Source organism: Cynocephalus volans, chromosome 6, assembly GCF_027409185.1.
Source record: "Cynocephalus volans isolate mCynVol1 chromosome 6, mCynVol1.pri, whole genome shotgun sequence".
NCBI lineage: Eukaryota > Metazoa > Chordata > Mammalia > Dermoptera > Cynocephalidae > Cynocephalus > Cynocephalus volans.
The window spans coordinates 39,516,588-39,588,676 of NC_084465.1; the positions used below are offsets into that span (position 1 = coordinate 39,516,588).

The 72,089-nt window shown below is 33.6% G+C and overlaps 1 protein-coding gene across 1 annotated transcript; it reads left to right on the plus strand.

The window, feature by feature from the left end:
- The first annotated feature begins 3,331 nt into the window (after window positions 1-3,331).
- Window positions 3,332-49,677, plus strand: TFEC (transcription factor EC). Its single transcript, XM_063101035.1, has 7 exons — window positions 3,332-3,511; window positions 14,889-14,975; window positions 36,041-36,155; window positions 38,117-38,173; window positions 42,079-42,154; window positions 48,263-48,410; window positions 49,300-49,677. Exons 1-7 carry the CDS (start codon window positions 3,332-3,334, stop codon window positions 49,675-49,677), a joined length of 1,041 nt encoding a protein of 346 aa, XP_062957105.1.
- The last annotated feature ends 22,412 nt before the right edge of the window (window positions 49,678-72,089 follow it).

The window sequence follows — 72,089 nt, forward strand, 5'->3', positions numbered from 1 at the left end:
TGGTAAGGTGCTGGGGAAGGGAAGCATTCTGTATATACTTTTATTTTGCAACAGCAGCAAACTAAAATCATAGCAATGTTAAACATAATTTTGACTTCTGGAAATGATTTACTTACTGTGTTTGATAGGAAAAAATCCCTTCATTTCAATGGTTTTAATCTCTTTGACATTCCAGTGAGCCAAATCATCTGTAGCTGCTCTAGCCTCCTAGCAAACACTGTGATATTCTGATTATGGTGTATCTGCTCTTCTAGAGGACTCTTAAAGCTATTTATGATCACCATGGTACTCACACACCGTACTCTAATGATACGTTCTTTCTTTTGTTCACTGAACACATATAAACACATATTTTTAAGTGCCTGCCATGTCACATTCTTTGGGTTACTTACAGGAAGTATAGCAGTAGAGCAGCCAGCAAGACTAATACACTCATTGCTCTTGGAGAACTCATTTTATCTTCTTCCCAGTCTAGGCTCTGACTATACTGTAAGCCATTTGAAGGCAGACTCTGTGGTCCTCTCCCTTCTACCTACAGTGCACCACTCAATGCTCACACATGTTTGGCACTCAAAAAATATTTCCTGAATAAGTGAATAAATGAACAACAGCAAAATATTAATTTCACTTACGTCATTCCACAAAATATTGGAACATTCAGTAAAAGAAATCCAGTAGAAACTTTTATATCTTCAGAACCCAGGCAATTTAAAAGCATTTTAAAATCGGCTGCACATGATTTAACTGATGTTTTACACTGAGTTGTTTCATTGTCCGGATGTCAGTCCATGATTGGAAAAGTCAGAGGTTTTCTAGGGTATTGCAATCACATTTCCTGGAATCCTTCCCTACTCCGCTAAGCTTGTACACTCTTCTGCTTTGTTTACAGATGTCGTATGGATAGGGTCCAAGATAGTCCTCACTTTTTTCATGCTAAACCTTTGTAATTCCCTATAAATAACCAATAATTTACATAGAATAGAGATGTTCCCATTTTATATTTTATTTTTTTCCTCTGTAGAGAGTGGCATAAAGGGGAAATGGTAGTCTTGCTTTGAGAAAGACAAAGTATTTGTGTGAGTTCTTCTGCATGGCTAACACTTGTGACTGTCTTCCAAATTCTTGTTTCATCTTGATCTTTTCCACTTGAGATTTCTTTAACTTTGTCTCCTGTGCAGAACCATCTCTCCTTCCAACACCTGATGTCTAGTCACTTTCTTTTCCAATATGTTTTTAAAAACCACTGATTTTTGTGGCATTTTTAGTTCATTGCATGTATTACTGAGCTTTTGCTTAGTACTTCAATTGTTTCGGTCATTGACTCAAGAGCCAATATTGTAGTCCTTAGGAAGGCAGGCTCTGTATTCCAGTTCTATCTGTCACTAGCTGAGTGATAACAAGCATATCATTTAAACTCTCTAAATTTCAGTGGCTTCTTTATGGTGCAGTGGGGTACTAATGATACTTATCTCCTAAGGTTATAATAAGGATTGAATTTAATAATGTTTGTAAATAGCTTAGCACAGTGCCTGGTAACTGTTGCATATTATTATTATCATTATTTTTGTTGTTGCTATAGTTGTTATTAATACTGTCCAATAGACTGTAAACTCTTAGAATCTTGAGATCACATCTACGACTTCTCTTGTGTTCTTAATAGAACACAAGAGTAAGTGCTTCTATAAAGGCTTTTAGAGTCAATGAATGAAAACTGAAAAATGAATTAGTTGATGAATGTTGTAAATTCTGATTCAACAAACTTTTCTTAGAACAAGAGATAGTTTCCATTTGTAGGTAAACAAAGTTCTTCAGCATTCATTTACATAGTGTTAAAGATCATTAAGATTTGTGAAACTGAAAATGATCTTTAAAATGTATATTTTGTAAGTGTATATAGATTAAGAAGGATTAACTTAAAACTGTAGTATAATCTAAATAGCTACCCTTAAAAAATTACCACTGGCATTTTAATGAAATGTTATTTTACAACTTCAAAGCTCATAGCAGTATAATTAGTAATATGTGTAATCTTTATTACCAATCTTAATCTTTTTTATTTGACTGAAAAGTTATTTTATGGTAGTACAATTAAAATAATGCTAAAAATGTCAACATAACAGAATTAAACTAAAGTAACTACTACAATATTGTACCCTAAACCAGCTAATTTAAATGCAAAATACTTTGTAAAGGCTATTTATCTGCGCTAATGCATGTTAAGGGATTTAAGGAGTAGTTTGTGTAACTGAAATAAAAGGAAAAATAAGCACTGTACAGCAATCTTCACTATTGTTTAACATGAGGGAAATATTAAATAGGTTTATATATAGGCCACTTGAGGAAAATGTACTAGAAACCACATCACAGCACTGTAAATATAAAGGCAACTGCCAGGCAATACTACATTCATAAGCTTTTAAAGGGAAAGCTTGAAATGCTTAAAATTGTCCTTACACAAATGATGGTATAACATTGACTATGCCAACTAGATTGAAGATGCCCAGACTTTTAAAAGTATGTTTTGTAAAAGGGATTTGAAAAGACTGAACAGTTGTTTGTTTGACACATGCCAATGGTTAGATCTGGCTGAATGCTTCTTTCTGTTAATTCATAATAATAACTCTACAAATTTATTATTATAAAATGCGAATATGGAAGGGTTTAAAAATAAGATTTTTAAAAAGTAAAATGAGGCTCACTGTAGAAACTTTGGAAAATACAGAAAAGTAGAAAAAAATCACTTGTATTTTTAACTACCCATAAATGATTACACTTAATATTTAGTACAAATATTTCTAGTTTCTGCTCCCTTATGGATAATTTTTAATATTCTTAATAAAAATTTTTGTTTTTATTTTACAAAATATGTATAATATAAAGGAATTCAAGGAATGTATTTGTATGTTACATAAAAATCACTTATATTAGTGAATAGGCTGTATTATCCTTGTGTTACTTTAGGCCTTCTTTTTTTTGATCTTCAAAAAGTGTTGCTGCTTGTATATTTATTCCTATTTTTTAGGGCTATTCGTTTTAAAAACCTGGTTAGCATTTAAAGTATCTTAGTAAAGTTTTAAATAATTCTTAAAAACCATAATCCATTAAAATTGTATGTAATTTATAACAGAAGCGTAGACTGTAGATTATAGGGAAACTAGATGTTACAGTGTGTTTAAGTGTTTGTAATTCAATGGTTGAAAGGACAACTCTGATTTAACAGATGATACAACACATTGTGTGTTTGGTTTTGATTTTGTAGGTCCCAGAACACCTGGAAAGTCCTGCAAGTCCTCAATTACAGAAAGTCCAGAGACTGCAAGTAAAACCTTTCATGACCCTTGACCACCAGATCGTCAACCAGACTCTTAAACGGTCACACCCTCCAGTGCCATCTAATGCGCTTCTGGTACATCAGGGACACACGACTCCAGACAGTGACACGGGCCTCACAGAAAGCCAACTCACTAGGTTACTAGCTCTTGGAAAAGAAGATGACAGTACAAAATGGCATGTAAGTCTAATGGGTGGTTCTAAATATATAATGTTAGCTTTGAGTAAAACACTGTTAAAGAAAAGTTGAAGTCAACATTTTTATAGCAAACATTCCAAATGCAAATTCATTGAACAAAATAAATGTGTTTTAATCAGTTAATTAATTTGTAATCATTAATATATATTAATTTGTATAATAAATTATAATAATTTATTTCTTAATACTTAATTCAATTATGTAACAGTGTGAATCAAACCAGGCACTAACAGTAGTGTGTGTTTAGAGATTTAGCTCTAATTGTAAGGGTTTTCTGATAACTTTGAAATATTTATCAACAGTTATATTATCTTAATTATCCACTAAAATAGAACATTCAGAAATTGTTTAAATAGCAATAAATTTGTCCTCTAGAAATGTTCATTAGAATAAGACTAATAATCTTATTGCTCTTAATATTTTATGGAATTGTATCAGGACGTCTTTACTTTTGATTTTCTATACATTCATTTCGATTTTCAACAAATACTAGTCTACCGTTTACTAAATAACAGAAATTTAGAGGTGCAGAGGACACTAAATAAGTGTCTAGCTTCATAAAGTTTATGTTTATTGTGACTTGCTTGTAAATAAACCTTCAAAAATATAGAAAAGTTGATAGAACTGGAAAACAACTTGAACTAAGAACGATTTTCTTTAATATCCCAATACAGAGAACTACATTAATAGCTGAGCTTTCTTTTTTCTTTTTTTTTTTCCATTTGATTTGTTAGATAGAGCTGTGGTCCTGTGAACTCCCAGGTTTAATCTCTCAATGTACATTCCTGGTGATTATTGTTGATTTCAGGTCAATACTTTTCAGCTATTAAGCCTGTAGCCTTCAGGCACAAAAGAGTAGTGCTCAGAATCCCATTATTTAAATTCCAAACAATAGAGGAAAGATTTTTTCTTTTACAAATTTTATGTTAATCTGGAAAAGAGAAAAGAATAAGGACCTGGTAGGTTGTTAATGAAATATAAAACAACCACAAAATAGGACTCCTTGAAATCGAAAACTGAATGTAAATCTCTTCATGTATATTTACTTAAGCTTTTCAATAAATAGATATATAAAGAACTTTCTAAAAAAAATTAAAAAGTAAAAATGAATGTAGAATCAGTTTCTCTATTCAGTCTATGAAGATTGTAAAAATACATATAGGATGAAAATCATCTGTACACTAAATATTATAACTGCACTTAATACAATTTATCTCACAACCACCTCTTCCAAAGTTCATTTCCTTGTGTGGAAGATTGATTTCTAAAGGAAAAAACAAATCCTAAAGAATATGTATATGCCAGTCAAGTCTAGGCAAAACACAGAAAATGATCTTATTATATATCTTATTTATGTTTTCTAAAAAATGAGAATGGAATAAGCAACATAAATCAATCTTCTGGATTTTACTTAGTACTTTTTTTATTCCCTAGGCACACATCTTACTTTTACCTTTATAATAAGTTTATACATATAAAGGAAATTTGCATGTTCCTGGTGGTCCTTTAGGTGGTCCCAGTCAAAGAGAGTCACATGGTGGGGAGGATTCAAAGTTCCAAGAGGTTAGTAGCCTAGGGGCAATGTGAATAATGGCTGCAGATTAAATTTTTCTATGTTTTAAACCATTGTACTTTTAACTATGTATATAAAAGTCTCTTCCAACCATCATTAATGTCCATTTAATCATATTCAGTCTGTAATAGTTTTAATCAGTGTGTGGTCTTTTTGAATCTGACTTATCACGTACGCATTTTCACATAGTGCCATCGTTCATAGACTTGCTATTTTTAAATAGCTAGGCTGTATTCTCTGCTGTTGCAATTTCCTAATATTCTTTGCTTGATTCCAGGAGTCCATGTCTCAAAGCAGAAAGTGTACAGTCTTTGGACACAGACAGTATATATATATATATGTATATATAGAACCACCACCTATTAGCTGTCTGGTCTCGGTCCTTGACCTCTCTCACCACATTTCTATGCCTTGAAGAGTTGTTTTGATGCTTGCATTTTAAAGTTTCTAACACAAGAGCAGAGTGGGAGCTCAGGTGATAGTGGCCGTTGCCATCTTTCTGTGTTTCTTTCTCCTAAGCCTTGTTCTCCTGTGACAACAGGGAGCATTTAATCAATTCTAAGAAGGCCCCAGGAAAAAAATAAAAGAACAAACAAAAAAACAAAGAAAGCCCCAGAAATCATAGTTACCATAGAATAAGTCTGTGAGAGCATCCTTAGATTCAGGATTCGGTGACTGAAAGTAGAAATAACTTGGCAATTAAAGGTCTTCAAGAATACACACAATATATAAATCAAAAAAAAAAAAAAAGGTCTTCAAGATAAAGAAAAATAAAATCAAAATAAACATTTCATAGCATGGGGCTTTTGAGATCAAATTTTACCTATAGCACGTAGGACCCTCTCACACTTAGCCCTTCCACCAGGCCCAGACTAGTAGAGCATTGGTATAATATGAGAAAGGCCATAGAGAAGTGAAATTAAAGTACTCTAGAAAATACATGCATATCAACAACAAAGATGGCAGAAGATATTATTTTTACAGTGAATAATGCTATAAACAAGGCACAGAGTAGACAAGCATGGAGTGTGTTTAAGGGCGGCACAGTTTGGTGAAAATAAGAGACCAAGGCTGGGAAGGAGGATTGAGGTGGGGCTGAAGGCCTTAAAAGAAGACTTTGGAATTTAGAACATGATCTCAAGAGAGTGATAACTGCATCAGTTAGGGCTCATCAGGTGCATGTAAAAGAAACCCAACTCCAGTGACTTAACTAAATGAGAACGTAGTTTTTCCTCCCATAATAATCCGATTTTGTGTAGCATTAACAGCATGAAATATTAACAATACAAGCAACAAAAATAAGATCAAACATTCATTTAGTTCTTATTGTGTGTCAGGTGCTATTCTAAATGCTTTATCTGGATTAATTTGTTTAATCCTTGAAACAACACTATGATTTAGTACTATTATTATCTCCATTTTAAAAATAGAGCAATGCATATGAAAAGAAGCCCAGAAGTAAGAAGTCTGAGGCTGGTACAGCTTCTCAGGAACGTGAGCATAGATCAAGACTCTTGTTTTTCTTCACCATCTGACTTTTATGGTAGTGGGCACCTCATGGCTACAATATGGCTGCTCCACCTCTAGCATTTTGTCCTCAAATTGGTGGAAACAGAGGGAGAAATAAGAAAGAAGGCTATTTAAGAAAAGAAAAAATTTCCCAGAAATACCCGACAGACTTAAGATTTGTCAGTCAAAAGACTGTCACACCTAGCTGATACGAATCTGAGAAAAATGTATGATATTTTTCTGGACACACTGCTTCATGAAACAAAATTAATGCTCTTAGTAAGAAAGAAAGGGAAGATTGGTATTTACTATTATACAAAAGTATCATAATCAATGCTGTGTTTCAGACTCACTTAAATGGCATATGAGTGGAAAAGATTTGAAGTAAAGAAGGTTGGTGCTAGGTGAACAGTTGAAAGATTACAATGAAATTTAGCGATAGCCTGAATCAGGACAGTTGGTGGCAGGGAGAATAAAGGAAATGAAGAGAGGGGCAGTGTTGATGGGTCTCAGTGTCACATGGTATATATGGGAAGTGAAGGAAAAAGATGAGTTTAGTGCAATTTTGAGACTTTTGAAGCTTCGCTGGATGGCTAATATAGATGAAGGCCTTGTGAGCAGAAGTTTGGTGGTCAAGAGCGTAGAGGTTGGCACGGAAGTGGTAAGTTTAACTTATAGAACGTTTGGATGAGGCTCAAAAGACAATTGAAAATAAAAGACTATTTCTCAGAGACAATCTGAGAACACTAAATAAGATTGCAATTGTCCCTTCGTTCGGAGACACTGTCATTGCCACATGTTCAGAGAACTAACTGCACATCATGTATTATCTATAACTCGTAGGAGCTCCAAGTTTAGGGGAAGAGAATAAACATAAATAATTACAATATTGTATAGAAAGTGAGATGGTATAGACAGGAGCATAGAAGTGCTGTTCTTATCCAGAAATTCATCAATAGTGAGACTTAGTCAGAGGAATAGAGCAAGCAGGACATTTAGCCAGAAGAAATAGCTTGAGCAAAGAATAGAGAAGGGAAACAGTAGGAGGTGAACAGAAAATGAGAGGCAGATGGTGGTGGAAGATGACACCGGAGAAGATGACACCAGAGAAGATGACACCGGAGAAGTAGGCAGTCAACAAATCACAGAGAGGCTAGTACACCTTAGTAAGCAGTATCAAGTCATTTAAGGGTTTAAACATGAGGCTGAGGTGACATAATCAGATTTGACTCTATATCACTCTGTAGACTCTGTAGACAAAGATGCCTGGAGGCAGGGTGGAGACCAACTCAGAGCCTATTTCTGCTGTGCAGTGAGAGATGATAAGGCCCTCTATTAGAACGGGTTAGAACTGAGGTATCTGTGAGATCACTACGTGGAGATGTTGGTGACAGCTAGAGACTCAAGTTTGCCTTGAGGAGGAAACATCTGGACTGGAGGAAGAGATTTCAGAGTTGTCAGCACGTAGATGGTTCGTGACAACTTGAATGAGAAAGAGATCTCCTGGAGAGGCTGAATACAGTGACAAGAGTGGTAACTAACGATGGGATTCAGGAGATAATCAACACTTAAGGGGTGGCCAGAGGAGAGAGCCCATAATGGCAAAGTAAAAAGGTAACCAGGAGGATGATGCCATTGAAGCCAAAGGAGTTCGTTTAAAGAAGGAGGAAATGATCCACATATTCGAACGTAGCAGAAGAGTCTAGTAAAACAAGAATTGATAAATATCTATTGAATTTGGCAATCAGACAGTTGATAAAAATAGCACCAAAAGAAATGTCAGTAGGATGGCGGGCACAAGCCATTCTGTCTTGAATTCAGAGTTATCAGGAGGTGGAGAGGTGACTGCGTGGGATGCTTGGGATGGTTGGGCAAAGGCATAAAGGATAATTAAATTGTTAGGATGATCTGCCACAGGGTCTAGATTGGATCTGAAATGAAGTCAGCATTTGATGAGTACGATAATGAAATTTAAGATCTCAGAAATAAAGCAGTTTAGATTATAACAAGACCCAAGGCTATGCCTTGATCTTGCAGGTAAAGAGAAGTCTAAATTTGGGTTTATGTGCTGAACTATCCGATTTTGAAACTGGTGAGTTAAAATATTCAACTACAAGTGTTGATTTATTTTACTATAGAATTCTGACAGTTGTTGTATTTATTTTTCGGTGCATATGAGTTCATTCATAATCACTTGGTGTTATTTTTTTCTTTAAATTTTTACCTTGAATTTTATATCACCTAATATTGAAATTGCTACCGTGACATTCCTTTTGGTCATATTTATGGTACTTTTTTCACTGTTTCAGCTTTCTCTATTGTTTTATTTTAAATGTGTCTTTTATAGATGAAATATTACAGTACCTTTTAAAAATCCAATTCGAGAGTGTCTTAATCAGTATGTTAATTCATTTATATTCATGTAATTACTATTAGGATTTAAGTTATCTTTTTCTATATTTTTAAGTTATTATACTTTCTATTCTTTATTTGCCATTTCTTTGCTATCCTCCACTGGACAGGTTAAGTTTTCTCTCTCTTTTTTTTTTTTTTGCTTGTTACTCTTAATATTTTAAGACCCATAGCTATATTTTTTCTATATCTATATCCTTGATTGGCAATACCTATGTCATACCCTTAAATAAAAATCTGCCTTAGTATAGTTTAGTCTTCTTGTCTCACCTATGTGTGCATATATACTTGAATTCTACAAATATAAATAGATATATACATATCATGCATATTTATGTATATATGTATGTATCTATATCTTGTTATTTAGACCAGAAAATTTTTTACTGATGTTCATTCATTCTTATATTTTGTATCAATTCCACGGTTTTATTTATCTTCTGGCTGGAGTACTTCCTGAAAGACTTCTTCAAAGGTCGTTTTGCCCTAAAATTTATGAGTTTTTATGCATAAAAATGATTTTATTTTATACACATACTTAAAGAATATTGTGTTGACTGTAAATCTCTAGGTTCAAAGTTCTTTACCTTCAATACTTCAAATAGTATCCCATTGTCTTCTTGCACCTAGTGTTGTTGAAAAGTCTGATTTTTGTTTTTTGTAAACCTTTATTTTTAAATCTCATGAATCTTATAAATGTTTTTCTTTCCTTGAGCCTTATGCTTTCCATGACTATTATCTACATTTTGATTTTCCTCAAAACAATTTGTTTTTCTTTGTATTTTATTATCTTAATTTATCATTTTAAAAATGCTTATTCTTCTGATTTATAATTCTTGTTTTGTCTGATCTGTTAATTTGTTTTATCTGATATAAATAGTGTGTTTGTTGTCTTCTTTTAATTAATAATTGGATTCCTAGGTTATTGATTGTGAAGATTCTGGAAGCTGTAAAACAAGGTTTTTAGATGGATTTTATCCCTTAATATCAGTTTAAGATAGTGGAAAAACCAAAATGTTCTATAAATCAGGGACAAAGGCAGTCATATAGACAGATGACACAAATGACAGTGGTTTTAAAGGCAAAAGCAGAGCCTCAAAGGAAATTTTACATGTAAGAAAGCAGAGTTTCTTTATGGAATAGGGGAAACCTAAGCATGTTCATAGGCAAGAGGGAAAAATTAAAGATGCAAGAGAGTGGATCATTCATGACATAAGCTTCCAGAGAGAAAAGAAATGAATGACTTAACTTGTAATTTTTACTACAACCACTAGAAATACCCAAATGAAAAGCATTTACCATAAATTATGTTTAGCATTTTTCTTTCCTCAGGTTTTTATTCACATCTGTTCAGTGCAAATTTGTTGTCCATTTAATGGTGGAATATAAGTGAAATATAATAAATAAAAACTTGAGTTTAGTAGCAATCAAGAATTGCTTTAAAAATTTCAGAGACGAGCCTAAACAAAAGAAACAAAACATGCACATTTATTATCCTAGATCCTTTAAAGCTCTCTCAGTGCACATGGAATAACATCTAAAAACCTGTCTGTGGCTAGAGCTGTACTCTCTAACACATTACCCACCAGCCGCATGCGGTTATTTTATCTATCTATCTATCTATCTATTTATTTTTAAGTGATGTGTATTGATTGTACATATTTGTGAGGTACAGAGTTGTATTTCAATACGTGTAAACAATGTGTGATGATTGAATCAGGGTAATTAGAATATTCATCATTGAAAAAATTTATTATTTCTTTGTGATAAGAGCATTTTAGTGCCTCTCTCCTAGCCAGTTGAGAACATACAATAAATACTTGTTAATTGTAGATGCCTAACACTATATACTAACTATAGACCAATAGAACTTATTTTTCATATCTAGCTATAATTTCATATCCTTAACCAACTTCAGCCTATGCCCCTTCTCTGCAGCCTCTAGTAACCACAATCCTACTCTCTACTTCTATAAACTTAACTTTTTTTTAGTTCCCACATATGATTGAGAACATGTGGTATTTATCTTTTTGTGTCTGACCTATTTCACTTAACATAATGATTTCCAGGCTCATTCATGTTGCAGCAAATGACAGGATTTCATTCCCTTTTGATGGCTGAGTAGTATTCCATTGTGTGTGTGTGTGTGTGTGTATATATATATATATATATATATATATATATATATATATATACACACACCACATATTCTTTATCCATTCATCTAACAGATGCCTAAGTTCGTCCCATATCTTGGCTATTTTGAATGGTGCTGCAATGAACCTAGGGGTGTAGATAACTCTTCAGCATGCTACTTCCTTTCCTAACAGTGGATTTCTGAATCACACTCTAGTTCTATTTCCAGTTTTTAGAGGAATCTCCGTACTGTTTTCAATAATGGCTGCACTAATTTAGGTTCCCACCCACAAGTGTGTAAGAATTCTCTTTCTTCCACATACTCACCAACATTTGTCATTTTTTGTCTTTTTGATAATGGCCATTCTAACTGGGATGAGATTATATCTCATTGTGGCTTTGATTTGCATTTGCCTGATGACTAGTGATGTTGAGCATCAACATCTCAGTACCCATTAGCCATTTGTGTGTCTTCTTTTGAGAAATGAATGACCTCTTTAGGTCATTTGCCCAGCTTTTAATTGGAATTTTTGGGGTTTTTTGCTGTTAAGATCCTTGGGTATTCTGAATATTAATCCCTTGTCAGATGAATAGTTTGCATATATTTTTTCTTGTTTTGTTTGTTGCCTGTTTGTTGTGTTGATTGTTTCCTTCGCTGTGCACAAGATTTTTAATTTGACATAATCCCATTTGTCTATTTTTGCTTTTCTTGCCTTTGCTTTAGAAGACTTCTCTATAAAATTTTTGCCCAGACCTATGTCCTGAAGTGTTTCCCTGTGTTTTCTTCTAGCAGTTTTATAGTTTCAGGTCTTACATTTAGACTTTCAGTTTTTGAGTTTATTTTGGTATATGGGAAGAGATAGGGGTCTAGTTTCTCTCTTTTGCATATGGGTTTCCAGTTTTCCCAGCACCATTTACTGAAGAGGCTGTCCTTTCCTCAATGTAAGTTCTTGTAGCCTTTGTCAAGACCAGTTGGCTATAAACATGTGCATTTATTTCTGTGTTTTTTATTCTACTCCATTGCTCCATATGTCTGTTTTTATGCCAGTACCATGCTGTTTTATTGCTATAACTTTGTAGTATATTTTGAAGTCAGGTAGTATAATACCTCCAGCTCTGTTATTTTTTACTAAGGATTGCTTTGGCTATTTGGGATTTTTCTGTGGTTCCATATGAATTTTAGGATTTTTTTTTCTATTTCTGTGAAGAATGTCATTGGTATTTTGATAGGGATTGCACTGAATCTGTTGTTCTCTTTGGGTATCATCATTTTGACAATATTAATTCTTCCAATTCATGAACATGGAATGTCTTTCCATTTTTTATGTGTCCTCTTTAATTTCTTTCATCAGTGTTTTGTAGTTTTCATTGTAGAGATCTTTCACTTTCTTGGCTAAATTTATTCCTAGGTATTTTATTTTGGCGTAGCTATTGTAAATGGGATTTCTTTTTGATTTCTTTTTCAGCTTTGTTGGTGTATAGAAATGTTACTGAGCTTTGTTTGTTGATTTCGTATCCTGCAACTTTTCTGAATTCAATCATCTAAGAGATTTTTGTGGAGTCTGTATATAAGATAACGTTATCTGCAGATGGGGACAATTTGACTTCCTCTTTCTTAATTTGGATGCCCTTTATTTCTTTTCCTTGCTTAATTGCTCTGGCTAGGACTTCTAACACTATGTTGAATAAGAGTGGTGAAAGTGGGCATGCTTGTCTTGTTCCTGTTCTTAGAGGCAAAGCTTTCAAATTTTCCCCATTCAGTATGTTAGCTGTGTTTGTCATATGTGGCTTTTATTGTGTCGAGATACTTTCTTTCTATTCCTAATTTGTTGACACATATGGATACTTAAATTTAATTTAGAATTAGTTCAAATTCAATGAAATTTTAAAAAATTGGATGAAATTACAATTTTAGTTCCTCAGTTACACTGGCCACATTCTATGTGCTCAGTAGCCAAATGTGGTTATTTGCTACTGTACTGGACAGTGCAGCTACAGGACATTCCCATCATGGCAGAAATTTCTGTCGAACACCACTGGCTTTAAGGATTCTACATTGTTAGTTTCTTGCCAGCTTTTCAACTTCATCTCAAACCCCTCTTGCCCTTGTGCATTCTGCTCCATTCCCATTGGCTTGTTCACTCCCTCTCAGTCATGTTGAGCTTGTTCCTACCTTAGTTCTTTGCACTTCTTGGTCCCTTTCCAAGGACTAACCTTCCCATATTATTCTTGTCCAAATATTAGCAAATCTTTCTCTGACTACTTTCAAAAATAACATCTATTCCCATCAAGCTCTATCCCCTACCTGCTTTTATTTATTCAGACCACTGCTTGCTATTAAACTATTGCTATTGTTTATTATCTGTTTCCTCAAGAATCTGAGCTCCACGAGGGCTGGAACTTTATGCTCCTTGATGTTGTGGCTCCAGTTCTTACAACAAGGCCTCACAATAGACATTACTTGACAAATATTTGTCAAGTTAATATATGGATAGTGTTCCAACTTTTTGTCATATCACCTATGAGAGTATCTTAGTAGAGGGCTCTGAACACTTGATTCTCTAAGTTCCTTGGAAATCTTACTTAGAAGATAACACTGGGGGGGAATCAGTAAGATGTTTTTCCATATTTACCAAAGTTTACTCCCGATGGTTTCTGCACATGAGAAACTCTGGTACTACCGTGACATAAATTCTGCATTCACAATATCTTTAAGTTTGCAACATGTTTCAAAATTTCACTAAAGAGAATATGATGGGAGAGAAGAGAGCTAAAGAGGTGAGAGAGAAAGGGTGGGAGTGGGGGAGGTAGTGAAGCAAGCATGGTCTTTTAAAAATATAAGCTTTTAAAATCTCTCCCAGGTAAAGTATGGAAGGGAAGGAAGGTTATTTTAGAAAGGAGTTGAGAAAGGGAATGAAAAGCTGACTGAGGTTAGGACTATAGAGCCAGATTTCCAGGATTTCAGTCTTGTCTCTCCCACTCACTAACTTTATAATTTGGACCAAGCTACTGAACATCTTTTTCTCTGTTTCCTCATCTGTACAATGAAGATAATAATAGCACTCACTTCATAGGGATGTTGTGAAGATTAAATGACCTGAACCGTGCAAAGCACTTAGAATGGTGCCTGGCACATCTTATGCACTACATAAGTGATTCTTATTGTTGTTATTTAAGGTGTCTATGATTATTGTTCTTTGTTTTGTTGTTATTATTGCTATTACTACTATTATCATTGTTACTCATCATTAGAGAAGGTGGGATAATTTGTTTCCATGTAGTCTATATCCATGTGGACTAGTTGGCTAAAATTTGACCATTGATATTTGGATATCCATCTGTAAGATGCAATCAAAACATTTTAAAAGAAAAGTAAAGTTTGTAGGAAGTCATCTCTGTGCATGTTAAGTACATGAACTCTGGCTTGAGTTCTTCCTCATAACCTCTGTATTTATGTAGATTTTATTTCCAAAGGACCAGCTGAGGGTATTTTGTCCAGCTGTCACCTGTCAGCCTGTGGGAGCAAATACAAGGGAAAGCAACAAATCAGAGAGTATCAGAATTATCTCATTTTCAGTTCTAAAATATTCTGGGTTTTGACATATATAACCTCAACTTAAGTTGTCTGACAAACTTTTAAAGATTGCCAGAATTTTTTTTTTCTGATTTCAGACTGAAGTACAACTTTTATTTTATGTACAATATCCTAAATGTATTATATTTTACTAGATGGAGGACCTTACTGAGGATATAATCGGTATGGAATCAAGTTTTAAAGAGGAAGGAACAGACTCTCCTGTGCTAATGCAAAGAACAGTAAGTGTTTCCAGACCTAAGGAGGTCAATGAGAATGAAATAAATAAAAAAATTCATTTGATTAGCAAATGGTGTTTTCTTCTGCACTTTGGAAACTGACACCAGATAACAGATGAATATTAGAAAATATTTATTGGTGCAGAAAAAAGATTATACAATGTTATTGAGGAATATTACGGGGCTTGTACTATTCTCTCTCTTCCTCTCTCTCTATCTCTGTATTTATCTCTGTATCTACCTCTGTATGTATTATGTGTCTATCTGTTTCTCTATCTCTCCAATATCTATGTACATCCATCTAATTATATATCTAATCTTCTGTAGCACTTTCTCTGAGTTATTTAATCTTCAGATTTATTATTTGAAGCACAGCATGTAATCAAACACCTTCATAAGGTCATGACTAAATTTTGACCATTTTACCATGACTAATACTGATCAGATTCAGAGGCTCTACATCTTTGTACAGGAAAAAAAAGATTACAACAATGAAAAATATAAATTTACTTCTGAGCCAGAGGTTAGAGATGAACTAACAAAAGGTAGAATAGGCCTCGCCCTCTTTAAAGCATGTAGAAAGACTTCTATGTTGAAATCAGTTCAAATTCCTGAAATAATATTCAGTGAAGGGATGGTATCTTATCTTCTATTTAATTGCTGTTGCTTTCTCATTGTTCACTTATTAATCACAAAAAAATGTTATCTGTAAAGGGTGTGTAAGGTCTTTCAGCACATTTTGAAAGGTTATTGTTATTTTGTTTATGGTTTAAGACCTTTTAGAAAACATGAGAAAAAAGAATATGAATGATTGTAATTGAATTGTTACTTTAAACATTTAATGTAAAGAAAGTTAGTTCTGAATATATTTTGTTTTGTGGACTGTTCAACAGTAAACCAACGGGCTGGGCTGTGCTCTGATGGATATTTTAAATTTAGAGCCCTGAGAAAAATTGGTGAAAACATCTCTGTTTTCTTTATTAAATCCCAAATAGACTATCTAATTAACGGAGGTATATCTTCCCTCTTTTTCTCTGGCATGCAAGACCCCCACATATAACAAATCACTAATACTAATACAGGGATTACCTGCCAAAAATCAAATGAGGTTCAAAATCTGTTTTTTGTTGTAGGTATTTATTTATTTTAGACTAACTGGAGTGACAACTGTATCTTTTCTGACTTTAGATTTCAAGTAGGAAAATACATGAGCTGACTAATTCTCTAGACAAGTGTATTATTAATGCTAATTTCTTGGTGTCTAATTTGACAGCACGAGGATACTATTTTCTTAACTAGTATACAACTTCTGGGTTTAAAGAAATGATATTAATTTCCCACAGTCTTTTCTTCCTTGTACATGGTGCTTAATTCATTGGAATTATAAACTGAAGCATTCTCTTTCGCAAATTACCTTACTTGTTTTGTCGAGGCTGTGTAGAATGGCTTGCTTAGTACAAATTGGTATTTAATTACTATCAGGAATTTGCTTTTGATATACAGAATGTACTTTTAAAAAGATAGACATTACTGGCCTATCAGTATTTATGTAAAGAAATACATGCCATTGACCAATCAATGATCATGTATGATTCTAGATCTACATATAAAACCAAACAGTTCAATTAACAAAATATTTATTGAATACTTATTTTATGCAAGCTGTAATACTTGCACCATATGAGACTAAAAGTTGAATGAGACAATTCACGTATCAAGAGATGACATTATAGTGGGGTACTACAGTGAGTCATACCCGAGAGGCAGGGAGGGAAAGAGTATGGATCTTGCTGTTAAACCCAGATCTAGACATTGTGCAAATCATTTAACCTGTCTTTGCTCTGCTATCTATTTCTACATTATGGGAATAATTAAAATATTGATCTCTGAGGCTATTTTTAACTTACATCTTAGTAGACTATATGTGTGTATATTTTAAACACTGGCCAGACAGTTGCTCTGGAACTCAAATGAAGTAGAAACCATGCTAAATTGAGAATTTTTGAAAGTTCTTTAGGAAGAGATGATGCTTGAAATATAGTTATGAAGTATAGTTAAGATTTTAAGAAATAGACATGAAGGCAGAGAAGTAGCAAGTTAAGAGAATAACATAAGGCAAGAAGTGAGAAAAAAAGAATGTATAAGAATAGCTGGTAGAATAGAGGTAGGAAACTGAAGGATTTTTATAGTTCGTGTAGATAAAAATAAAGACCTGTTAGATCAGAGGAATGCTTTCAGTAAGTGTATTAGCCAGTGAACTTTTGGTTGCAGGTGGTAGAACCTGACTCTTAAAGGGCTTAAGAATGAAAGAAACTTACCGATTCATCCCATCTGAAAATCCCTAAGAAATATTGTATGTGGACATCCCTCCATAAATTTGCCCCTGTTTTCTTCTCTGCTGGCTTTATTCTCAGCTGTTGAACAGACACTATCATAGCCTATTGCCAGCCATGCATACACTTTTTTCATGCTAACCTAGTTTTTTTCAGACATCCACTCCTCCACAAGGAAGAGGAAGTTTCTGATTAATTTAAGCCTATCCTAGAGGCCCCATTTCTTTTGCCAGAAATTGTTTTAGGAATGGTTTTGTGCTGCAGTTCTGGCATATGTGAGCAGGTTACTGAGACCTGTTAGGAAGTTGTCTTCAGTTGATAAAGGAGTCTCAAAAAAGAGAAGGGTTTTTTGGCCTCTCCATAATGTTATAGGACAATGTGACTTATGGAAGGGCTGTAGCCATTTTATTACCAAAAGGCAGATAAACTGAGGAAAAACAAAAGAAATGAAGAAAATGTCAAGAAAAATGCAAAGAAATGCTGCTTATATGACCCTGAAGATTTATTTGTCTATGGATTTCACATTAGGTAATATGTTTTTCCTTTATTTTATAAAATAATTGTGTCAGGATTTTCTGACTCTCATATCTAAATGCACCCTAATGAATCCATTTCAGTCAGGCTTGGAGACCTCGCAGAAGAAAGCTGCTTTTCCCTTTAGTTTTAGTTAAAGCTCTGTAATATAATCTGTACTGGAGCAACTTCTGCCTTTTATTTATCCGTAAGCCACTTTCTCTGCATCTTGGGCCCACCCCAGAGTTTTGGATTGAGTAGCTCCACGCAACAAATTACCAAGACTAAGAGTGAGAACCAGGAAAAGAGGCGTTGTGACCAAACTAATTGTGGATGGATTGTAGTCAGACTAAGTCAACAGATGTTGATTATTGGAAGCCTCAAAAATGAGGATATTTATCAATAATAACATTATTATTAATTGCTCACCTGCTAGATGACAAGTACTTTTCTAAGTATTTTGCACAGCTTTTTTCTAGTTTTCACAGAAATAAATATTCAAGGTCTCAAGAGCAAACTATTGAGTGTACTGTTAAACTTTAGGGCTCCTTTGGTGTGGCCTGAGCTGAAAAGTTTGGAGATCACTTAACCAAGATTTATTCTAAGACCAGGACTGCACAGAAGTTTAATTAAAAGTCATGTTTTAATTTCTGTTGGTGGAAAACTTAGAAGCTGCTAAGGGAAGTGTGGACTATGGTGGTGGTTTTTAAAATTTATCAGGTTGAATGAAATAGCTCAAAGTTTTTTTTTGTTTGTTTTGGGGTTTTTTGGATTTTTTGTTTGTTTGTCTGTTTTGTTTTGGGGTGGCTGGCCAAGGTTTTCATTTTCATTTTTATTTTTTAAATTAATTTTTAAATTTTAATTTATCAGTATACAATATAGTTGATTTTCATGTCCCTTTATTAATTTCTCCTTTTCCTCTCTCCCTCTTTCCCCTACCCACTAATTCAAGGTTCTTAAAGATCAATTTAGCCCAGTTGTTTCCGACCCAGTGAGGAATGTTGAGTGATTAGTGACTGTTCTTTGATTAATTAAGCCAAAGTTACCTCTCAATTTCTATTTGGTCGGGAGACTCAGCCACCTGTCAATTAGTTTTACTGCAACAGCTGTGTAAACGGGACTGTAAAAAGCTAAAGTGTAAGGAACATCCAACCAAATCAGGTGTGCTTTCATCAAGGCTTCAACCTCCAGTTTTTCTGTCTTCTTAGTGCCAATGGTATTTTTCTCCTCCCTATTTTAACCATCCCTCACATGATCATATCCTAGATCTTGTTATTACCAATTTCTCTATACCCTTAACATTTTTATTTTACACTTTGACCATCACATCCTATTTTTCCAGTGCACTTGCTCTAGTGTTCCTAGGTTACCAATTGTTCAAGCTTGTTGAGACTTCAAATCAATTGATTCAATTACTATTTTTAATAGGTGTTACTTTCTAACTGCAATATTTAAAAAATTTCTTCCTTAACCTGTCTAGAGTCCTTGGCCCCTTATTATAACCAATTCTCCTGCAAACACTCTTAACATGTCCCCATTTCCCTTCATTTTACTTTCCTGGCCAAGCCCCAACCCTGGTTAAACTCATCTCTTATTTTATGCTGCATATTAACCTGAGCAGATAAATGGGTAGCATTTCACAGCATTGCTCAGAGTACTTACCTAAATCTATCACCAAAATTTCACAGGGGCACTACCAGACAATATGAAGCCATTCCCTGGTAAAATCCCCATTAATTGAGACAACTATTTATCACCCTCTTTTCTCTTAAATCTCCAAGATCCCCATCCAATTTCCACTTTTCAGAAGATTTCCCTTTCATGACATATTTCAGAGACAAAATGTATGCAATCAGATTGGAATTTATTCATTATCTTTGCATCACCAGTTCTACTAAACCATCTGCTCCTGTTGTCATTTTTCTGCTATCCCTTCTAATATGGCAGAATGATTGTCCTAGCTTATAATCCAAAGCCAGTTCCTACCACTATGTCCTGGATTTCACTCATTCTTACCTTCCCAAGGACTTTCCTTCCCTAAATACTCCTCTTCCCATATCATCGGTATATGCTGATCTATTGAATTATAAATATAAGCATTCCATTAGTCTTTTATAACACACACTGAAAATCAAACCAAAACAAACATTTCCCATTGAACACATTTCTTCTCTGGCTACCATGTCATTTCATGACTCCCCTACGTAAAAAAACTCCCTGCCTCCACTTCCTCACTTCTCATTCTCTCCTGTCCAATAGAGCTTTTGTCCTCACAACTCTAAAAGGGCTCTTAAAATCAATCAATGCAAAAGCCATTGTAAATTCTCCATTCTTGTTTGTTTGTTTTATTTAAAATATTTTAACATTTACTTGTACTTATTTGTGGGGTAAAGAGTGTTGCTTCAATATAGGCACATACTGCACAATAATTCCCTTAGGGTAGATAGCATAGTTTTGTACTCAGTAGTCCACCATTTCCTCCCCTCGCTCCCCCACCCCCATAGCCATCATTCTACTCTCTACTTCTATGAGAACCACTTTTTTTTTTTTTTAGATTTCACATATGAGTGATATCACGTGGTATTTGTCTTTTAGTGCCTGACTTACTTCAGTTAACATGGTGGTTTCCAGTTCCAACCATGTTGCTGCAAATGATAGGATATCATTTTTTAAAATAGCTGAGTAGTATTCCATTGTGCATATATATATAACAGGTTTTTAATCCATTCATCTGTTGATGGACATTTAGATTGATTCCATCTCCATTCTTATCTGGCTTGGCTCCTCAGTGGCATTTGACAGGGTTGGCCATTCCTTCCCTCTTGAAGTACTACCTGGAGTTCTGTGTGGCACCATGTTCTCTGGTTTTTCACCCACCGTGCTGCTCTTTCTCCTCTAATGGACATCTAAATGCTGAAATGTCTCAAGGCTCAGTCTTTGGCCCTCTTTTCTCATATATCTGTACACACCTTATAGATGAGCTCAATCCGTCTCCAGCCTAGATCTCTTCCCTGTATGCCGTACTCATATATCCACTGCTTACTTGATATATTTTGTGCTTCTAACAGACATCTCAAACTTAAAATAGCTGAAAAGAAGCTTTAGTTTCCCACCCCAAATTTGCTTTTGGTTGATATGGAACCAAAAAAAAAAAAAAAAAACCTTAATTTTTACTCTTCTCTCTCTTACTCACACACGCACATTTATCAGTATGTCTTCTTATTTCCCGTTCTCACCATCTCCTCTCCTAAAACATTTTCCCAGGCTGCCATTATTTTCCACCTGCCCTATGGCCACAGAATCTGACTTAGTTTTCGTGATACTTCTTGCGCTCTTTTAGCTGTTCTTCACAGAGCAGCCAGAATGATCTTCCTACGGCGATAATCAGATCCTGTTTCTCCCTACTTAACGTTCTTTTCATTTCCTGAAATACTCAGAATATAATCCAGACATTTTATCAGTCAGGACTTTTCTTTGGATTTAGGCTCTGTAGTCTTCTTCCTGCTCCTTAAAATTGACAAGCATATTATCATCTTAGAACCACTGAACTTCCTTTATGGTGTGTTTGGAATACTTTTATCCCCGGTCTTTGCATAGCTGCCTCTTTATGATTCAGATCTTTAATCAATGTCGTCTCATAAGAGAGGCTTCTGCAATTACCCTGCCTAAAAGACCCCACCTTATGACTCCCTAAATCAATACCTTATTTATATACCCTCTGACACTTATGAGTAGAGTAACAAAAAATATCTTTTTTTATTATTTTATTTACCTGTTTATTGTGTGCTTCCACCTCTACAATGTAAACTCCTTGAACACAGGGATTTTTGTCTGCCTTGTTCACTGCTGTGGGCCTGGAGCCTGGAACAGTAGCCTGTTCATTATTTTATTCTTAGCACCCAGGACAGTGCCTGGCACATCATAGGTGCTTAGCAAATGCATATTAAATGAATTTCTCCAAAATTCACATACAGCACTGAAAATAATTAATCTCATTATAGTTTCTATTTAGAAATACTTCTAATGGATAAAAATCAATAGGAACAAGGATAATGCCAACAATAATAATAGTTACCATGCATTGGATAGCTGTATGTGTGTGTGAAAATAGATTATGTGTATGTAAAATGTATGATGCAAGAGTATTTATAAGTTATCATTCTCTGTTTTGCATTTTATCTTTTCTGCTTGTGTTATAAGCCAGCTCACCAAGGACAAGAGATCTCCCACTCCAGCCCAGCATATTATTTTCATTCACTCAGAACAGAACAAAAATAATAACAATAACAATAATAACACAGTGGGAATTCTCCATTCAATGTTGTCGTTACCAAACAGAAAGACACTTTCTAAGAAAACAGAGAATTTAATTGGGAATAAAACAGTGCCATGGAAATATGCATGCCATAATAAAGTAAGTGCATATTCAGGGAGGTAAAGGAAGACAAACAGTTTCAAAGAACATGATAGGGGATTTCATAATTGTTTTGGAACATAGTTATCCTTGGCTACAAGGGTCAATAACTAGGGTAACACCAGTTTGAGGCTGGACCAACAGTTGCTGGGCAGATATCATGAGTTTGCAGAGTTCTTTGTGATAGTTCTTGTTATTAGGCATATATGTGTGAGAACACTTCCTTCATGGCCTTCTGCAGCTCTGTTTGTCAGGGTTTTTTTTTTTTTTTGGCGGTGGGGGGGTGGTGTTCTTTTTTCTTTTTTTAACAGAAATTACTCCATTTTGATCCTGACAGTATTTGTAAGAAGGATTGTGCAAAATACTCTTTGTGAAAACTAGCATGAATCATCACCACAGACCTATGAGATAGACTATTATTACCTATTATCAATTTACAAATGAGGCTTAGAGTAGTCTCAATAACTCTCCCAAGTTCATACAGTTAACAAGTGGAAGAGCAGGGGTTTGAATCCAGTCCTGTATGAAACCAAATACAACGATCCTACCCACTCTGCTGTGCCAGGGGTCTCAAGAAGGTAACCATTTCGTAGAGCTATAGAATGATGGGATTTGAAGGAAGTGGAGACTAGTTCCTCTTCCACACTCCAGACAAATGATTGTTTAGCCTCTGAGTTTAGGTCTGTCTCTTTATAATTTGTACCCATTAGTCTTAGTTTCACCCCCTTCATTCAGAAATGTGGTTGTGCATAGTAACTCATTTATTTTAATATGTAGGTATTTTTCAATCAGGTGTCTGTAAATGCCAGTGGCATTTGGCAATCTAAGTAAACAGCTATAGTGCAAGACCATTCCAGAGATGAAGACTGAGTAAATATTAACAACCCTCTTGTGCTTGGTTGGAACTTGAAAGGAATGCATAACATCAATGAACAAGCTTTTGTCAATTACAATCTAGACCAGATTAGTCTTAAAGTCCAAGGAAGAACCAAAGTTCACCTTAATGCAGAAGTTTCTGCACAGCTCTCCCAGTTATTGTTTGCAAGTTTAAGGAAAAGAAAATGATGAAGGAGAAAGAGAAAACCATTGCTATTGTGAAGATTATAGACACTTCAAAGTTAAAACTGGTGAGCAAGTACATTTTGGAGTTCTTTCAATGTTTGGAGATGAAACCACCTTAAATACTGAATTTAAACTTTTTAAACATATAGTCAATAAAATAAGGTATATAGAAATTTATCTTCAAAATGTGTAAAATATAATCTGCTATATTGACAAGCTTGTTTAATAACAAGTTTTTTTTAGTGCTCTGGACTACAGTAAAAAAAGTTGTTACAGTCTATTTAGCAAAAAATTGTTAAAACTGGGGAGAGGCGAGAAAAAAAATTGTTTAAACTAATGTTCTATTGTGATTTCTTAATCAGAAAGGTGTGGGTTTCCCTATTGTTTGTTGAAGTGTTCACATTAATAATTGCTTTTATTAATTTAGTACTAAATTGATTATGTGCATATAAAATGTATGATGCAAAAGTATTCATAAGTGTCATACTGTTTTGCATTTTATCTTTGCTATATGTGTTACAAGCCAGCTCAACAAGATCACAGGATCTCCCACTTCAGCCCAACACATTATTTTTATTCATTTATAATGGAACAAAGATAATAATCACAATGATAACACAGTGGGATTTCTCTGTTCAATATTTATCATTCAAACCTCATGGCTCTGCTTTAGCAAATAAAATAAAGTTAGAGGGAAATCAATGATGTGTGTCCTAAAACTGGAAATATCAGGTTACTGTGTCTAAATAAACACTCAAAAAGAAAGAAATTAATGTTTCAAATGCTTTTTTGTCATGTATGCACACACCGTACAGTATATGCTCCCCTATGACACTCCTCTTTATTCCTGAATTTTGTCTTCTTTTTATGTTTATAGTTATCCTGTCTAATAGTCTTATGCTTTCTTTTACCATTTTAGGCTCACAACGAATATCTTCATAGAAAAGCAAAATAAAGGATCCAGACAACTTAATATTTTTCCTGTTTCCCTAGAACTCACACTAAATATATGATAACACAAACACACGTAAGGATTAGGTTCACACTAAATATGTGATAACACACACACATGTAAGGATTAGGTTCACACTAAATATGTGATAACACACACACGTAAAGATTAGGTTCACACTAAATATGTGATAAGACACACACGTAAGATGTTTTTTTTCTTTCGGTATTTATACTGAGAAATTATCTAGAAATATAATATGTGACTATAGATTTTCTTTCCTTTTTTTGTATTTATAAGAAGATTATCTGGGAGATTTGAGATTATCCGGGAGATGTAATATATGTATGTATCTATGTATATTACATATATATTTTTACAGAAAATTCTCAGGGTTTACGTAAATAATCCATTTTCAGGGACTTAGTTAGTATATACTTCTCTCTTGCTGGCTGAATGCAAATGAAGAATGATGAAACAGTAAATACAAATTAAATTAGAATATTTATGGCTGAGTTTATTAGTCCTTTAGAATTTTGGTAAAGAGAAAGATAAATCAAGCTGCCATAAGGAAGAGTGTTGGAGAGGGCTTGGACTCTAAGTTGAGCCATAGAGGTAGGTTGGATTTTGATACTTATTGAAGGGGTGAGGACATTCGAGGTTCAGAAAATAGCAGAGATAAAGAATAAACTGAGAAAAATATTTCAATGGCTTTCGACATTTGTGAATATTGAAAACACTTAAGATTAAAAATGTTAAAGGCATGGGCCCTTCTACACCAGGGGAAGTAAAAAAGAATCTAGTCTTTGAGTTAGATGGGCATGGGTTTGAATCCAGGCTCTCTATTTATTTATAAAGCTTTATGATCTTGAGATAATTAATTAATTTCTCAGAGCTTTAATTATTTTTGATATTTAAAATGGTAATTATAATACTTACCCCATAAAGTTGTTATAAAGATTACTTGAGATATTGTTATTTAATTTATTATTATGAAACATGATTGGCTTAATATCTGATATATAATATAATAAATACTCAACTATCTATAACATAATATACATGTTGCAATAATGCTTGCATTTTATTATCTTCTTTTAAAAATTCCCTATATATGGATTCACATGTTTCTTGTAGTAAAATCTTTCTCCCCACTCCCTCCCTCCCACTGGAGTTTAAAATCTGTTGTTGGAAGTTGTATTGGATTGAATTATGTCCCCTCAAAACTCTCTGAAGCTCAAATTGAGTTTTATGAATTAGAAACTTTGTCCCCATTGTGACTGTTAGAGGGTGGGAAACCTTCCTATGGTAGTTGAAAGGTGGAGCCTTGAAGAGGTGATTGGATTATAGGACCAAGAGGAGAGTCTGTCTTTCTCTCTCTGCTTCCACCATCTTGCAATGTGAGACCCCTGGGTCACTGTCACCACCACCAGATGGACTTTGGACTTCCCAGCCTCAGAAACTGTAAGCAATAAATTTTGTTTTCTTTATCAATCACCCAGTCTCGGGTATTCTGTTAATAGCAACAAAAACGGACTAATACAGAAGTCATGGGTATAATATGTGTATACGTAGTGACAAGAAATCTTTTACAACTTGATAGTAGTGAGAAATAATGTTGAATAGATAAAGTGGAGCTATGTAATGAGGTTTTGAAAGCTAGACACAAGCATTTGGGCTTAATATGTGAGTTAAAGGGGAGGGATTTTAGATTTTAGATTCTTGATATGGGAGAGATCAGAAGGAAGTTGTATTTTTAAAATGTAAGTTGGTCAGAGAGGGGCAGTTGGGAGTTAATTGAGAGAGATGAGAGATACTAGATGCAGAGACATAATTTAGGCGTGGAGCCCTGAGGATCTTGAGGTATGATAATAGAGAATAAAATTCAAACTAAGGAATGATTTAAAAGAAAAGAAATGTTATAACTGGGTAAAAGATTAGATATAATATATGGAGAGGGAAGAGGCCATAACAGTAGGAAAAGCATATGTGGAATTTAGGTCAGATAATTATTATTTTTTTAAAAAAAATTTAACACTTACTTGTACATATTTCTGGGGTACAGTGTGTTATTGCAATACGTGCATATACTGCACATTGATTCACTTGGGTAGATAGCACAGTTTTATACCTGTTAGAAGTGGTTAGGTCAGTTTATTTATATTGTCATTTACATTTGTCCTGATAAGAATAAATGGATATATAAATATTTTCATAGTTTTTAGGATGTTTCTACAATAATTTTGGACCTAGATTTTATTTCCTCATAGAGCAGCAGTGATTTTAAACATAGGCAAAGATATATTTTTCTAGGGTTATGGAAAATTACTATCTTCTCAAAAGCATGTTACTACTGCACTGGATTTCAGTGGAAGATTCACTGTCTTTCCTTCTAGACTTAAAATTGTAATTTGGAGACATTAACAACTTCTATTTAAAAAAAGAAATGATTATGACAAAATGAAAGATAAAATGCACATTATTGCTCATCCGAATGGTAAGCAAATGTCTAATTGAAACTTTGTCCCTTAAGAATTTCAATCAGAGGACAAGAGACATTATAAACTGTTTCACAATTTGTATCGAATCAGATACAGAGAAGCACGTCATACAGCATGTAATCAAATCAGCAGCTTTATGTAATAATGCAGTAGGATATTACGAGTAACAAAATTGTTGAACAGGATCAGAATATTCAAACCTGAAGATGTAGGAAAGCTTTCCTTTAGGAAACGATTTCTGTGGTAGAGTTTTTGTAGGAAAGAAATATTACGTCAAACTATTTATTTTTTACCCCAAAAAGTCTATAAAACATATATTTTAAGGGTACAATTAATTTTATATAAATATCAGTTAAAATTCAATTAAAAATTTATTTTAAAATATAAAGACTTCAGTTAGGCTTTTTTTTTTTTTTTTTTAAATCTTGCACCATTGTCAAGTTGTTAGTTCTCAACTGTTATCACACTGGACAGCATTGTCCTCTTTCTTGATTGCTACTCTCCCATGCTTTGGGCTAGAAAAACATAACAAACTTGTTTTTATTTTAGTTGCTTTGAACTTTGTATATAGAAAGGATGTCATGCAGTGTGTGTCATTTTGTAAATTACATGCTTTCTTTTAATATTAATTTCTACATCAAGAAGTACATTTGGTACTGTGAACATACCACTTTTCTTACCTTATTGCCTTGGCTAGAATTTCAAATACAATATTGAATGTTAAAGGGTATGATGTCAAGTGGTCCTCAGTTAGGATTATATTTGCTCCAAAGTTTCAGATATGCTGTTTATCAAATAAGGAAGGTCCCTTCTATTCCTTATAAACTGAGTTTTATCATGAATGAGGTGAGCTTTTATTCAATACTTTCCTGAGTTTATTGAGATGATCATAGATTTCTTTTTCTCTTTTAATATTATAAAATACACTTATGGAAAACACAACCTGATTATGACAAATTATCTTGTTTATATTTTCTTGAATTCAAATTACTAATAATATTTGCTTAAGATTTATAGCCATGAGTGAAATGGGCCTATAATTTTCCTTCTTCCTAATGTCTTTGTATGGCTTGGTCTCAATAAATTGGAATATATTCCCTCTTGCCTCTACCACTTCAAAGCACTGTACAAAAGGAGCATGATATATTTCTTGAAAATGTTACACTTTTTCCCCTTAAAACTATTTAATCCAGAAAATTACCTTGCAAAATGTGTTCATTTTGGTTATGTCAGGGTCCCTTGAGAGTCCATATGAATATTAGCATGAACTTTTCTATTTCTTTAAGAAACGTAGTTGGGATTTTGATAGGGATTATAATGAATTTGTAGATTGATTGGGTAGTATTGTCATCTTAACAATATTAAGTCTTTTTATCCATGAACACAGAATGCCTTTCCATTTATTTATGTCTTCATTAATTTCCTTCAGCAGAATATTTTGGATTTTAGTGTTCAAGTCTTTTTTGCCTCCTGTGTTAAGTTTATTTCTAAGAATTTTATTCTTTTTGATGTTATTTTAATGAAATCATTTTCTTAATTTATTTGGTATACAGAAATGCAATTGATACCATATATAGAAAAACCTAAAGACTCTATCAAAAAACTCCAAGAGATGGTTAATAACTTCAGTAACATTGCAGGATACAAAATAAATGCCCCCAAATCAGTTGCATTTATATACTAAAATAATGAACTAACAGAAAGAGAAATAAAGTAAACCCATTTATAATTGTCACACATACACAAAAATACCTAGGGGTCAATTTCACCAAGGAGGTGAAAGATCTCTACAATGAGAAGTACAAACCACTTCTGAGAGAAATTAAAGAAGACACAAAAAGATGAAAAGATATTCCTTGCTCTTGGATTGGAAGAACTAACATAGTGAAAATGTCTATACTACCCAAAGAGATCTATAGATTCAATGCAATCCCCATTAAATACCAATGACATTCTTCACAGAAATGAAAAAAAAAAAATCTTAACTTTCATATGGAAAAACAAAAGACCACAAATAGCCAAAGCAATCCTGAGCAAAAAAAAAAAAAAAAAAAAAAAAAAAGTAAAGCCAGAGGCATAACATGACCTTACTTCAAGTTATTCTAAAAAGCTATTGTAACCAAAACAGGATGGTGCTGGCATAAAAATAGACACTCAGACCAGTGGAGCAGAATTGAGAACCCAGAAATCACCCCTCAGGTTTACAGCCATTTGATATTGGACAAAGGCAATAAAAATCAACACCAGGGAAAAGACTGCCTCTTCGACAAGTGGTGCTAGAAAAATTGGATATCTATATGCAGAAAAATGAAACTAGATATGCACCTCTCTCACCATATACTACAATCAACTCAAAATGGATTAAAGACTTAAGTATAAGACCTGAAAATGTAAAATTACTAAGGGAAAATATAGGTGAAAAACTTCAGGAACTAGGTCTAGGCACAGACTTTATGAACATGAGTCCAAAAGCACAAGCAGCAAAAGAAAAAATAAACAAATGGGACTATATCAAACTAAATAGCTTCTCCACAGCAAAGTAAACAATCAACAGAGTGAAACAACAACCTACAGAGTGGAAGAAAATTTTTGCTAACTATGCATCTGACAAGGTATTAATATTCATAATACACATAGAACTCAAGCAATTATACAGTAAAAAAACAAATAACCCAATTCAAAAACTGGCAAAGGAGCTGAATAGACACTTTTCAAAGGAAGACATAAAAATGGCCAACAGGTACATGAAAAAATGCTCAACATCATTAGTCATCAGGGAAATGAAAATTAAAACTACACTGGGATACCCACCTCACCTTAGTTAGACTGGCTATAACCAAAAAGACAGTAAATAACAAATGCTGGTGAGGGTGTGGAGAGAAGGGAACACTACTGCAATGTTGGTGGGACTGTAAATTAGCACAACCACTATGGAAAAGAGTATGGAGGTTTCTCAAACAACTACAGATAGATCTTCCATACAATCCAGCAATCCTGCTTCTGGGTATATACTCAGAGGAATGGAAATCATCATGTCGAAGGGATACCTGCACTCCCATGTTCATCACAGCTCTGTTTACAATAGCCAAGACATGGAACCAACCTAAATGTCCACAGATGGATGAATGGATAAGGAAACTGTGGTATATATACACCATGGAATACTACTCTGCCATAAAAAAGAATGAAATTCTCCCATTTGCAACAACATGGATGAAGCTGGAGAAGCTTATGCTGAGTGAAATAAACAAAGCATAGAGTGATAAATACTGCATGTTTTCACTCATAAGTGGGTGCTAAGAGAGAAAGAAGGAAGGAAAGAGAGCACAGTGGTACGTTGGACTTGCAGAGGGAGAGAAAATACCTAGAGATACAAAGTGGAGTGGGGAAAAGGTGGAAGGGGAGGGAGGTTGGGGATAATTGGGTGGGGGACACAGCATACAAATGCAATTTGTTCTAATGGGCATGCTGCCACTATGAATCTGGCCTTCACATCTTGGGCATGAGGGGTGTCAATCAGCTCTGTATGTCATCAATATTCATAAACAATAAAAAAAAAGAAAAAAAATTAGGAGGTATGATAAGTAGTTCATCTTTACAGGAATTTCATGGAGTTGCATCAGAGTCAGGCCCAGGAATAAGAGAGGTGGGCAAATGGGCAGCTTCGAGTCCTCAGTCAACTGGCTGCAGTTGGTCTCAGCCTGTCCACTTTCATTTTCATCTATTTTCTATACGAGGTCTTTGTATTTAACATCATTCGAAGAAGTTAATAATATTAGGAACGAGTTCATCGTATCCTCCTACATGTCTTACAGTGTAAGCCAACAATGCACGGCCCTGGCTGCTCTTTACCCTGGCCATTTCTCAAGCTTGTGTTTGCAACAGGCAGCCTCAAGGGCTGAAGTAATGTCTTCCTGTGGGCCCATTCGCATCACCCCCATGGAAGTGGGGGGCAAAGGGAACTGATGCAAAAGTGCAGATGCTCATGCTACCTGCTGTGTTGAGAGTAATAAAGTTCTTTTTCTCAGAAAAAAAAAAAGAAAAAGAAATGCACCTGATTTTGGCATGTTGATATTATGTCCTACAATTTGGCTAAATTCATATATTAGCTCAGACAGTATTTTTGTGTGTGTGTGGGATCTTAGAGTTTTCTAAATATAAGATCATGTCATATGCAAACAAAGATAATTTCTTACTCCTTTCCAATTTGGATGACTTTGTTTCTTTTTCTTGCCTAGTGGCTCTGGCTAGAACTTTTACTACTATATTGAATAAAAGTGGTGAAAGCAGGCATCTTTATATTGCTCCTGATCCTGGGGGAAAGTTTTACTATCTTTTAAATTTCTATTTGTCTGTAGTTGTATTCTCCTTTTTTGTTTATTTCACCTTCCTTCTTTTTAATCAGGATTGCCAGAAGCATGTCAATCATTAGGTTTTTCTTCAAAAAACAAGCAACTTTTGCCTTGTGAATCTATCCCTGCATTGTTGTTTTGTTCTTCCCTGATTTAGCTCTTATTATTTGTTTTCCTTTCCTTGGTTATGCACCACCCCCCAAGTTATTGAGAATAATGTTTAGTTTAATTTTAAAAAAATCTAATTTTCTCATATTATTGTCTATAAATTTATTTTAAAGTATTGTTTTGCCATACCTCAGACGAGTATTTATGTGTGTTTCCTTTACCTTTCATTTACTTTTAAATTCCAGTATGATTTCATCTTTACCCTTGAGTTACTTAACAATATTTTAAAATTTTCAAATATTTTGGTAATCAGGAACTCTGAAATGTGTTGAGTTTCTTTTGGTTGAGTACATAATCAATTTTCGTTTATGTTCCATATGTACTCGAGAAAACTGTATTTTCTATTTTTGCATATAAAATCACATAGATATTTATTAGACCAAACTTTTACTTTTATTGTTCAAATCTATAACATTACTGATTAGTTTTGTCTGCTGACTTCTTGAAAATGAGAAGAAATGCAGTGAAATCTTCTAGTATGATGGTGAATTTGTTCATTTATCCTTGTAGTTCTAAACATTTTGTTTCAGATATTTGGAGATTATTTCATTAGGTGCATGCATGCTTACAATTGTTATGCCTTTTGGGAAAGTTGAACTTTTATTATATAGCAACCCTCTCTATTCCTAATAATTTTTCTAATTTTAAAGTTTATTTTATCTGATATTAACTTAGCTAGGTTTGTTTTCCTATGGTTATCATTTGTGGGATGGATCATTTTCCCATTCTTTACATTTCAAACTTTATGTGTCCTTTCACTATGCAGTGTGTCTCTTGTAAGCTACGCATATCTAGGTATTGTCAGCTTACTGTCAACTCTTTAGCTGGGGACTTTGACCTATTTACATTGATAATTATTATTGATGTATTTTCACTTGCTTCTCTCATCTTAATTTATTATTTGTATCCCATTTGAAATATATTTCTCTTTAATAATTTCTTACCACTTTTACATTCATTGGTTTCTTTGCTACCCCAACCCAATTGTGCTGATATTATCTAGACTCTAATACTGACTTACGTAGTTATATATTTCACTTTATCTTTGATCTTAGTTCCACACCCACTTTTTAACTTCACAATCATTTTACCAAGATATTTGATCAATTTTATTTTATGTTTTCTAAACCACATTCTTTAAACCACATTCTTATTTAGGTACTTCAATCAAAACTTTTTTCGATGTTAATCTTTGAGGAGCTAAACCTTTTAAAGCATCGTACATCTAAAAAAAATTTTCATGGTCTCATATTGGGCTTGATATAAAATTTTATGTTTTAAGTTCTTTTCTTTCAATTTTTTAAAAATACAGATTTACTTTTTTTTTCCATTTAATTTTCCTAGTGAAAAATCATATATTAATTTGATTCTTGTTCCTTTGCACATAATCTTTTCTCTCTCTCTTTAGGCTTTTAGATTTTCCTGTTTGTCATTGTATATGCTTAAATATCAGTATAATATGTATGGGTGTAAGTTTTTTCTATTTTTCTTCTCTGGCATTCTAGAGATATTTTAATTTTTAAATCAAAATAAAATAACAATAACATAGGAAGGAATAAAATACTGTAATCTTTTTTTTAGTGTTAATTCTTCAAAATTCTTCAAAAATCTTTATTTCTTTAAGTATTTCTTTCCTTCTGGTTTTATTTTTCTCTCCTTCTGAGACTCTTATTATCTGTATTTTAGTTCTAATAGTTCTGTCCTCCATATTTTTTAGGTTTTCTTTCATATGTTCTATTTCTTGGTCCTTTTCTTTAACTTCCTTGGAGATTACTTAGTCTGGTTTTATATTTTACTAATTCCTTTATTCTTTTCTCAATGTGTCCTTTATGCTATTTTCCCGTTCTATAGTTTCTCCCCTCAATATTATATATTTTTTGTACCTTGTATTTTTGCTTGGTCACTTTGGTCATTGTTATGTTTATTTGCTATTATCTTATGTTATGAATGATTACAAATACCTTTCCTTATTTCTTTTAGGCTAATTTTAAAAAATTTGGTTTTATCTGCCTTTTTTTTCTTTTTTGCCCTTGATGTTATTTCTGCCACTTATTGCTTTGCTCTTGAAATAGTCATTTTCCTAAAATGTTTTTATATTTTGACCTGTGAGCTCATTTTCTCCAGGAAATATTGGCTACTGTGGATGTGTCTATGTGAAAAGGTCAAGCCAGTCCATTTCAGTCCCTATGACCTCAGTAGTGAGGCCATGAATAAAATCTAGAACAGAGAGCCTCAGATGCCAGTAAACCACTATTAGTTACTGCTCACCTCAAAGCAACTTCTCATATCAGGAGTTCACTTTTTTCCTCCCCCAAAGAAGTATTGTCTTACAGAGAAATATGCTCTACCTTGCTGAATAGATTATATGATAATTTTTAAAATTTTATGTCTTTAAAATTTGTGAGTTTGTTGTTAATAATGTTTACCTATTTTCATAATCTTACTGAGAAAGCAATCTTTTTTTAGCTAGAAGAATTATTTTTTAGAAAATAATTACTATTGCCTACTGATCTACAAAATAAGGACATAGACTTTATTACTTGAGTAACATGCCTGTGATAAAGGCAGGTATAAGTATGCTTTGTAAGCTCTTTACGATGTGTATGTAATCTTTAAATTTTCACTAACATAGTACTCTTACAACTTTTAATGGAGTAAAATCACTTTAGATTACATGAAGTGTATTACATACTTTGAAACTGAAACCCAATTGTCTAATGATATTCAAAAAGTGATTAGCCATTTACATGAAATAGAGTAGTACCTACAGTATAAAATTAAATAGGATATTAATCACTGTGCTTTAGGGCATAAATTAGACAATAACCAAGGTCGGGAGAAGATGTAATATAGCTATAGCTAAGCAGGATTAGATTAATTATCAGAATTCCAGTCCCATTTCTAAGGAATAATGCATTGGGTACTGTCTGACCAAGTAATATGGAACCTAAAGAAGTGCTATAGTTAGAAACCTCTCACTGTATTATTGCAGTGTATATGTAATATGGCTCCTTTCCTTCTTTAACATTTCTTTAATTTGCCACTTCTGCATTGAAATCCATCTGAATTCAAGCTCTTCAGAGAAGTGCACTTTCTCTAGTTCCTTCCTCCTCATTCCTTGTCTTTTTATTCAGTGTGTCCATTATGTTTCTGAAGGCACAGTGGAAATGTGCAATTCAGGTTGGTGATTCCTCAGCTCATAACCAACAGGCTTTTCAAAAATGATCTTAAAAAATTTGTACTTGCAACTATATGACTAAGTGACTCACATCTTAGAGAAATATCTTATTTTAAAATTTCATCCTAATTGTATTTATCTGATACTAACACGTGTTATCCTTCCAATTTGCTCAACTTTGCCCCTATTTTGCAGATTATGACATTGGGAAGGAATAAATACCTGACTTAAGTAGCTCTCTTCCAATATCCATAAAGTAAAAATACATTTTAAAGCAAATGAGTTTATATAATATAAAGGTGAGGAGTCCTAATAAAGATAATAAAAAACTATATGAAAATATATATCAGAATACCATATGCAGTTTCAAATGTCATTATTGATATACACATAAACTTATATGTTAAATGACTTCAACTATATTTCCAAAGTTTTTTTTCCCTCAGAAATATACACTTATTACATATAGTATAATGAATGATTATCTCAGAAACTAATTTTGGTCTTACTATGTTCTTTCATCATATTTATTTTCATTCTGATTTTATAAGCATCAAAAAGTTCTCTCAGGTTGAACTGAATTTTGCAAAATGTGGAGTTAGAGTCTCCATAATAATCTTGTTATATCTTTGATTATATATATTATTCCTAGTCCTTGAGGAAAGAAAAGTGTTGCTTCTTATTCAGCTCTTGGTTTACTGCACAGAATGGAATAAAGATACTTAGAAAGGAAATGTTTTAAAATTTCACATTCTACATTGTAAATGTAGTCTGTTCTGGAATAATGAATATTAACTTGAAATCTGAATATTATTTAAATTTTATTTTCTGGGGAAATGAAATCAATAAGCACACTTTAAATAATGAATTGGTATAATTTTGAATTGTGTATTAAGTACCTTAACTTTTCTGAAAAATTGTTCCCAAGAAGCAGTTCAGAAATTGAAGTGTTGCTATAATTGGATGTACCCTATATTCACTAGAGGCAAAAGTAGTTTTAGACTACTTTTGGTTACTAGCTGGGATATTTATAATAATCTAGAACATTAAGTGTACAATGAGAAAAAGTATGCCTTCCAGGAAGGAAAGAGTTTCTCACTTAATTAATGGTGTAAAACACCTTTTGACTGTGAGTTGCTAGTAGCACAAATGGTATGAGGGAGGCTCTCAAAATATTCAACCATTATCCCTAATTCATGGTACATGATGAACTTTCCAGCTTTGCTAAGATGTGTATTTTTTTTTTGTCCAAAATGATATTTTTAATTGTACTCATTTATAACTGGGTTATAAGCTGGATCAAACTTTCCTAACTTTGTAAATATTAATCAGAATTTTCCCTCATGCATGAACTGATTTCTCTTTTTACTTAGGTACAAATAGCTTTTTTTCAGCATATTTATACTCAAGAATTCCATAATATATTTTAAAATAGTAAGTGCATACTCATCTCTTGTTTAAAATTAAAATACTGTGCATTAGAAATTATTACTAACAAGATGGCAAATTTTAAATGGACAATTTAAAATGCACATCTAAATATATCAATGTGCACAGAAGGTTTAATTCATCTTTTTTTCCTTTTTCTTCTAAAGTTTTCTGGAAGTATTTTGGATGTGTATAGTGGCGAGCAGGGAATTTCATCAATTAATATGGGGCTTACAAGTGCTTCCTGTCCAAGTAGTCTACCGATGAAAAGAGAAATTACAGGTAATGTTGTGTTTATAGTTTTACCCTTTTAAATTTTTATCAGCTACATAATATATGTGACATATAATATCATCCTAAATAGAATTTTTTAATATTATCAAAATAGTTAGTTAAAATGGGAGACATTTAGAGAGTAAATTCATCATTTTTTTCTGTGATAACCAAGCAGTAAGTTAATATAACCTACAATTTAAATGAATTGATTCATTATTTTAGGAATTGAGCAAATATACAAACATGCTTTACATATGTATGTGTGTATACATATATATGACAACTTCACTTAACATAGGCTCATTTTGATATTGAATAGATGCAATTTATTTATGTTGTTGCAAATGATATATTAAATTAAGAAAATTAGTCTATTATTTTTGTACAAAATTTGATATAAAACAAAAGCTTATTTTTTTCTAGATTGTTTGATGGATTTCATGATAGACTTACACTTAACTTTTTCAGCTGGGAAAAAACCCTCAATTTTCAATAGTTTATTTTAAAATTGTTACAACTCAAAGGAAGTATAGGTGCATAGTCAAATTCTTCCAATATGTGGATGAGGAAATGGAAGGTCAGAAAAGTTATTCTCCCAGTTATACAGCTCGTTAGAGGCAGAAATGGATCAATGTAAAGATGTCCTTAGTAATAATTCCAGTGTTAATTTCTCCATAAGAGTAAAATAAAATTTATTTTAAATTTCTCTAATGAGGTTTTAGTTTGGAGCTCAAACACTGATCTTTAATAACATTTTAAATAAATACAATATAGCCACTCTTGGAGTGTAATGGATAACTCAAAACTGTCTATGCATTCATATTATTTACAGTAAATTTAATAAATATGGCTTTAAACAAATACTTTTAAATATATTACTTTATTACCTATTTTCAAAACTATAATAATTTCAAAATTACTGTTTTCTCTGTTTCTGTATAACAACAAATTACCTCCAAAGTTAGCAGCCAAATAATGAACATTTATTATATAATTCAATCTCCGAGGGTCAGGAATCCAGGAGTGGTTTAGTAAATTGATTCTGACTCAGAGTCTCTTATGATACAGACATTCTGAAACTTGGCTGGGGCTGGAGGATGCACTCCCAAGGTTGTTCACTCACATGTCTTGCAAATTAGTGCTGCTTGTTGGCAAGTGGTCTTGGTTCTTAACTGTGTGGAACTTCTCAATAGGGTTCCTTGAGTGTCCTCACGACATGATAACTGGTGATCCAAGAGACACCAAAGTGGAAGCTGAAAATGTCTTCTATAATCTAGTCTTGGAAACCACAGTAGTCATTTCTCCAACATTCTGTTGGTTTCACAGGTCAGCCTTATTCAATGTGGGGGGAAATTACTAAGTGTGTGAGTACCACAAGGTGAGAATCATTGTGGGCCATCATGGAGGCTGAAAACCACAAACACAAACACATATCACAAAGAGGGAAGTGTCATTTAGTGAAAGAGACTGTGGAGTTGTTTGATATGAATATCTGAGAAATGTATTTTGAGGATGTAGAAATCATTGTTATTTATGGAGACTTTAGATTGAATTAATTTTCTTTGGAATCTCAAAATTCTGAAAATAATAATAACAATGATTGAGTAGTTTAATATTTTTATGCACTATAACTCTTTTAGTCATCACAACGATTACCAAGTAGGTATTATATTAATTTCACAGGTGAGGAGCTTGAGACAGAAAAGTTTGGTAATAGATCACATGGCTAGTAAATGAAGGGCTAGAATACAAATCCAGGTTTTACTATACCAGAGCCTAAAGGCTTCGCCATTGCCTTTTACTAAAGAGTACTCTGTTACAAATTTCCCAATATTTGCATCAAAAATATTATTGTATCATTTTGGAGCAGGTAATATGTATTTTCACTTAGAATTTCCCAATTAAACTGCCTGGAGGAGTTTTAAGGTAGAACTCAGTGCTGTTTCAATTATTTTTCTTTTGATCAGAAAATGACACTAGAGCTTTGGCAAAAGAGAGACAAAAAAAGGACAACCACAATCTCAGTGAGTATATTTTCCTTTTTTTTTCTTCCCCAAATCAATTCATGGAACAGGGAATACATGGGGGTTAAAGTGTACGGTCTTCCATTATCACTCCATAAATATTTTGAGGTCAGATGACCAAAAATAACTGTACTCATAACTTGAGCTATTTTGGGAAATCTAAACAACGTGAACTCTTAGAAAGCTATGTTTTCACCATGTGAACCATCCTGAATTCTCTCCTTGATCATTTACTATCAAGGAGGCTATGTGTGACTAAGGTGAGTACATTCGGTTACATTTGAACTTGTGACTCATTGACTCAAAGGTTTTAAGAGATAAAAGTAATTTTAGAAAATGTACATCATTTGAATAGAAAGAAACATAACTCCAGGCTCTCATTTTTCTGTGCCAATCAGCTTTTCCCTTCCTAATGATATGTTATCTGAGAGACATTGCTTATGTTGTAGTGCCGATTTTATCTCTTGGGGAAAAAAAAGGCCCTCATGCCTTCCTAAGGGTCAATTGGACTCTGATAATGGGTCACATGAGATGGAGAAATGCAGACAAGAAAAGTAGATTAGAGCCTTAGAATGCTTGGTCATGTCTTAAGTGCTTAACTGTCTCAAATGAGCTTGACTAATTGAGTGGGAAGCCATTTTGTTCTGAGATCCTAATCAGAAACTGAGAAAAGAGTACAATAGAATAAAAATAAATAAAAATTTTAAAGCCCTAAAATTAACTGGTGATTTTCTTACATGTCTTTAGCTGACATTTATTCTACATATACCTGGGAAACCTGCCTTTGTCCATAATGCACCTGCTTGTGTCACAGAGTGAGGAATTTGCTGACTGAGGGACTGTGAGGAAAGAGATGACATGTGGTTATAACATTCTGTAGGGAAATGATCTAATTCCTATAGATCTTAGTGGAGCAGATAACTTTGGTCCAGGTTATGAGACAAAGGAATTAGCACATTGAGGAACTATGGCCTTCTTTTTCTGTAAAATTGTTAATGATTACTGTCCTTGCTGCTAACCTCTCTCCTCTATCTCTGCAGCTAAGACAACTGGCCGTTTAATGTAGACTATGATAGGTGTCTGGTGTGTCCATTATCAAAATGTTTTTTTCTAACCTGGATTCTCTTGCTAAGTCATCTTGCTTTGGGGAGAAATCAACATTAGAAAATTTATATCACAGATTTTAAATAAAATCAATCTAGGATAACCCTTAGAACTTGTAAGGATCATGGCAAAAGTACAAAGGAAGTCCCACTTACCAGATGTCTAAATTTGTAAAAGTTATGAATCAAGCTAGAAAGTGCTCAATTAAGGACATTTCATCCTTTCTAAAGACTAGAAGGCCAGGAGTGGTTTTAGAATTCTCACGTTGGAGATCTGCCTGGGAATGTCAGGGCAGAGCAATGCCAGCCCTCGGATAGCAGCCTACCCACTTCTCTGCCCATCTCTGACTCCATTCTATGTTGCAAGTGGCCTCAAACATGGGTGTGAACACCCCATCCTGTACATTCAAGCTTCGTATGCGTATCTGCAAGCAACTGCCCTTTGCCACATCTTAAGCCTAGGGGTGAGCCAAGCACACTACTGTCATAGTCCTCCCTCAGGACAATGGAACTAGGGAAGTGGCCTGCACAGGCTTTAGAAGTGGGTTCAGTATATTAGGGAGAAAATTCCTCCTGCACATTACCCTGAGTGTGTTTTACAAAGGGGCTCGCTTGGCCCTGTGGCTGCCTTGCTCAGTGGGAAGAGGTCTGGTCAGAGAAGCTAAGAGGGAGTCCTCTAAGTATGGGTTGGGGTAGGGGTCCCTCATGCCTGAAGCTGAGGACAGGATTCAGGGAATATTTCAAAACTTTTCTGAAGAGTGAAACCACGTATGTCATGAAATAATTTAGCAATGTTTTAGAACTTAACTCCTTTACAAATAACTGGTACTGGATATGAACAACATCAAGGAAACAAAGTTATCATTGTAATTAGCCATTAAAAAATTCAGACTACTATCTAAGAAGAATAGAGAAGGACCTTCTGATATTTTGCATAAGGTGCATTTAAATACTAAATTTTGAAGAAACAAGACAGGAGCAAAACAGTCTCCTATTTTGAGATAAAAGTGTCAACTTTCTTCATAGTTGTTTTTCATCTCATGTTTGAGTCTGGTTTATAACACAGGAGTTAATGTGTGTGAACATAGAATTACTAATAGATTTTCACTGTAAAATATGTATGTATTTCTATCAGCTTTACCTTTGCTTATTTTCTTTTCAGTGTTTTTATGTGGTGTCATTTAGCTTTTTTTTGAACCACATGAACAGAGAAAACAGAATTGGTGAAGAGGGAAAATAAACTCTCTCAAGAATCAACTATATTTTAATTTTAGAGGGAGCTCAATGTATTATTTCCTGAAGGTCAAATCCATTCATAGCATTTTGCTTTGCGGAGTAGGTTCACCAAGACAATTGATATTCTTTAATGACTTTCTTTGTTTCTAGCAGCAGATCTTAATTCTCATGTGTGTACTGCTTAAGTATTTTCCAATGTTTTTGAAATATGTTTTTTTTTAAAATTCATGGCCATATCCACCTTAATTTCCTTGAAAACTTTAAACATATTAACTATTGAAAAAAATATTGTATATAAGTTATGTTATAATTCTTAATATTAGAAATATAGAATAGAAGACTGCTCTTAGAGAAGAGTCAATATAGGAAACTCAACATATGTATACATATATATACATATACACACATATATACATATACATATATATATATACATACATATATTTATATATATATACTTTTTTACATTTTGGACATTTATTATGTATACAAGATTGCCATAAGCAATCAGTACATGAAAGTCCAGAGAAAACAGTCTCAGAATAAGAACCTATATCAGTAGTTCTCAAAGCATGAGCCCTACCTAAACAGCATCAGCATCACCTGGGAACTTGTTAGAAATGCAAATTCTTGCCTCACCCTGCTTCAGATCTACTAAAATCAGAATCTCTAGGTGTGGGGTATAAATCTATTTTAACAATTTCTCCAGGGGTGTCTCACACATGCCAAAGTTTAAAAACTATTTATTTATTTATTATTAAAACCAATAAATAAGAAAAATTAATTTACAATCTAATCAACATACATTTATTTAGCGCGTCCTGTATGCCAAGCCTTCTGTGGATACAAAAATGAATAAGATATGATCCCTCCCCACAAGACGGTCCTAGTCTAGTTGGGCACATACATCTACTATGAGCTAAACATTGTGTTAGGCTTTGAGGAGAGTATATGGAAAACGGTATAGCATGGTGCATGACCTCAAAAGATTACTACCCTGTTGGCCTGATAAATTGCATATGTGCAAAATAACAATCAAACAGGGTAAACATATATATGTTTGAATTATACATACATTTCATTATGAGTAAATATTATAGCATTTCAAAGAATAAAAAATGTTGTTTTGGGAAAAAAATATTTTTTAAACATTGTAAATCATATATTCACAATTCTTATACTATGGCTTTTACTTTTAAGATAAGATATATATATATACTTTTGTCTTTTTTTGTGACCGGTAAGGGGATCGCAACCCTTTGCTCGGTGTCGCCCGCACCGCGCTCAGCCAGTGAGTGCACCGGCCATTTCTATATAGGATCCGAACCCGCGGCGGGAGCGCCACTGCGCTCCCAAGCGCTGCACTCTACCGAGTGCGCCACGGGCCAGCCCCTAAGATAAGATATATTTTAATTTTTATTTTATTGTTGAGAAGTACTATCTTTTGACTAAATGGAATTTTTTTTGCCCACTGTTTTTGAAAGATTATTAAGAAAGTTTATAGCTGACCAAAAGTGAATTGTGCTTTAATAAGAATAATAAATAACATTTCTTCTTTTTTAATAGTTGAAAGAAGAAGAAGGTATAATATTAATTACCGAATCAAGGAGCTTGGCACTCTTATTCCAAAGTCTAATGATCCGTGAGTTCAATAATCATTTCTATAATAATGTTATAGTTTCACTACCCCCAAAAATGGTGGGAGGAAGGAGGAAGTAGGGAACCAATAACTAGGAAACTAAGCAGCTTATGGCAAATATAAGGCTATTGCTGGTTTCATTTTAAAATATCTATTCCAGGCTGATTGTTATTAAGCAATCAAGTTTATTAAGAGTTGTCCTTCTTAGCTATAAGAAATAAGAAAATTACTTCTCTCCAGTTCCTAGTGGATCTTTCTGTGTGTTACCAATATTGGCAAATTTAGTGATAATATAATATGCAATTTATGATGCTGATTGGTACAATCAATTTATGGTTATAGTAAATCTTCCCATTTAAGATTTGTGCATACATAAAAATAGAAGTGTCAGATTTTCAGAGGTCCCCAAATTCTGGAGACATACAAGTAAAATACGGAATTGTTAAAACCTGTTGATTGATGCCAACCAGATTTTTGTGTCATACACACACAGTCAGTCAAAAAGTTCATTTGAGGTTATAAATCTCAAGAAATAGTTAATCAAAGTGTCAATTTATAATGTTGAGTTTCTCCAAAAACATAAAAATGTAATCTGTAGCATTAATAATGATTTGAAAATGTTTCATTTAAACTGAAAACTGGCCTCTCCAAATACTGGCAATTGTCCATTATCCAGAAACAATCATGCTTGATAAGGTAATATTTGCGAGATTTGATAACACTCTTTCCCTAAATCCAAATTTATTAATTCACTTGGACAATTTAATAATTGGCTATAGAATGAAATGTAACATTTTGTACTACACTATTTTCTATTGCTTATAGCAGAATATATGGAACAGGGTAACTTAAAAAGGAATAAAATTTATTTCTTACAGTTTTGGAGGCTGGGAAGTCCATGGCCCAGGGGACACATCTGGTGAGGGACTACTTCTGGGTGGTGACTCTCTACAGCAATGCAGGGTGTCACATGCGAGAACGGGCTGGTCAAGAGAGAGCTAACCTTCTCACTTGCTCTCCTTATAAAGCCATCATAAATATGCCCATGATAACTTGTTACTTCATAAATGGATTAATCCATTCATGAGGGCACAATCCTCACTATATGATCACCTCTCAAAGGCTCCACCTTTTAAATACCATAATTGGATTTCCCACCCTCTTAACACTGTTACAATGGAGGTCAAGTTTCCAATACATGAACTTCTGGGGACACATTTGGCCAGTAGCGCATTTATCCTTTTGAGCATACTAGATAATGAAGGCTTCTGGAGTAGAGTGGCAGAAAGAAAACAGGATGAAGAGTGTGACTCTTCAAATCTTTTAAAGTCTCTAAGCATGTGACTCCCTTTGGTAGCAGAAGAAAATACTTATCTTCCCTATATGGTTAGGTTTTTATAAAAATAAAGTCAAATAGGTAAATGAGAATATTTTGCAAATCACAAAATTCGTATGAAAGATTATTATTACTCTGTGTTTTTGTAGGAGCTTTGGTTATCTAAAGACTCCTTTCTAGTTCTAATTCATTACCTAGAACAGGGGATGGCAAACTTTTCTGTAAGGGACCAGATAGGAAATATTTCAAGTTTTGTGGGCCATATGGTCTCTGCCAAAATTATTTAACTGTGCCATTGTAGCACGAAAGCAGACATAGACAATGTGTAAATGAATGAGCACAAATGCATCCAATGAAACTTTATTGACAAAAATAGGCTCTGTGCTATAGTTTGTCTGCCCCTGGTCTAGAACATGGAAAATCAATTTAATACAGAATCATATCTTAAAGAGCATATACTTGGGAAAACTTCACTGTAAGCATTCTTTCGTTTTTCTCTTTCTTATGGATCTCAGAAAGGAGGATTGCTATTTATTTTAATTCTAGTAAGTTATGTGTAGGCAAATAACATTTATTTGGGGTCTAATTGAAAACATATTAATTAGATGTTAACTATGTCCATACATATGGATCTGTCCGCATAACAGAGGCAGAGAAGACACTTTGCTGAAAGTGTGGCATTCCAAACATCTCAATACTAGGAATGTGTTTTATTCCTTGGTTTGCTGTGGCCGCATCTGTTACTCTAGTGTCTCTCCTTAAGGTTCAGCAATGAGAGTCCCACGGTTGAATCCAGAACATAGCCTCTTCTAATAGATTTTACCTGAGAGTCTGTGTCCATGAGCCATTTACTACGTGAAATTATCTTGGATTCATCTGTCAGATTTTCAGATGTTACTATGAATAATCTAAAAGTTACAGAAAACAAGGATACTTGGGAAAGAGTGTGCCGATAACACAGAGAAGGCAAGGTTTACTTTGAAAGTGAGAAAGTGAATGAAGAAATGGCATTATCATGTTATGGCAATGGTAAAGTTAACAAAAAGTGGATCTGAAAAAACAAACAAACATGATTTCAGTTTGAGTATAATAAATTCCAGAATAATTTGTTGAGTAGGTGACTAAAACCATTAAAATAATAAAAAATAGGGTTTCTTTTTTTAAATAAGAAAATACATCAGACTACACAATCAAAAATATGAGTGTTACATATTACATAATAAAGAGGATAGTAATGCCTTGTGAATCTTTTTTTTTTATTTTTAATTTTATTTTGTCGATATACATTGTAGCTGATTATTGCTCCCCATCACCAAAACCTCCCTCCCTTCACCCTCCCCCCCTCCCCCCCAACAATGTCCTTTCTGTTTGCTTGTCGTATCAACTTCAAATAATTGTGGTTGTTATATCTTCTTCCCCCCCCCCGGTTTGTGTGTGTGTGTGTGTGTGTGTGTGTGTGTGTGAATTTATATATTAGTTTTTAGCTCCCTCCAATAAGTGAGAACATGTGGTATTTCTCTTTCTGTGCCTGACTTGTTTCACTTAATATAATTCTCTCAAGGTCCATCCATATTGTTGCAAATGGCAGTATTTCATTCGTTTTTATAGCTGAGTAGTATTCCATTGTGTAGATGTACCACATTTTCCGTATCCACTCATCTGATGATGGGCATTTGGGCTGGTTCCAACTCTTGGCTATTGTAAAGAGTGCTGCGATGAACATTGGGGAACAGGTATACCTTTGACTTGATGATTTCCATTCCTCTGGGTATATTCCCAACAGTGGGATGGCTGGGTCGTATGGTAGATCTATTTGCAATTGCCGGAGAGCAGGCTGCAGGCGGGCACTAGACTCGGTTTATACCGCAATCCCCTTGTGAATCTTGATTGTAGTTTTATGTAGTTTTATGCTAAGAGTGTACTGAGTCACAATATAAACATATTTCTTAAAACAGATGCATTTGAAAAGGTGGGAAAGCCACAGGCTTGCAGAAAGAGCACTGAATTGAGTGAGAAAACCTGGAGCTTATCTTCTAAACACCACATGCTCTTGGGCAAATAGCAGGAACTGTGGAGTGGTTGTCCTCGGAGGACCTTTCCAGCTCAAAATTAGAATAAACTTTGGGATTAGCTTAGGAAATCAAAGCTAATACCTGAAGACACTTTGAATTCTATGAAGTTGCCATTTTACATCAAAATATTCAGAAATTTCTATTTCTTTGAAGGTCAAAATTGGTGAGGTCAGAAGAGAAGATAATATATAGAACAGCTGTAACTGGGAATATAGGTTGAGAAAATTACATGCAAAAATAAACTACCAGGCAATGACAAACTCTTGACTGTTGGTAAAAAACAAAACCAAACAAAAATAACAAGCAAACATGAAAAGTGAAGAGCTTTTACAACATGTGGTAGCATCTACTTTAGTGCACTTGGAGGTACTTCTGTCCATATGTGTTTTTGTGGGCCATGTTTACAAAAATCCCATTAGTAGAAATTTAAAAATATCATCAGAGCACAAATTATTCTATTGGTGATATCAAATTACTCTTGCTTTTCCACTTTAAAAAATTTATAAAATAGATTTCAGTATTTTACTAAGCTTATCAGTTTTTTTTTTTTTTTTTACCCTTCTACAATCAGGACTTTCTCCTGCTTTTGTGTAAGAATGGTAGTTGAGGCAGTATATGAGACCTAACAAAACTTTCCAAATCAGGAGTCACAAAATGTTGATCCAATCAAGAAAAATCAGACCTGTCTTCTTCTCTTTATAAAAAATATTTTAAAAAATACTTTTAAGTGAATGTGCGTTCCTAAAATGACAACAGATTACATATTTTCCATAGTTTTGCCTAGCACTATCAATTTACACATTTGTTTTATCTGCTCTGGCCCTAAATTCATTCAAGCTTTTAATCTACTAAAAGGTTTAAGTTCTTCAGAGAAAATTGTTTTGCAGAAAATGAAAGGCCAGTATCAAGATTCATTCTTTAGCCATGCCTTTACTGATGCATTAGTGCTTACAGGGTACTGTCATATACTCCTAACTCCTTGAAAATGTCTCAGGAGAGAGGCAAAATCCCTCTCATAAATATCAAAAACTTAAAATGTTTTAAAAAGAAACCTCACATATTAAAATGGCTTTAAAATAGAGTAAACTTTTAAAAATTTAGTGTAAATGGCATGAAGTACAAATTGAAGAAAGACACATTATGTGTTCTTTACCACAATTTTGAAGGTTTTTTTTAAATCTAAGTAAACAGTTTGAACTTCAAAGTGTGCTAGGACTATCCTTTTTATCCGTTCCTCTGTCCTTCAAGTTTTTCTTCCAATAAGAAGAAATGCGACAAAATTAAGGGTTTGTAAGGCCCCTACTACTGCTTAGAGTTTTAGCTCAGAGTCCACTACACTTTCCTGTTATAGATACTTTCTTGGTTTAACAACAAAGGTAGCCTGTCCTCCCCCACCCTTCCCACCACCATCTTCCCCCTCAATTCCACTCAAATGAGAGCAGCAGCCACTATATCCTAGAGAACTGACAAAGCATTTTCAAACTTGAGACAGACATTGACAGTGGTTTGGTGCATTTAAGAAAACAGCTTATCCAGGCCTTTATAAGTATTTTCACCTACTGGTAGAAAAATGCATCTTCCTTTGATTTGTTTCTGCAATGGCATTGTCACCTGACATGAACTTCCAATGAGGCACATACAAATCAGATCTTTCGTAAGCTATTTTCCCACTTCTGACCCTTAATAAATGCATATTAAGTTTGATATATTTCACATGATCATGTAAAGCAAATATATATGCAATATATTTTCATGCTTATTTTATGTTGTATTTAAAACATCTCATGACTCTAAAGTGAAAATTCATTAAGGTTTTCCAGCAACTCTGATTAATGTTTAGCAATTAGTTTGACCTCATTCTTCACACATATTGTCAGTCCTCATACAGTATTATATTCATTTATGCATGTTTTCAGATATTAAAGTCAGTAGCTTGTTCCACAATTCCATATCTATAATTTCTCCTGCCCTATAAATAAGTTTTAATAAAATTATTTTTTCTTGTGCTATAGCCTAAAAGGTTATCCAGTAATGTTTAATTGCATTTTCTTATCTTAAACTTATTTAAAAATAGGTATTCATATCCAGCTTTTTGAAAATATTGATGTTGTTTATGCAGAAAAATCAGCCAAATGGTTTTGGAAGGTTTGCTCTATTGTGTAAAGTGATGTTGTCAAACTCTGATTTGTTTTACAATCACTCAGGATCACCCGTCAGGAGGGACTTAATTTATTTATTTTTTCTCGGAAACATAAAAGCAACCTTATTAGAAAGTAGGTTAAAAGATTGGTACGTTTGAAATGATCTTAAAAAATTTAGGCTTAAGTCCTCAGTAATGTACATTTCCTAGTTCATTAATGCAGAAATACTGCACATAGATTTTAATCTTGGAGTTAATAATAAAAGCAATTTTCGCTAAAAATATAAAAACTGTAATGGTAGAATCATGATATTGCATTTAGCTCTCTCACAAAAAGTCACTTTATTACTTTCTTTTGACACTTATTTTCATTCTGGGATTAATTTTACTATATAAGGGCTTCTTAACTATTCTATTAAAATTTCTATTCAGAAGCAATAATATCTAAGAGTGAATAATAGTCATGTAAATCATTATTTCATATTAATGTAAAAGATTTTGTAAGTTCTTATGAATTCTGCTGACATGCACGATTGTGAAAAGGTTATCTCTCCGTTCTTCAGTGATATGCGCTGGAACAAAGGAACCATTCTGAAAGCATCAGTGGAGTACATCAGGTGGCTACAAAAAGAACAACAGAGAGCCCGAGAATTAGAACACAGACAGAAGAAATTAGAGCAGGCTAACAGGCGGCTTCTACTCCGGATTCAGGTTTTTATAAGACTGTTAGCTTACATGTGACTTAATGATCATCAGTTTATTCGTTGGTCTCATTTATTTATTTTCTTATTAACAATTATTTTTCCTTCTGAAGGGCAATTTTATCTCCTTTTAGAAGTTCACGAATTGGGTTGTTTCAATTAGGTTTTGACTAGAAATCCAGGATCAAAATGATTATATTATATATATCACATATATATAACAAAATGCAGAAAACAGAACTCATTTCATAAAGAAACACGATATTATTCCAGCCAAAAATTAATACTAAGGAGAAGAACTTTTGCTTCTGTAGGTATTATTGGAAAATAGATTCTCTTCTCCCCCTTTTATTTCTTTGGTGACGTTGCTGTGGATTTTATTGCCTCAAGGCATATTATCAGTTTATATTGTCACTCCGCATCTGTTCATGTGACATAAACTATCAAAATGTAGAGTTTTTCAACTCTTAAGGGTTTTTGTTGTTGTTGTTTTGTTTTATTTTTAATGTAAGCTTGCTTATAGCCAGGTAAAGCATTTACTCGGAGTCTATAAAATGGTCCTGAATTATGGTGAGAAATTAATCAGGAAGAATAAGTGGAAGATTTTTCATTATCTCCCAATAACTGTAGTCTGAGACACTATGGGACCATCATATGTCATGAATCCCTTTATAGAACAATAAGAGGAGAATTTTTTTTTTTAATCTGAGTAATTTTCTCAGGATTATTTTTCAGGCATTAGAAAAGCACTGGATTTATTGATTACAAAGAATATTTATAATCTGTATTACTCTTCATTTTGAATACTTATTAATATTTTGGTTCTATTTCAGTTTTATTCTCTAGACTTAAGTTCATTTTCAAAAGCATTACTTAATGATTCTTGTTTGAAATTGCAGGAACTAGAGATACAGGCTCGTGCTCATGGTCTGCCAACCTTGGCTTCACTTGGCACAGTTGATTTAGGTGCTCACATCACCAAACAGCAGACCCATCCTGAGCAGAATTCCGTAGACTATTGCCAACAACTGACTGTGTCTCAGGGGCCAAGTCCTAAGCTCTGTAATCAAGCTGTGGCTTTCTCTGATCCTTTGTCACACTTCACAGATTTATCATTCAGTGCTGCTTTGAAAGAGGAACAAAGATTGGATGACGTGCTACTGGATGACTCAACATCTCCATTTGGAACAGATCCTCTGCTGTCTGCTACTTCCCCTGCAGTTTCCAAGGAGAGCAGTAGAAGAAGTAGCTTTAGCTCAGATGATGGTGATGGATAATAAGAAGTAAAGAGGCTCACTTCATCAACCAGGAATCAATTTTATGCTGGTGCTATGCAATTATGACCTGTGTTTCACATATTGCTTTAGCTTAATTTTTCTGAAAGGAATATGTTGTTCATGAAAAAAACTGCTTGATTAGAAGCAACAGAAGATTTTACAGGGAAAAAAAAAACATGGTATGGAAGAATTATTGAGGGCTAAGAGTGATGTTTACTCCTTGCCTACAGAGTCCAAATCTACCAAAATTTTGTTTTCCTGGAAAAGAGGCACAGCATAAGAAATAGCTCTCTTAGCTCTCTGTTAGTGTTTTAAAAGCAGTGACTTGGTGATGTACTGTTGGAACTAACAGACTGCAAAGAGTAAGCCGATTAAATATACAAATCTTATCTTAGTCATTCACTTCCATCTTCTCTTATTCAACTCCTGTGGTATCAGTTTTCAAAAATCGAGATCAACAGATCTGGTGGTCATTGCCTTTCTCCATCATATCGTGGACATATTGTCTAAAGTTCAAGCCTTATAGGGGAAATAATTATAAATAGATTACCTGTCAGTTGTAATTTAAAAGTGAATCTACAATAAACATGAGAATTTTCCACAATAAAATACATAACATGTATAAAAACATTGGTTACAGAAATAATCTATTTCCTTTAAGAAGTTCAATTATGCTAATTCTAAAAGCATTCTTGCATATTTATGTCTTCATGCTCCGTTCAGAGAAAGGAACACATTGAATATTTTTCTCAAATATATGGACTAGAATTTTATCCCTTCACACCACAAACATACACACACACACACACACACACACACACACACACACACACACACACACACACGCATACAATGCAGATAGTATGTTTTCTTTTTTTTTTTCCTTCAGTCTTCTGATTAGCTATTCAACATCAGAAGTCACATTCCAAATCTTCTTTTCTCCATCCATGAGAGATGTTGGATAATGAATTTCAGTAAATAAAATATAAAAAGTCCTTCTACTAGGACAATTTGTCAGGTATTTAAAATTTATAATAATGTTCAACATTAGATGTAGATTAATTACTTGTTGATAAAATCTTGCTTCAAATTGACAAAATATTAAAAATTGGATTGCCAACTATAAAATAATCAGTAACACAGAAACTATTTCTTATTGCATTTGGCTCTGAATGGAGGATAAATTTCTATCCTCATAAAAAAGTGCTCTATGATCTTTGGTTGCTTTTTTTTCTTTTTTTTTTTTTTAGCATTTTTGAGTATTACAAACATTTTTACCCAGATTTTTATCTCTTGAACTTGTTTTAGATTTGTGAATTGAATTATCCAGCATGATGCTCTGTGCTGGACTTCCGTGGATGGTCATCTGATCAATGAATATTTATAAAGATACTCACAACTGCAGTGAGTCCTGTGAAAATGTAGGATGGATTAGCAAGGTATGGTCTTGCTCCTCAGGGAGTTAGCAAGGCTACATGAGAAACAACAACAAAGTGTAGAAGACATATAGAAATAAGTCTAAGCATAAACTGTGAATACAGAATGTCAGAGAAAATGGGAATGAATGACAAAGTCTATGGGAAGAGTAGAATTTAACTTCTTTTTTAAAAGCTCTAGAATCCCAGTGTCTAGCACTAGCAACTTTCTTGAAACAAAATAGTAAGGGACTGTAATAGTTGATAATAAAGATGGTGTCAGTGTTGGAATTGGAGACCCTACTTTGGAGAACAATCTCTTCTCTCTCCTGGAGAGGCATGCTATTATGTCTCTGAGGACTAGCTGCACAAGGCATAAAGTTAAAGGGTAAAAGGGAGGGTACATAGGGGGATAATATCAACCAAATGATAAAAGTGAGAATAAATTGGGGAGGTATCTTTATAGACATTCATTAGAAAGATCTGGCCATGCTGCAAATGCCTGTTCTGAAAAATAATATTGGCAGCAAGTTGTGGAGGTCCTTGAAAACTAGGGTGCAGTGATATAGTAGAAATAAAATTTTTTGCTAGGAGGAAGAAGCCTAAAAACTAAAATGCATGTTACTAACTTCACTGAAATTTAATCTTCCCTGAATATTAAACCTTAGAATAAATTTTCAAGAGTCTTTAGGTATTTCTCACATGGAAAATATGTCATCACAAAATTCAAGACCCTAATACCAATGAAAGTGGGAAAATATTAAATGCTTATTTTATATACTGATTTTATCAGGCTTAGCTTATATCATTAGCTCAGATTTTGGAGAATTAAAAAATTTTTATTGTTTGACATGAAACAAATAATTATTAATTTTTAGAAACTGTCATTAAAGCCAGATAGATGAATTCATTTGAAATAAACGATTTGAAAACGAGCAATTATATACATTTTCTCAATAATTTTCAAGAGGACATTATGTACTTTAAACTTGAAGACAAAATTCCACTTTGTTGTTTGAGTTGATAATTTGATTTAACAATGCAAGTTATAGAGAAGAAATATATTTTGGGGTCTTTGGAAAACCCACCATTCTAGATAGATGCTGATTTCTGTTCTCATTTTATCCACTGTTCTCATTTTTTCATATTCTGAGAAGACTTACATCGATGATGTCATTACTGTCATCATTTTCCAGTCTGTTAAAATACACTACTTGACCCTGAAACCTATTTGTCATAATCTTGCCTGACATAAGGACTTGGCACAGGATTTTAGTGCCTGGACATAAGAGATCTATAGAGGAGACTACTATTTGCTGCTACTTTCAGATTATGAAATATCAGAAAATTGTAAAATGGGTAATGGATTTCTAAAGACAGTGTAAAGGGTGGTGCTGTGTCCTAATAAACTGAAATAGATTAAAATTAATTAGACAGTAGTTTTTAACTTTTTAAGGCGTGGATCCCTTGAGAATCTAGTGAAAGTTATAAACCCTCTCCCTGGAAAAATGTAGAATAGTATATATGGATAATAATTTCCATTCATCAGGAGGTTTTAGGGACCTTCTGAATCCCAGGTCAAAAATTCCTGCATCAAGTCTCTTAATTTAATAGATAGATACTTAGATATGTATATATCAAGAGATAGGTGTGCAGTTAATGTCATATATAATTATGGGGAAGGGAGCCCTTCTCATCTGAATATCATTATCCCAATCCTAACAGTGATGAGTTTGCATAGAAAAGTAAAAGTGTATCAAACACTAGATTATTTACTGAGAAAGTTGTTCACTTATAAAGCAATCTTCTTTCAAACATCCGCTCCCCACTCAACAAATTTTGCTGCTTCCTGTGTGTTACATATTTACGGGTCAGCTCCTCCATGATTAGTGGGTGTTAGAAGCATACAATCCTAACATTTTGAAATGATGCAAATAAATTTCAAAGCAAAAATAGTCTAAATTCAAAAGCAAATTATCTGAGAATCTAAGAATCAAGAAAGACCCTTAGAAAAATTGGTAAATATCTAGAATATTTTTGCAGATATGAGACTTCTTATAACATGAAAAAGGCATATTTTTAATTAAACAATTTTGTCACAAAAAGCACCAACTATTATGGGGCAATTAATATATGATCAACCAAATTTTGTTCCTTCAAAAATTAACGCATATTGCAATTATAATAAAACTTTCTTAATAATAAAATAAAATTATTTTATTATTTTTAGTTATTCTCAAAATAATGTCTTATCCAATATTTTTTTTCTATTTCTTATAAAATGTTGGTCCCCTTTCCATGAATTCACATTAATCAGGTTTTTCCAACTCCCCATTATGTTAAAATAATGAAAGCCTTTTATGAGTAGCTATAGCTCTTTTAATTTTTAAAATTTTGTTGTCTTTTGTTCTCCTACTTTTCTATATCAACTGAACAATGCATGTACAGACCATATTTGCTGAGTTTGTAGGCATATCCATGACCATAGCTTTCCTTACATAGGTAAGAAAGCTCTAAAAGATCTATTGCTGGATGAGCCGGGTACATTGAGAAACAGCCTTCCTCCGCTCTCCTTTTTAACTCATCTTTTACACCCACATGACTGTAAATAAAATATTTAATAGCTCTTACTTAAAAAAAAAATAGGCACAATGAATGTCTTGATTTAGTATGCTCATTTACCATAATGTCAGGGGAGAAGTTGGATTGCACAAGTTAATAAAGAATATGTTTTTCTTTTCTTCTTTTTGATAGGCTGAGTCAAACTGGAATTTTCTTTTACTTTAAGGTATCATGAAAATATTTTTTTCCTGTTCTGATATTGTGGAATTTAAATATTTAAATAAATAAATGGCATAACTAAGCGTTCCAATGTATTTTACAATGTCTGTAGGCTGGTATTTTCTGACCTTCTGATATCTAAGATGTAGATGAAAGCTGGAATCAATTTATCATATTGCTGTATTATCAGCATTAGATCAACCATCTGGTCTTTTTTTGAAAACACCTGAAGGATTGAATTTGCTTCAGTGTTAATAATGGCACAATCTATATGTGCTACATGGTTATATCATGCGATATGTGTTACATCATTTGCCCCTCCAGTGCCCTGCATGTTGATAAGTAGATGTCAGTTTGAGTTAGTGTATGTTACATATAGAAATGTCATTACATTTACCTAATGAGTACTAAACACACTTGGAGTGTTGCTGATCTCATGTGTTACGTGACCCTCCTGTTATGTTATTCGTTGACATACCAATATTTTATTATTTGTATGATTTTTAATTTTAAAATGAGGAAACTATTGAAAAATTGAGAAAAATAGCTTCTCTCAAAATTTTCTGTGCTATAGTTTCCCTTTGAGGTTCATAGAGAATTTGAATGTATAAGAGATTGTCAGGAAACAGTTATTTTGATTTAGAAAAAGTCTCCCCCAGGATTCAACCAATTTAATGATGAAATACTGTCTACTGCTTTATACATAAAAGGGAACTTTTTATCTTCTTGTAAAGGGATTTATATGTGTATTTCTACATAATCAAATGATTTCTATTGTGTTTTCTAGTCATGAGATCCTCTGTAAAATGTTTTTTTCCTACATTATCTAACAGGCTTAAAGAATAAAATTAAAGACTTTTGTATTGCAAAATTACCACTCTCATTCCTGAGCTACCTTTTTATTTCAATAATTCTATATTTTCAACTTTATTTTTTTCCACAGAAATAAACACTGTGTGTTACTTAAAGCTGGTAGTTATATAATATATAACAAACAAAATATACAAAAGAAGGGGAGACTATTATTTTGCTGAAAGAATTATACATAATCAGGAAATTACATATTATATTGTTCTTTAAAACATGACTGTTAAAGTTTTAAAGCAAACCAAATTCAAGGATCTATAGCACAGCAGCATAGCAGTTGCTTACGGCATACAAGGCTAAAATTAATTTAGCTATTTAATCTTAATAATAACAATGTAGTTGAAAATGTTGACTTTAATAGCATTTTATATATATAAATAGCTAAAGTAACATTCTTATAATTTTAATCTCACATTGGTTAGATCAAAAAAACATTGTTAATGTAATAAGACTGTAGAATTTGTAATTATCACTATTTTTCATTTTTATTAACACAGTAATGTGTATTATTTTTTAAGAAAATAAAGAACATTGGTGTAGTACTTTAATACATATATGAATCTTTGTACAAGTATCTTAAAATGTACCAATATTTTCTTTGCATGTATTAAAGAATATAATTATTAAATATTTAATATACTTTTTTGTTCTGCCTTTGCATATAGAGTGCACTGGAAAATACAGAATGTGGGTTAATCATCTGAAAGGATACCTAACAGCCACAAGACTTCACAACTGACAACTGCTCACTACATAGTCCATGCTGAAAATGATGATCCAATATTTCCCTATTAATGAAAATAATTATTGCATTCTTTAATATGGTCTCCTGCCATCTGCTTCTCCATGCTGTTATGGCTTTGATTTATGGAAAATATTTATCAGAATGTTGCAAAATTGCTAACAGGCATAATGGTAGCAGTGAAATCACCAAGAAACTGCAAAACCTTTTAATATACTAGATGGTCCCCAGACAAATAAACAGAATACTGTATTTTAATATGTAAAACATTTTAAAGCTGATAATTGGTATTAGACGTATCCCTTGATAATTAAATTAATAAGGATTTCCGTTAAGTCTTTCTGATATTTAATACCATGTTTATGGAGGTGTTTTTTTCTGCATACCTGGTTTAAAATTGTTACTCAGGACCACTCTGAGTTAACTATAAAATATGGTGTTCCATGTTCAAATACAGGCTTATTATTTTTTTAAAAATTAATATCATGTGAATATTTTTCTCAAAGCATTATTAATGCCCAAAATATTGATAAATATAACTTCTGTGTGAAAGGAATCTAATATAGGTAAGAATAATCAGGATGATTTTTAAAAACTATATCGTCTGAAAAGATGTATGACTACGTGGATTTTATACTTGACTGTTTATTATACGTGTATATGCATGTATTGGGTTTTTGGATATACATACGTGTGTACCCATGTGGGAGCTTATAAAAAAATGGTTTTCTAATTGCTGGATATTAGAAGGATCCTGCCCATAAGAATATGTTGTTTTTAAGTTATTTTTTTGTTGGAACACACATCTAGAAAACATTTGAAGCTATCTCCAAATCTCTTTTATTAGAAACACATGGACAGACACAGACACACACAACCACACCCCTTACTCTGAGTCAAATTTAAAAGATGGAAAAGATAAAGAAAGCTGTAATGGGTTTTAATATTTTTTGTTGAAATAAATTATATTTGAAGCTATAAAACATTAAGATATAATATAAGCATTTATTTTATTGACCACCAAATGGAAGATTAAAGCTCATGTAAAAAGTTATTATTAGTAGCTATGTAGTGGTAAAGTAGTAAAGTACAATGAGGCTTATTGGTTAAGTAATGGATACCCATCATGTTAAATATGTATTAGTTTCATTAATTGGCAACCGTAAGACAAGAGTTTAACATTCTAGATGGTGATGATTTTGATAGGATCGACCACATTGTGGTTAAGTATATGATTCACGTAATAAGAAAAAGGTGCCTGCAGGCTATTGTTCCTCACATGGATTAAAATTTACATATTGCTTCTCCTTATGTCAAAACATCTGGTGCCTGCAAATGCTAACATTTCGTTAAAGAATTTCACAAGCCAGGAAAAGTGGATTGGAAACATTGCATGTGAATCATTCAAGCATTATAATAGAATAAGAGCTATGTTCAGAAAAAATTAAATGGCTGCAAACAATACTGTAGTCAAGATTATAATTTATTTGCTTACGCAAGTGAAAAGTGATGTGTGTATCTGTAGAGAAAAATAGTGTTTGAGTTATATGGTTCTCTCTCTTCAAAAGTACTTATTTTGTATAATTATATGGAACAAGTAGGCCTCTAAGTTCTTTAAGACTCTGCAATCACTCTAACAGTGTTAGAAGCAGTATGCAGTTGTATAAAGCCATTTTGATATTCCTATGGACTGGAAGTGGGAAATACCTGAGACATTATTCATTCTGGCATTAAATTTCTATTTATTCCTTGGTAGAAAGCAGATTTGAGATGTGGATGGATTACCTTTTCTACACAAGTTCCCAAATTAAAAAAATTAATTAGTCCTTGCAATTTCATCCTGGTCTGGCCTTTTGTTCTTTAATCTAACAAGGACACTCAAGATTTTCCTACTTCTAAGGCTTTCTTTCACCACCCCAGCAAACAGATCATCATCATGGACCTTTCTGGCTATACCAGTCAGCTGATGTTTCAATTCTATCTTTGCATTGCTGTCTAATACATAGATTACCTTCCTCATCAGATGGATGGGCACTTGAAGCAAAAGATATGCCTTAGCTTTCTCTGAATTCCACATTACTTGACAGAATATCTTGCTTAGCACGCTATTTTCTTGGTAAATGATCAAGTGATGGCTAATTGTAGGTAAGGGAAGTATGCAAGTGTTGAATTCTTCAGATAATAAAATGGGGCTCACTCGAGGCTGTGACCAGTCGTTAAAATGTTTGCCTTTCATTCTTTCTTTGCAATTCTTTCAGTTGCAGTGAGATATTTATTTGTGTCTTCTTTGAGCTTATTGAAAACATGACTTTCAGAAATGAAAATATCAAATACTGCAACAATGGATATAGAGAAAGCTTCGATTCTAGAATAATTTATTTATTCAGTCACCATTCCTTTAATAAGCATCCCCCAAGGAATAATGGTTGTTGCTGAGGTAAACCTAAAAGATGAAATTCAATGAAATCTTTCAGTAAAGTGTGGTAAGTGCTATGTTTGCAGAATTAAAGGTGTTACAGAAGCAAACATCGGGGCATCTGGACCAGTATCTGGAAAACTGAGTCCTAAAGGCAGAGTGGGGGCCAGCCTGGTGCAAAGGGAAGCTAAGAGGGGGGGGGAGGGGTCCTTTAAACATAGACAACCAGTCGGGTTACTATGACTCAATCAGGGGGCTCATCAATGCTTCTGATACACTGGGATAGAAGATTTGGATTTATTTGGAGGAATAAGTCTTAAAAACTTCTCACTTATTTGTCGCACATGACCCAAGTTATTCAGTAAAGGGGTACTTGGGCAGAAGACTCTTGTGTCACTGCTCCTAGGCCCAGAGTAAGAGAGCATACATATATTTCAGAGAGAGAGAGAGAGAGAGAGAGAGAGAGTGTGTGTGCGCGCGTGTGAACAGGAGGAGAAGGAGGAGGAAGGATGCTGAAATGGTGACTCAAAGAATGAAATGAAGAACCAAGAAATACTGTTCTCAAATAGCTCCACTATGTTCACTTCCCCTTGCCATACAGGGGCTAAGGATGGTTTGTTTTTTTTTTCTTTTCCTTGTTAGTATCAAACATATAGTAAACCCTATGCTTATAGCAAACAGTTGCCCCTTTTAAGTATCTCTCCCACACTGTCTATGATGCCCAACAGTACCCAGTAGCACCTTGCCTCTTTTTATTAACGATTTACATGTATCATAAACCTAGTGGAAAAAGACACTGAATAAGCAGAAAGGTATACCACATCCTTGAGTGGGAACACTCAACATGATAAAGGTATCAGTTCTCCCTAAGTTCATTTGCCGATTTCATTGATACCAATAAAAATACCAATAGATTTTTGTAAACCAAACAAATTGATATTCAACTTTATGAGAAAAGATGAATAATGAAAAAGGAAATGTCTGAAAAAAAAGCAATGAGGGAAGACAAGGGCTACCAGATATTAAAACATATCTTAGTCTCACTAATAAAAACTCTGTGGTATGAAACATGAATAAACAGACAGTCCAAAGGACAGAAATAAGCCTAAACACATACTGGGATTAAACATATAGGAAGCATTGCAAGTCAATACAGAAGAGATTATGCTATAAATGGTGTTAGAATTACACCAAATAATCATCAACATGAGACTTACAGTACATCTGTGAAATGGAATAGTATGTCCTTTTAATGAGGAATGAAGAAAAAAACATTCTATGTTCTGATATGGAAAGTTCCCCATGAATAGATTTTACCTAGTGATATGTGGTGTAGAACTGCATCTAGGATGTTCTCTTTTGGTGATGAAGAGAGAAATGCAGGAATATGCATTTGTATTTGCTGTGTATACAAAAATAAATCGTACAAGGATGTACAAGAAGCTAATAACTGTGTTATTGAGGTAGCAGACATGCAGACATTTTACTACATATCTTTTTATTCTTTTAAAAAGTTTTTGGAGCATATAAATGTTATTTATTCAAAGAAAAAAATTAAGAAACATAGTACGCTTGCATTAATGGTTTATTGCTCTAGTTGTCTCCTTTTCCATTCTCTTCGTTTACCTATAGTACTTTCTGCAATGTTGGCTTTCAAGTCCCTCTGGCCAGCAACAGTTCTAACTTTTTTGTTTTAAAACAAGAAAGACAGAGGAAAAAACAACAAAGATGGAGAATATGAAGAATCTGCACTTAATTGTGGGGGTAGGAGGATTCTTAGAAGTGGCTAGATATAATAATGTCCCCCTCTCCCACAAAATGTTCACATCCTAATCTCTAGAACCTGTGAGTATGTTACCTTACATGGCAAACGGGACTGTGCCAGGTGTGTTTAAATTAAAGATTATAAATGAAAGATTATCCTGGATTATGTACGTGGGTCCACTCTAATCAAGTGGACCTTGAAAGAGAAACTCCCAGCTGTGGTCTGAAGATATGACTATCATTTTCTTGATACCAAACACTCAACTGAGATGGGAATAATTGTGTGACTTGTCATTATAACAGGACTAGCCCTAGGACTAGAAACCCTGGTCACCTGGTTTTGGCCTAATGTGCTATCATGAAGGCTATAGAATCCCTGTGTAGCTACAGAAACAGCTGACATGGTGCTTATAATACAATCATTTCCATACTAAATGTTTACTGGATAAATAGGACTTAGAAATTTTCAGTGGATGGAAGAGTACACAGTAAAGAATTAGTTCAAGATTTCATACCCTGAAGATGAGAAAAATCACAATGTCTATTTATACTGGGGCTTTAAAGCATCTAATTTAGAGTAATGTGGGAAATATGCATAGCTTATCTGAGTATAGTGGAATCGTGGTAATTTTTGTAGATCATTGATGAGCACATCAAGGAGATGATGTTATGGCTGTTATGACAAAAGTATGATAGCCTATCTGGCTTATCAACAACAGAAATTTGTATCTCAGTTCTGGAGGCTGGGAAGCCCAAGATCATGATGCTGGCAGATTTGGTGTCTGGTGAGGATCTGCTTCCTGGTTCACAGGCCACCATTTTTTCTATGTCATTACCAGGAAGAAGGAACAAGCAAGCTCTCTAATGCCTCTTTTATAAGAGCATTAATCCCATTCAGGAGGGCTCCGTTCTCATGACTTAATCATCTCCCAAAGGCCCTACCTCCTAATATTATCATCTTGGGGGTTAGGCCCTTCAGCATATGAATTTGGGGAGAAGGAGAATAGATTTTTTGAGTCAGTCATTTCTATGTATTGAGTGCCTCCGTCTTCCAAAAACTGTTCGAATAGATATTACTCAAGAATATTAGAAGGCATTATATATGCTAATATATCAAAATAATATTCTAAACTATTTGAAGGTTGACAGAAGCATTTAGGGTCTTCTTTAACAGTATAGATACGACAATAGGCCATCGTTCATTCCAATCTTTCCCCACAGGCAGCAGCCATGTTGCTATGATCAGACTGAGTTCATCCTGAGTTTCAGGTGTGGGGCAGTCTCAGGCAAACCACAGTTGGTTTGTGGATTTTTCTTGACAACATAATTGGTTCAAGGATGGTTCTATCCCCAAGAAGCTCAAAATTTTCTTCAATGATTTGCAAAGTGATTTGCTTTCTGTCTTTCCATGTTTGTTAACAAGGCAACCTGTAGGACCAACAATTGCCAGCAGCCATCATCTAATCCAGAGAAAAGTCAGCCTGAAGACAAAGCTGACTATGTGGTGAGGGAGGAGCCTTGAGAATTCCAGAGAAACATGACTGGAGCTCAAATTGGATCACGTCTAAATTGTGCCCTCCAATGTGTCTTTTTAAGTTCTGTGGTTAAATAATAACAATAATAATAATTATTATAGTAATAATAATAATGTCTTCTTTAATGTTTCAGCCAGTTTAGGTGGGAATGTCTACTGGCAAATGAAAACATGCTAGTGGATGGAAACATTGCTCATCTTCAAACAGACTTGGCCCTCTGTGTGAGACGTGGTCACCTGGAGAGCAGCAGAGCATAACTCCACATGTTGATGTTTAAGGACCAGGAATCGTTCACACATTGAAACCTAGATTCCCTTGGAGACATCTACCAATGTGCTAAGTTCCTTTAGCTTGGGATCTGGGCATGAGGAGATTTAGGTGTCAGAAAGACAATTCTTTCACCTTTTCAAACAGAGCAGAGTTTGGTCACAGTTATTCTCTGCTTCAGCCTTAATGTGACTGGATTCTCTGTCCTACTGGTAAAAATAACTTGATTTATATCATCTAAAAGTTTGTTCATTTGATAATCAAAGAAATGCAAGTAATACTGCATGCAAAATATTCAGGACTACTATAAAAAAGGAGTTTCTTCTGTTTACCATTTATCCATTTATCAAACATCTACTGATTTCCTGCTTACGTCTGATGTTTACATTCTATTAGTGGGTTGACAGAGACATGATTTCCTTAAGTTCCCATCTTTAATCATTGGTGGAGAAGATGGACTAGTATACCCATGATTAACACTGGATTACATATGAGGCCTAAGTAACCCAGACTCATAGGGGTCAGGAGAAGATTCCTGAAGAAAGCAGCTTCTGTGTTACTTTATGGTGAGTGTTGCTATTCCAAGTCACTGTAAGCAGGTTTCTTAAAATTTTAAAGCAAATTATTTCTTTTACTTTTAAAATAAATGAATACTTATTTTTAAAAGTACTTAACAGCTAGTCTAAATATATAAAATAGTAGAAACAATATTATAAATAAAAAGAAGTTATATAATTATATATAATAGTCCAAACTTCTAAAATAATATGCAAATATGGTTTATTAGTCAAAATATAAAAAATAAAGTTTAGATAGAAACACTCACATTCCCACCATCTAGAGAATTATTTGTATCAATATTTTATCTTACCTTCTTCAAGTCTGTTTATGTGTGTATGTGCATGTGTACATGTATGAATGTGCAAATCAATGTATATAACATGTACCAGATTTATTTTTGAAAAAATAAGATCATATTCTAATTTGCTCTTTTCTCTTATTGCTATAGGGATGTCTTTTTGGCCATGCAGTATTCTTCTACGTTATTAACGAATGTATAAAATTACACTGTAAGGATGTAATTGATCTGATTTAACCATCCTCTATTGATGGACTTCAACTTTTCACTCTTACAGACAGTGAATGAATCTGTATGTGTGTGTCTCCTAGGATACATGTAGAACTTTTTCTTTAGTGCACATGTCTGGAAATTAATAGCTAGAATGTGGAGTAATTCCTTCCAAATAACAGGAGTTTCATTTTATATCCATGCTTGATGTATTTGAATATTTGCATAGCCACAACTCTGCAACACTTGATATTTTTATTCTGATTTATTTTTAGGCATTTGATGTGATAAAATGTTACTGTTTTACCTTATTTTGCACTTCACTAACTACTAAGAATAAACTTTAAAAATATTTTCAGTTCTTTGTGAATATTCTTTCTAAACTTTGCCTCTTTTTCTGTTTTGTTTGTTGTCTGAAACTATTTTTTAACGGATTATAAGGATTCTAAATATATTCTGGATGAATCCTTTGTTGGTTATACCTTTGTAGATATGTTTTGCTAGTTTGTGTCTTGTCTTTTAACTTTGTTGATAGTACTTCTTTGAAACAGAAATTTTAAACTTTAATGTAGTAAAATTTTTCAACCATCCTTTCTAGGTTGTGTTTCATATACTTATCTAGAAAATTTTTTGTACTCTTGTTGACTGAATATATTCCATATATTACCTTATAGTAGTTTAAAATTATTTTGCAAATTTGAGTATTAAATTCTTTTGGAGTTTATTCTTATACATATTGCAAGGCAATGATAAAATTTTCTTTTTCCCCAAATTATCTCAATATCATTTATTAAGTCACCTCTCCTTCTGAAGTGATTATAATGCATTTTACTCATATACTAAGTCATGACATATACTTAGGTATTTTCGGCATATTCTTTAGTTCAAAAATCTTGATGGATTTTTATTATAGTTATAGTTATTATTTTATTAATATGTTTGTTGATATTCTTGGATTTTCTATAGAGATGATCTCTAAAATCTTTTTTCTGCCTTTGTAGTGCTTATATACTTTATTTCATTTTACATGCATCAATTTATTGACTACTATTACTAGTAAAGTTAGCAATGATAAGGGGTTCTTGACTTCAATGGTGTCAATAAAAATTATTCTTTCAGGGAAAAGTGTTCCAAATTGGAAAAGTACAAAAGAGAGTACTGCAACTATTCCAGTACTTGCAACTTTGATTGGCTTTTTATTGACTAAATTGTCTTACAACCCTGAAGGAGCAGATGTAAACTTGTAGAAAATTGATTGCAATGTAAATTATTCTTGAATTAGAGAAAAGCAAATGATCTTTGTCTATGCCAGTGTAAAGGAATTTAGTCTGGTCATACAATTGATTTTAATACATGTTCATTGTATGTTTGTATGAGAGTTAAATTTTAACATTTGAAAACTATGCTTTATTTTGTGTGAATGCTTGCACATCTTTTACCAATAAATATAATATTTTTATTATGTTTTTAGTAGTTTTTTTAATCTGAGTAAGGAAGTTCAATTTATTCAAATTTGTGTGTGTGGAGGGTGGGGGAGTGGGGAGGAGAGTTATGTCTTTAGTGGAGCTTTTTCTTTCTTCTTTTCATATTATGTATATGGACATCCATTTTCCAGTGTCATTGGTTGAAAAGATTACCCTTCCTGCACTGAATTACCTTTGCTCTTTTGCTGTAAATCAATTGTCCATATAGCTGTGGATATATTTCTGGACTCTCTATTTCTGTTCTATTGATCTCTTTGACTAACTTATGTCAATATTACACCGTCTTGGCTGCTATACCTTTATAACAAGGTTTGGAAGCATGTAGTATAAGTTCTAGAACTCTTTTCTTCTTTTTCAAGGTCCTTTACATTTTCGTATGAATTTTAGAAACAGCCTGTCAATTGCTGCAAATAGACAACTGGGATTTTAGTTGGATTGTTTTGAATCTATAAATCAATTTGGGGAGAAGTGGCATTTTAACAATATTGAGCCTAGCAATCCATGAAAATAGTATATTCTCCATTTACTTAGGTTCTCTTTAATTTCTCTCAGCTTTGTAGTTTTTGGTGAATAAATCTTAGATGTTTTGTCATATTTATCCCCAAGTATTTCATATTTTGATGCTATTTTAAGTAGTACTTCTTAGGTTAACTTATTTTTTTTGTTTCTAGAGTGTAGAAATATAATTAATTTTTATAGATTTATCTTGTAGCTTGTGATTTTGATAATCACATTGTCCTAGTAGCTTATTTCATAGAGTCCATCAGATTCTCTGCATACATGATCATGTTGTCTGCGAATAAAGACAATTTTACTTATTCTTTCCCAGTGTGAAAGCCTTTAATTTCTTTTTCTTGACTGGCGGGTTACTGGCTAGAACCCATAGTATAAGTTGAATTCCAATAGTGAGAGCAGACATTCTTGTCTATTCCTGATTTGGAGGAGAAATCATTCAGTCTTTCACCATTAAATATGTTTGCTATAGGTGTTTCACAGAGGCCTTTTTTAATAAGGTTAAGGAAGTTCCCTTCTAGATTAGTTTTCTATTGCCTCATAAATATTACACCAATACTTAATGGCTTAACCCAACAACATTTATTATCCCTCAGTTTCTGTGGGACAGGAATCGAGACATCATCTTAGCTGTATCTTTTGACTTTGAATCTCCACAATCTGCAGTCCTTGAAATGAAGGTCTGGGGAAGGTCCACTTATGTGGTTGTTTTGTTCTGGATTGCTGTTAGGTGACTTGGAAATAATTTCATCCTTTTGAGTCTTGCTTTATAATTTTTCAGGAGTCTGGAGCAGTGCCCGGTCTAAGCTAATTGTTCCCCACTACTGACTGAGTGAAGACCTTTCGAAGTGTGCTACATGAATCCTGTGGAGAATGAACTGGTTTTTCTTTGTTTGTTTGTTTGTTTGTTTGTTTGTTTCCAGTCTGGCTAGTGGGAATAGCCACTATCCTCTGCCTCTTGTTTGTTCCATGAATTTTTCACTTCAATCCTTTCAGTGGTTCTTCCCTAGCCTTGGATAGCCTCCTCAAGCACATGCACTGATTAATACTGTGCTGAAAAGTTAAGGGGCGACTCTATGAGATCTCTGGGTTTCTCCCTGTGCCCAGTTCTTCTCTCTCTACTACTCTCCTTGCAAACTCTACTAGCCTTTGTCAATCTAGATGCTTGGTTCTGTTCTCCTTAACTCAGAGTCTCTTGGATTCCTCAAGGTTATCCTCCATGGCCTTGAAACTCTCTCAAGGCAGACAGTGATCTGGGGCAGTCATGAGGCTCACTTCATTTGTATTCAGTCTCTCATGGATCACTTTCTCTTCCTGATGTACAGTGTCTTTCCAGTTGGTTTTCTTTTTCACATGTTCTATCTGTATCTTAAAAAATACCATTGTTATTCAAGTGGGAGCATAAATTGGTTTCCCGTACTTCATCTTAGCCAGAAGCCTATGACTTGCTTTTAAAAGCATATTCAAGAAAGAACATTAACATACTTCATTCAGAAAAAGATATGCAAATGTGAAAAACAATGTCCCATAAATAATTTTTTAAAAACGTTCAGCATGGTTGAAAAATAATTTACATTCTTCTATAGGTGTAGGAAAAATGTATTTTTTTTCCATTTTCTAAAAATGCTTTTTCTTTTCTATAACCTCCACCGGTCAGATAGCACAGCAATTAGAGCTACCAATGAACACTCCATTCGATTTTTAAAGTTTTTATTGTTCCCTTTCCATTTCAGCATCTGTCTGTTCAAATTTGATCTCATAATACCTGGTCTTGGACATGGTAGGGCAGCTGGTATGACTTAGTCTTCCACTATAAATAACAATAAAACTTAGGTGAAATGAATAAAACAAATGAGGTAGGGTTATAATTTTTAAGAAGAAGAAAGCCCCAAACAATGAGCTTCTCATTCAGGAAACAGGGAAATAGAGACCAAGCAAAAATTGATGGATTCCTCTGTTGGGGAAACAGAGATTTAAATTTGGGGCTGCCTGAGTAGTAGAATTTGGGGGTACGGTCCCAGAGAAGAGGAAACTGTAGATAACGATACACAACAAAATCTGCATGAAATCCCCCTCAAATCTTTAGCCAATGCCTATGCTGTGCATACACATGGCAAGACCTTGGGAGGAGTAGTATAAAACATTCGCAGGGAGGCTGGAGAGTTGAGCATAAATTTTAGAAAGCAGAGAGGGCTATAGAGAAATTATAGTTCAGTCCCAGATAAAATCGAGAGTCCTTAGTAAATATCTTATGCTTTTAGTTGAGAAAGTCTACGCCCTAGAAGTTAAGAATTACATCCTAAGAGTTGAGATGAATCTTCCTTAGGAGTAATAGCAAAGCTGAATTATATCCACTTTAACAAAGGCTGAAACGAAGGCTTGATACCTGCAAGTCACCCTCCAATAATTTAATATTTTTCCCAAAGAAAATTTTATGCTCCTCAGAGGCAAATAAGACAATCTAGAGTTTCTCTAATACATTTTTTCCACAAGGTTTGAATACAACCTTGAATACAATTCAATATTACTAGACATTTGAAGAAGCAGGAAAATGTTACTGATATTTAAGAGATTCTTTAAAAAGTCAAGGAGCAAATCTGGGATAATCCAGATGTAGGATTTAGAAGAAAAGGACTTCAAAATAACTGTAATTCTAAAGTTATTCTAAAGAAAACAGAAGAAAATGAAGACAAAGTGGATAAAAAGATGCAATTCCAATAAAGAATGAGAATCTATAAACAAGGATCAAATCAAAATTGCAAAATATATCTGATTTTAAGAACGTGTTGGATGGGTCAAACAGTTTACCATACATAGCAGAATATAGGATTATAAAACCTAAAGACATGTCAATAGAACAATATTAAAACTGAAACCATAGAGAAAAAACAGTTGGAAACCTTAGGAAAAAAATATAAGAAACATGAAGCAAACTCTAAAAAGTCCTAATATATGTGTAATTGGGGTCACAGATGTAGAGGAAGAAGAGATAATGAAACCAAAGCAATATGAAGAAATAAAGGATAAGTTTTTTTCTAAATCTGATAGAAGATAATATATAAAGAAATAAAAGCCAAGATTTTTCTGAATTACATGAAAGATATCAACTTACAGAAGCAGTGAACTACAAGCAGGATAAATATAAAGAAAAGTTTGTTATCCACACTACAGTCTTTGATCTTCAAACTTGAGCCTTCATATTTTAAGTGTTTTGAAAAAGATCCTTTTTCTCTCAGTAAAGCTTAATGTTTCATATACTTTTACTTCTGCAAAAAATACTATTTTGAGTTTAAAAACTAAATAAAAACTTTTCTCTCTCTCTCTCTCTCGCTCTCTCTCTCTCTCTCTCTTTTTTTGGGGGGGTAAAAATTCTAACATTCTCACAGGCAAATGAGTGACCCTTTAAGAGTAGGGAGATCAGTGTAAGAAAATACAGGCCAATGGCCTCAGCCACCCCCACCCCCAGCATCCAAAACCAGCCCAGTGATAACCACTGAGTCGCCGCTGGAATCCCCCCTGGTTTCCCCTACAAGAAATTGGGGGGTGCCATGGGCCTCAACCAAGCCCCCCTCCTTCCTACTCCTCCCACCCTATTTTCTTCCCCTTTCCCCTCTCCCCTCCCTGCCAACTGCTCTGCAACAGCATTTTAGAATGTAAAAAAAAAATAATATTAATAAATCAAAAAACTAAAACAAACAGAAAAGAAAATACAAAGGAGACATCATTAATAAGGTTAAACAATGTATCATCCTTTCTTAAATTGCAAATTTAACATAAATGAAAGACGAAAATAAGTATTAAGATGGCACTCTTTACCATCACTCAGAGTGTAAATTGTATATAATCAAGGAGCATCACGTTATATATCAGAAACCTTTAAATCTGCAACATATTTTGCAGTAATTTTATTTCTAGAAAAAAATTTTATTTCTAAGAAAACAATTCCAAGTACAGTCAAAGTTTTATATGTAATATGTTCCAATTTTGTTAACAATAGTAAAATGTGACAATGTATATTTTTATAAAGTTGAATGACTAATCATTCTTATTATAAAAAAGTATGAAGTCTTGAAATATTTATCTAATTATTTAGAAATGAAAAATATATACTCATAAATTTATATTACTGAAGCATATAAACACATATGTATATGTGAGTATGTATAGAATCCTATAGGTATATAATCATGTATACAGTATAATAGCAATTATTTAAATAAAATTATATGCATAAAACACCTGAAGAATGTAACACTGTTGATATTGATTATTTCTGGCTACAAGATTATAACATAAAATGATTTTCGTTTATGCATGCTTCTGCATTTCTCAACATTAGCACAGTGATAGGGAATCTCATACTCCTTTATTTCTTTCACTCAGAATTCTCATTTTCCTGCTCTTGCGCCTTGACTAAGTGCCTCAAGAATGGTTGCCCTTCTTATCTCTATATGGTGATTAATCTTTATGATTTTGTTCCCTCCTCCAGGAAATTTTCCATAGAACCTCCAGCTGGAAGTCATCTTTACCATGTCTAATCTTTCACAACACATTATTTCTACCTTTTTTTAACCTTTAGATTAACCAACTCTAGAGCTATTCCCAGAAAGTCACTTTACAAAAATCCATATATTGTAATCACTGCTTTTGCAAATAAATGCAGATAATTTATCCATCAGTTAATTATTATTCCTGCTCTGAAGGAATAAGGTTTGAATAGATTTGTTTCTGTGAAAAGAGAAATATGGCAGCAACATGCCTTAAATGCTGTGACATGACTCTGACAGGTAATAATCCAGACAAATAATTCTGGAATTTCCTATATGATTCTTTGAAAGCTAGGGGCAAGCTTGGGGGTTGAGGGCCATTGCTGATCAATGCCTGGGAGAGAAGGGTAGGAGGTGCTCAAATCTTAAACTATTTTAGAATTTGATCAGAACTGAACTCATTTAGGGAAATTAATCTGAAGAAACCAAAGACCCATCTAGAATATTCCAAAATTACTTGCCATATCCCACAATATGTTATTTTATTTTAGTTTCTTTGAGGGAAAAAAAAAAAACATTTAAAATAGCAGATGGAAGAACTGCTTTGGCATCAAACCAGACCATCTGGTTTAGTTACATAGATACATCCACTAGGACAATTTACTCATAATAACAGAAGGATGCAGCTAAAAGAGAAGACTGGAATTCCTCTCTATCATCAAAGATGTGCCCAGAATAGTTGAAGAATTGCCATTGTCATTTTATCGTCCCAGAAAATAAATTTTTAGGTTCAGATTATTTCAGAGCTTCAGAATGGCTATGGGTCTACAAAAACCAGTCAGTCCAGTGGAAAAATAAGTTCATCATAGTTGTAATTTCCTTGCAGAGAGCACTAACAGGTTCATTGACCTTTTATACTCTTTAACTCATTTTTAGACCATTGTACTATCATAGTCATTGTGGTGTTACTTCTCTTTGTGTGTTAATAAACCTTATCAAGTTTGCTAGTAGCCTTCATATGGATGGTGTGTTTCTAACATGTGGATTATGTATAATCTGTCAGAATATGTTCCAACTATTATGGTCTATTCTCAGAGCACACAAATCTTTTTCCAATATGATAGATATTCCACAACCCTGGCTTTCTTATTTTATCCAAAAACATCTTTGTGCACAAAAGATGCTTGCAAATACCAAAAAAACAATGACATCTCCATATACGTGTTTTGTAATACTTTATTTCCAATTACAAATAACAATACCTGCATGTGGTACATAACTCTAATGATATAATCCAGGCTTAGTGTTTTACTGCCCTTCATAAACTGCTTCAGCAGAACTACTTATGATTTACAGCATCAATAGAACCCTTTAAATTACATCCTATATTATGTTGTAGGGCTTTCATTGCTCCATGATCCCACATGCAATGTCAGAGACAGAGGGAACAAGAAACGGAGAATTGTGATTTCAATGTAAATCAAAACCTAAATGTTGTTTATGAGCACTGGGATTTTAGCACATGATATCATTTCACTTTTTTTCCCTTGTAGCATTTAACCTTATGTGGGACAAAACATAATTCAATTAATAACTATTTATATTTTAATTCTTTGGCATCAATAAATAAAGTCAGATAATAAACATATACTTAATTTTGCTAAAAATTAGTTTTTTATCTTAAAAAGTGGCTGGATTTTTACTACATGAATGGAAAGAATATTTAAATATGTGTATGTTTAAATTAATACCATGTATACATTGTAGATGTTCTATATTTATTGACTTTTCCATTAGTTTTATACACAAAGTTTCCAAATTAAACTAGCTTATTTATTGATATTTAGTGAAGAAAATAAAACAATAAAAGTTGCACTTGAGATGCCATCTATAGTCACCAATGAATTTGTTTTTAATTTGGATTATACCCTTTAGTAAGAGAAGTCACAGATACCCAAACGTAAGAGTCGGATTCAGAGGAGACACTAAATTCATTTCATGACCAAATACTTGAAGTGTCAATACCATTTTTAGTGTACCATTTTAAAACTCGGGTAAGACTCAGGATAACAACTGTGATTTTTCAAAGCATTTTAGGGCAGTTTGACCTTGATTTTTCATAAAATAGTGATGTCTTTTGACCTATTTCACCCCAAAGTCTGAGCCTAATAGCGATCCTAAGTAGTTAGAGATAAGAGTGACCATTTGTGACTCACATGCAAGCATTTCATCTTATCATAACCAGATGACTTCACTGGGGTAAAACACTGTAAGAGGCAGACAAAATCAGGATGAAAAGGCAGAGAAAACCAGTCACTTTGGGTTTTGTAACTGTTACTTCTGGCACACACATAGAGAAGAAGCATGTCTGCTTGCTAATGAATATTATTTCGTCTCTTCCATTTATGATACATAGTTTATGTGGACTGTGAGGAAATTTGATGTTTCCAGATTCTGTTCATACCACATCACTGGAGCAACTCTGTGAAACTTCTATCACAAAAAGATATTTATATACTTGAAAAAGAGTCAGTTTTACAAAATAGATTCTCAAGCCCATTTGGATTCTGTTAATCTCTAATAAGGCTGGTTAAAAACTCAAAGAAGTAGATAGGGCTATTTCTACATTTTAAGTGTCTAATATTTATTTGCAGGCATTTATAAAATAATTCTTAAATAACTGTGGCTACTTAAAATTTACAGAATTGAACCTAGGCAGAGAGAATTGTTGATCTTAAACTGACACAAACCAGATAGTCTCTTAATGTTACTCTAAGGAGTTTTAAACTGACTCTGTTAAAGCCGAGGTTATTTGCCTTGGGGATGCCTAATGGAAGGGTTATTATAACACTGTCCACAAATAGGGGTCTTGAGAGTCAGGCCACAGCACTCCATTGACAGCTAATAGATTGGGCCATTGCCATGTCACAGCAATCTCCAAGGCCAAAGGTCATATCTCTCCCTTAATATTTAAATAAAGATACTTGACAAGAGCAGGAAACACCTTATTGCAAGTGATGGCTGCTGCTCAATTTATAAGAACCTTTACAAAGTCATGCTAATTCTCGGCCT

Excerpts from the sequence above, each read along its gene's own strand:
- TFEC (XM_063101035.1), top strand. The coding sequence starts at position 3,332 with ATGACCCTTGACCACCAGATCGTCAACCAGACTCTTAAACGGTCACAC. Across the intron at positions 3,512-14,888 it reads ATGACAGTACAAAATGGCAT|ATGGAGGACCTTACTGAGGA; the intron begins GTAAGTCTAATG and ends ATATTTTACTAG. Across the intron at positions 14,976-36,040 it reads CTGTGCTAATGCAAAGAACA|TTTTCTGGAAGTATTTTGGA; the intron begins GTAAGTGTTTCC and ends TTTCTTCTAAAG.